A 71,384-nucleotide genomic window follows, 5' to 3' on the forward strand; every position below is an offset into this window, starting at 1 on the left:
CTATTTTCTCGGGGGTCCTGAGCCAGAGCTGCAGGGATGGGGGCAGGAGGGTGGCGAGGGTAGGCAAAAGTTACCAAGGGCCGTCAGGAAATTGTAGAGATGGGCAGCATCTCAGCCATAACACATGGACCCTTCCTCCCTCCAGAAGGGCAAACTGAGACCCAGGGAAAAAGCAAGAGTGGGTAAGATCCCACTGTGAGACCCCATCTTCAAGGGTCACCTCACACGTTGCTGGGGGCAGGAGGGGCAGTTGAGGGTGGCAGAGACGGGGGGAGGTGACGATCAAGCCGGACAGCCAGGCTCACAAGGAAATCCTACCCCACTACACAAAGAACATTACCCACAGGACCTTGCCTTATCTTGCCAACCTCTAAAGTTGGTATAGTGGCTTCCCTGGTGGCTCAGACAGTAACGCGTCTGCCTGCAGTGCGGGACACCCGGGTTCGATCCCTGGGTCGGGAAGATCCCCTGGAGAAGGAAATAGCAACTCACTCCCATGGATGGAGGAGCCTGGCAGGCTACAGTCCATGGGGTTGCAAAGAGTTGGACACGATTGAGCAAAGGTTGGCATGTGGATGAGGATCCCAGGACACAGAGAGGTCATGTAACTTGCCCAAGATCACACAGCTGTGAATGCCTTTACCCACCTGAAGCAGTGCAGAGCAGAAGGAGCCCTGAGTTCAGGGCCGGACTGCTGCCTGGGTTCAAACCCAGCTCTGTCACTTACAGGCTGTGTGAACTTGGGGAACTTGCTTTTCTGAGCCTCACTTAACCCCCTCTTTAAAATGGGGCTAACAGTACCCACCTCGTGCTGCTGTGACGATTACATGAGCCGAAATGGGTAAAAGACTCAGTTGTGCCCTGATAACAAAGCAAGTTCTTGATGCATGTTAACTGCTGTTACTACCACGGTCTGTTCTCAGCACGATGGGCAGGGGAATCCTTTGAAAAGGTAAGTCTGATCATCTCACTCCACTGACTTTCCCTCCACCCAGAACAAAAGTTCAAGTCTTAACCATGACCTCTGACTGGCCTGCATCACCACCCTGGCCCCCCTTCCACTACTCCCCCCACCCCTGACACGGCAGTCTCCTGCCTCAGGGCCTTTGCACTGGTTTTTCCTTCTACCTGGAACGCTCGGCCCCCAGGGATTAGCACAGCTCCTCCTTCAAGCATCTGTTCCAATGTCATCTTCTCTGTGAGGTCTGTCTTGATACCTGCTTCAAAACTGTCACCACCACCCACTTCCCTGCTTGATTTTCTCTGTGGCATCCGTTGCCAGCAGACACTCCAAAAGACGGCTTGCTTAGTTAGTTATTATTACGACTGTGTCATCTTTCTCCCCCACTGGAAAACAGTTCATGATGGCGGGATATCTGTGCTCTGTACTGTCTCCAGCCTAGAACATGCCTGGCACAAAAGCGGGGCCCTGGGAAATATTATTTGAATGAATGAATGAGTAACTGCATCCATCTGTCACTACACTTGAAAGTCAGGAGTTTAACACCAAAGAGATCAAGTTCCAAGGGTCAGAGGCAAGCCTGGAGGGGAGCAGAGCCAGGAGGTCGGGGCGAGGCAAGGACAGAGCTGAGGAAGGAAGAGTCTGAACCCCAGACTGAAATTCTTGTTGGGAGACTGGCAGGCAGGAGGGAGGAAGAGGTATTTACAAAACACCTACTAGGCACTAAAAAAAACCAACTAAGATATTCATTCATTCACAGACAAGTCATTAGACAGCCCTGTGCCAGACTGTTCTAGGGCCCCAGGAGCCTACATCCTGAAGAGAAACAGGGAGGTATGACGTTCATGATCCTTGCCCTCTCTGACATCACCGTCTTGTGAGAAGAAAGACACTAACCAGCTCTATACATTGCATATTAACATCAGACCCATTTCACAGATGAGGGAGCAGAGGCTTGGGGCATTTAGGCATCCTGACTGCTGGGTGGCAGAGCCAGGTCAAGAATCAGCTGGATCTGCCTGGTTCCCAACCCCCTTCTTCCTTCCAGTTGAGTGTGGCTGCTGGCTGGTACTCAGGGGTGGGTGGGTGTGGTCATGGGGACCGGGGTAGTGGGAAGGCAGGAAGAATGGCCTGGGCAAAGGGGCAGAGAGGGAACATGGGGAGCCAGGTGCCAGCCAGGGAGAAAGTCATTTGAAGGTGCAGCAGGAGAAAGTGAAATCAGAGACTGGGAGGAAACCAGCTACAGAGCCTGCAGACGGATGGCTTCGGTTTTCTGCTTCAGGAGCTAGGGAGGCAGGGAAGGTCTGTGAGCTCAGGGCTCTTGAAGAGCAGCCTGGCAGCTTGCATCAGACTAATGAGAATCCAGTGGCAAGAGGGAGGCCTGGTGGTCCAGTGGTGAGGAATCTGCCTGCCAGTTCAGGGGACACGGGTTCGATGCCTGGTCTGGGAACTAAGATCCCACGTGCCACTTGCGGTGGAGCAACTAAATCTGGGCTTCACAACGAGAAGCCTTTGCACCACAACTGGAGAAAGCCCTGTGCAGCAATGAAGACCCAGAGCAGCCACTAAATAAATAAAACTGTAATTTAAAATAAAGGGTGAGGGGGAAGGAGGCCTGGCCAGAAGCTGTCACCATGGGCAAGGAACGAGGTGATAAGTGTCATGGGTGGAGGAAGCCACTGGAAGGGGCAGGAGCAAGGCCATCTACGAGGAAGGACTGAAGGGTCTTGGAGGCCAACAGAGCCTGGGGGGTGAGGCCGAGCGTCCTTAAGGTAATGCCTTAGATGGAAACCAGAAATCACCAAGTGTTTTCCCCCGGTCACTGAAACTGTCCTGAGTCAAAGACAGCTTTAAAGAAGGAAAAATGCAGAACCGACCATCACAAAGCCCCTGGGATGGGCCGAGAACTGGGCTGGACATGCCACCTCATGTGAGTTTCACCCCCACTGGGTGTAGAAGGTGATTTGCACAACTTTATGGAGGGATGTTTTACACATCCTATAATCTACCTATGCCAAGTTTACAATGAAATGATTTTTAGTAACCTTAGCTAAGGTTTAGAGCGTTTTCATCACCCATCGTACCCATTTATGTTAACCCTCGTTCTTCCCTCTCCCTGCGCCAGGCCTCCTTTCTGCCTCTATAGGTTGGTTGCTTTCCAGACAGTCTTTATAAGTAGAATCACACAATAGGTCTCTCGTGTGGTTTCTCCCAAATAACGTCATGGTGTTGAGGTTCATCTCTCCTCTCATACATATCAGGAGACTGCTTCAAGGCTGACTAGTATTCTGTTGTATGCATAGGCCACGTTTTGCTTATCCATCCATGAGCTGATGGACATGCATGTTTTCAGTTTTGGCTGCGATGAATAATGAATAATGCTGCCATGAACATTCATGCACAAATCTTTGTGTGACCTATGTTTTCAGTTCTTTTGGATGGAATGGAATTGCTGGGTCATATGGAAACTTTCACTGTTTAAGAAATGTGTACCAAAAAAAATAAATGTGAACAGTCTTGGCCCACCATTAAGAGATGCTAGCAGCTAGAAATGCCTGGGGACCCTCACCTGGGCCCAGACTACTTGTGAGGAGCCCCAAAGGCATTTCCACAACTGGAACCAGTGTTGCAACTGGACGGGCCCTTGTGGTTCTTATTGTAATTGTGAGGTGCAGCTCAGAAACCACCATCAGGGAACTTTGGAAAAACCAAGGTTTACTACTTGCAACACGTTGAGGGCACATGTCACGCTCAGGGCCACAGGATAAGGTCACAGGAAGAGAGAGAGAGAGAGAGAGGACCTGGGGTTGAGGATGGATTTTGCAGGTTCGCTCTTTATTGGTGACCTGAAAACATAAGAATAGGAATTAACACATGGGAATGGAAAAGCAGGGTCACCCCCGCAATCAATCTTCTGGGTCACCCAGGGCTTTTCCAAAGGGGAGCTTCATGCGTGGCTCTGTATATCTAGCTGTTTAGCTGGCAATGTGTTTATCGAGATGGGTATCTTTGAAATGGATGCCTCTGCCATCGAAAGCTTAAGGTCAAGCACTTACAATGAAAAAAAAAAAAAAAAAAAAAACTCATTATCAGGCACTTATACTACAGTATTGTTATCATCATTTTTCCTAGGAGGATACTGAAGTCCAGAGAGGTCAAGTGAACTGCCCTGTGACACCCGGTCATAGCCCAGTAAGGGAAGTAGATTGATTAAAATCACGGACTGAAGATGTCACTTAGCACTACTCGCTTTTGAAAAGGATCTCGCCCACACCTGTCCACTGTCCAATGCCAGAAGTCCGCCATTAGCACATCTTCCATTGTGTTAAGCACAGCATCTCTTCATTCTCAATTGCAAGCTGAATTCCCTGGCCATAAGAATGTGTTAATTCCCAAAGATCTTTCTGTAAGTGATCTCCAGCCAGCAAGCTTGAAGCCTACAAAAGGAGGAGAAAAAGGAGACTAGTAAAGTATAAAGAGGGCCTGGGAAAGAGGCAAAGATGTTTGCCTGGACTGGTCCTGACCCAGGGAGCGTTCAGTTCCCTTCAGTCCGTGTCCACTGCGTGTCTACCCTGGGCTAGGCCCTGCGCTGGGCACTTCAAGTGAGACAGAGCAAATCAGACCTGACTCTGCGCTTAGGAAGCTCACAGCCCACTGGGGCAAGTGGATTCACCATCACACACCAAAGACGTGTGATCTTGGGGTGGACACCAGGACTCTGAGAGCCAGAGCAGAGAGACCAACTCCTGTTGGGGGAGACAGGAAATTTTTCCTGGATGACATAGCATTTGAATGGAGGCCGAGGAAGCGCTTTCCAGGCAGAGGACTCAGCACAAGCGGCAGGGAGATTCCAGGTGGACCCATGGGCATCTCCTATCACCTGGAGATTGAGGACTGAGGTTAGAAGACTGACCACTCAAATGCCTCAGGGGCTGAATAACCATCCGGACCAGTAAATCTGGCCTGACAAAGAGATGTCATGAGTTGGGGCAATAGCATCCTGTCTCCGAGCGTGGCTGCTCTTCAGTTTGAGTCAATTGTCTCCATGTGGGAATACCATCAGAACTGACATCTTCAATGTTTAAAAAAAAAAAAAATCCAAATATTTTTGTGAAATATCCAGATTTGGCAGTGCCAGAAATACATTTTAAATTCTTTAAACTCACCTGTGGGACAGACTTTGTCCAAGTGCCTCTGGTCTGCAACCGCTGACCAGTTTGCTGGGTCCAGGTACTTATCTCTGGACTCCCTACCCTCTCTTGGTCTTTGAGAGCTGGTCTTCAGGCCTGAGGGTTCCTCCAGCTCAAAAGGGATTGGCTGGGGAGGGAGGTAGGAGGCGGGATCAGGGTGCGGGACACTTGTACACTCATGGCTGATTCATGTCAATGTATAGCAAAAACCACTACAATATTGTAATTCAGTTCAGTTCAGTTCAGTTCAGTTGCTCAGTCGTCTCCGACTCTTTGCGACCCCACGAACTGCAGCAGCCCAGGCCTCCCTGTCCATCACCAACTCCCGGAGTTCACTCAAACTCACTTCCATCGAGTTAGTGATGCCATCCAGCCATCTTATCCTCTGTCGTCCCCTTCTCCTGCCCCCCACCCCTCCCAACATCAGAGTCTTCTCCAATGAGTCAACTCTTTGCATGAGGTGGCCAAAGTACTGGAGTTTCAATATTGTAATTAGCCTCCAATTAAAATAAATTAATTTGAAAAAGAAAAAAAAAAAAGGGATTGGCTGTCACAGGAGCCAATCAGAACTCAGAAGAGAGAAGAGGGGATGGGCACTCCAGACAAAAGAGAAAGGAGATGAGCAGTCGTCAAACCCCACCAGGAGCGAATGTACGGGATTGACGGATTCTAATTACATCTCATTCTAATCCTTAACATTTATCTAAAAAGTGACGAGAGGCGGGCATGAGGGCAGTCACAAGCCTGCTCAGCCCCAGGGTTGCCATGTGTCTAATTAGAAGTTTTCTCCCTCTTGATCACCTAAAGTCAAATTCATTTACTCTGCTCGAATTGAGGGTTTAATTGGTTCTTGTTTATCCTCCTCCTGTCTTCTCCCCCATCACCTTTGCCTTCTTCCAGAGGGCCTCTCTGCGTGCCGGAAGCAGGCCACAGCCTCTCATCATGCAAGGGAATCTCTGTAAGGAGATCCGTTTGCGACTGTTCGTGCCAGCCTGCGGCAGCAATGACATTAACCCAGGGGCACAAGTATTATTGAGGCCACGGTGGAGAAGGGCCTTGTGATGACGTCTGATGGGAACTCAGGGTGCCCAGGACAAAGGGGGCACTTCTTGGTCTAGGCCCCCATCCCTCCCTGCTGGGTCAAAAGACGCCCTGTCCTCTCAACCTGTTGCATAACTGAGTGGGCTTCATATCCCAGTTCTGGAAGAAAAGTGGTGGGAAACACCAGTTAGGGACCAAGCCCCCTACATCCGAGGATGCGGTGAAGGCACTAAAACCACTGAATTCTTTTGCCAGCTAATGAAGTTTCTTCCCCTTTTTTTGTAGCCTCTTTCCTCCCTTGTCAATTAATAAACATGGCAGCTTCTCTTTGTGGGTAGAGAAGGTGGGAGGCAGCTACTGACCCACAAGAAATCTCTCTTCCAAATCAGACCCTCTGGATGCCGGGGAGTGGAGGAAGAGGAGGTCCAAACACAGGCATGGAGTTCTGGGCTCAAGTCCTGGCTGTGCGGCGGCTGGAGGCAGCATGAGACAGCCTGGAGCCGGATTGGGACCCATCCCAGTCACGTACCAGCCCTGTGACCCCAGGAGTATCCCTCTTTGTGACAGAGCGTTCACATGAACTTGCTGTGAAGACTCAATGTACCTGCCACTTGGCAAGAACTCATCACACACCAGATGGCAGAGCAGTGTGTTATGTTGTTCTGAGCACTTAGCAAGGCATCTGGCACACAGTTAGTGCTCAATAAATAATTATCACTACTACTAACAGGTTAGTTAACCTGTCTGGGCCTCGGGCTTCCCCATCTGTGAACTGGGGGTAATCACTGCCCCCTCCCTGGCTCTTGGAGTTGTCATGAGAAGGAAATGTGTTCATTGATATTGAGGGAACAGCGTCTGGCACAGAGTTAGGGCTCTCTGTTATGCTAGCAATGATTATTCCAGTAGCTCTCTGAGGGTGGGCAGGTCACTTTACTCTGGACCTTAGTCTGCTCATGTGCAAAAAAAATAAATGAAAGATAAAAAATATAGCACCATCTGTCCCGGCTACCTCACAGGGTTGTTGTGATAATGAAATGAGATAGTGTTGATAAAAACATTCGGTGATCTGTAAGTGTTCTACAAGTGTTAGCTGTCAGCATCACTCCGTTAAAAGGTAATTAGTTGGTAAATAAAGGGAACGAATGAAGCATTTATCCTGCCTTTTCCATGCATACTGTGCCACTGGGTACCCAAATCGTAGATAAGGGACATTTCTCTTTTTAGAAGTATTCCTGCCTGCAGATGAAGAAAGGATGGTAGAAAGAGAATCTCACCATTCGCAACCCCTAATGGATAAATGGATCTAGATCTTGAACATCCACAGCTGCTAACATCCCCAGACTGGAGACGGCAGGCGCTGTGTGTCTCCCGATGGAAAAGCCGAATTTGTACCTGCTCAAGCCTCAAAAACGAATTGTCAATTTACCGGGACTACAGAAGACAGAGGGATGAGTTAGAGGACACCATGGGGATGAAACCGGTAAAGTCCACACAGGGAAAACACAGGACAAGCATCGTTTTCTTTAAAAAATAAATAAATAAATAAAAGGAGAGCGGTACAGTCACTTTGCCAGGAAGTTTGGCGGTTTCTTACACAACTAAACATACTCTTACCACTCAGTCCAGTAATTGTGCTCTTCGCATTTGCCCAAAGGGAGCTGAAAACCTATGTCCACGCCAAAACCTACACGCGGATACTTATAGCAGCTTTATTCGTAATTGCCAAAACTTGGAAGCAACCGAGATGTCCTCCAGGAGGTAGGTGGATAAACTCCATACCTTCAGACAGTGGCACATTCGGTACTAAAAACGAAACGAGTTATCAAGCCGTGCAAAGACCGGGGGCAAACTTAAATGCGTATCAGTAAGTGAGAGAAGCCGATCTGAAAAGGATCATATCGTTTGAATCCCACCATATCACATGTTGGAAAACGCAAAACTGTGGACACGGTAAAAAGATCAGTGGCTGCCAGGGCTTATGGGAGGCATGACTAGGCAGAAGACACAGACTTTCTAGGGCAGTAAAAATACTCTGTGTGATACTATAATGATGGATACATGTCATTTTACATTTGTCCAAGCCCACAGCATGTACAACACCAAGAATAAACCCTCGTGCACACTGTGGACTCGGGGTGATTACGAAGTGTCAGTGTAGGATCGCTGACTGTAACAAATGCACCTCCCTGGTGGGGACGTTGAAAACGGGCTGACTGTGCCAGGCTGGAAACACGGGATGTACAGGAACTCTCTGCACCTTCCTCTCAATTTTGAACCTAAAACGGTTCCAAAAGACAAACTCTATTTTTAAAAATGAAAGAGAGGAATTGAGAAGGATTATAGATTAAAAGAGACAGATATATCAACCAACCTCCTTAGGCTCCTGATTCAAACCAACTATAAAATAAGCTTAAGAGGTGTGTAAGGCAACTGGAAATTTAAACATCACTGGATATTTGATGATATTCAGAATTTATTCTTAATTCTTTAGTGGAATAACTGTATTGTGGTTATGTAAAAAATTGTAGAAAAATGTAGCAAGCTGGATATGGGTAGAATATACAGTGCCTGGGGTATATTCACTTCAGAATGACACAGGGAAGTGAGTAGATGTAGACGTGAAACATGACTGATCATTGTTGAAGCTTGATGACAGATGGAGGAGCTCTCAATGTAATAGTCTCTCTACATTTATATACATTTGAATTTTTTCGCAATAAAACATCAAAGGGAAAAGTTAAATTAGCCAAAGACCAGCCTGGATTGGGAATTCTGAGATTACATTCACTGCAAATGCTTTAGGGCTCCTTTTGAGAAAGTCAGAAGGCCCGTGGCCAATCTTCCTAAGGCCATTGGACCACCCTATGAGTCCCTGATAAACTTGTTCCTTTGAGTGCCCATAATTATTCTCTGAGGTTATATAGGGGGTGATTTTTATAGTCATTTTAAATGAACACTTAGGGGTTCTCACCTTCTGAGGCGAGTCTGGGAGAATCAGGGAAGGCTACCTGAAGGAGGTGACCTAAAAGAAGGAAAGTGGGATATTCTAGCAAAGCAAAGGCTCAAAGCAAAGGTCCACAGCTATCCTGGGACTGTAAGGGGAAAGGTTTGGTCAAAGCAAGGAAGGGGAACTGCAGGTGCTAAATTGAAAGCCAGACTGGAACTTTGAACGCCAGGTGAAGAAGTCTGATTTCCTTGTATTTGCATAACTCAGTAGCTCCATAACGCCCACAGCAGAGTCAAGTGTTTTTCTATGATTTAAGGGGGCAGTAGTCTTATGCAAGCTGGATTAGCAGAGGAAAAAAATAGAGGCAAAGATGAAGGAGGCAGGAAGGGAGGGAAGCAGGAAGCCTCATATCTCAGATGGCTGTTGACATAGACCAGCATTTCTCAAAGGAACCTTGAGGAACCTTGGTCCTTCAAGATCCTCCACAAAAGAGGGGTACCGTGGACAGGAGTTTGAGAAATACTGCATTGGCTCCTCTTAGCATCACACGTCTTATTAACATATAAAGGTCCTGAGAAGTCCAATAACAAGTAAGTCATTTTAAGTTTGTTTAAGCATTTTGTCACAAAATACACCCCCCCCTCCATTTTTAGGAAACTGTGGCCTAGACCACCAGGCAGTTGTGACAGAGTTTCCAGCCCACCTGCCAATCTCTTGTCCCAACCCCGACCCCCCTCCTTGTCTTTGGGCCCTGAAGCCGGGCTGACCCATTTTCCCAGCGTCTCTGCAGTGCGCTGAGGGGGCTTGGGGAAGCATTAGTGTCCCAGTGGGCCCGTCAGTCCAAGCCTCCCTGTCACAGGTTTTCAGTAAGGATAAAGCAATTACATCAGATGGGGAGAAATACAGGAGAGCAGCTGCCAAGCAGACCCTCCCCTCACTTCTGGAGCAGTGTGAGAGCTGTCGGCCTTGAAGACCCCAGACCTGTGACACTGGCTTGGACTTTGTGCAGAATTAAAAGCCTTTGCCCTTGATCCTGGGGGGCAGCAGGGAATGGGGTGGAGGGCAGAGACGAGACTTTTGTCCCTACTGCCCCAGCACTGCAGGAGGACTCCTGGTGGGCTCCAGGATGAGCTTGTGCCCAGTATAACCCAGGTTGCACCATCCCACCCACCTGCCAACACCCAGCCTGGGTGACCAGGTAGGGAGTGAAGAAGACCGCCCCCCTTGTCCCTTTGCTGGACTGGAGCTGCCGGTCTAAGGGTAGGAGGGTTCTGGGCCGGGTCGGGAGGGACTGCTCTCCTCCTCACCCCTCCCATCCCACTCATTCATGCTCTGAACTCATAAACCAGACTCACAAAGAGCCTGGCCCTTAAGGGGTGTCTTTTCCTGCAGGAGACTGGGGAGGGGGCATGCAGAAAGTTAACTTTAAACTTAATAAGGAAATAAATCATATAGAATATTAGAAGGACACAAGTGCTGTGGAAGACAAGGAAAGCTAGCAGGTAAAGAAGATGGAGTGTTGGGGTGGAGTACCTCCAATCCCACCTCCCTGCCTTACATTTCTTCATAGCACTTACCGAACTCTGATGAACTATATCACTCACTCACTTACCTGTTTGGTGTCTCTCTCCCTCCACAAAAGTGGATGCTCCATGGGGTCAGGAGCTTTGTCTGTGTGGTTCAGAGCTGTTCCCACATCGTAAATGCTCAGTAAATATTTGTCCAATGAATGAAGCAGTGTGTGTGCGCCTAGGCATCCATACCCGACATCCCCTGCCCTCCCTCTGGAGAGGGAGTTTCCTTTGGCAGCTGACGCAGCCTGGCCCTGGCCATGCCAGGCACCAGCCAGGAGCAAGACTGGCTCCCCATCAGCACCACCCCGCAGAAAGGCTGAGCGCAGGCCCATCCCTGTTAGGGATGGAGAACTAGGAGACGGCTCCAGGGGTGGGACCTAGAAGGCAGGCCAGTGTGGAGGGGGGTCCCGAGTGCTCAAATCTCATTCAGAATATATCCAGAATCTGACCTCTTCCTACCCCCACCCCCACCCGGGGGCCCAGCTGCCACCGTGTTTCCCCTGCATTCCTGAAGCAGCCATTACCGCATCACTCCCCTGCTCTGCCCAGCCAGGAGCATCCTGGTAAACATCAGTCAGGTCTTGTCATCCCTCCGCTTAAAGTCCTCTGAAGTCTCCCTTCTCACTCAGAACAAAAGCCAGTGCCTTAGCCCACAAAGCTGATGGCATCTTGCCCCTCACATCCCCTACCATCTCTTCCTAACCTAACTCCTCCTCCTTCCTCATCCTGAGGTACCATTGACATTCCTGCCCCAGGGCCTTTGCACGTTCTATTCCCTCTGCTGGCGCTCTCTGCTTCTGAGATCCTGGGCCTGGGGCCTGTACCTTCTCAGTATTCAGCTGGGTGCTCAATACTATCTCCTCCTCTTCCACCACCTTCTCTGAGCATCCCACTCCAAAGATCACCCCCCAATCTCTATTTTTTCTGTATTTACTGTTTCCTTATGGCTTTTTTCACCACTTGACATTACACTATACATCATTCAACTGCCTGTTGTTTATGCCAAGAAACATAAGCTCCATGAGGACGACAGGGCTGCTATTTTGCTAACCGCTGTGTTCCCAGCACCTAGAATGGTACCCGGCACATAGTAGGTGCTCAGTAAATTTTTGTTGAATGAATGAAAAAACCAGACTTACCAGTTTCGATGGGCACTGCAAGAAGACAAGTTCCTCAGGGAACACGGACAGTGGTTCTCTTCTTCCCAAGGAGGAAACATGTTCAGAGAGAGCATGGACATTGTGTCAGGTCACGGCCCCAGCTTGGGTCGTGGCCAAGCTTATCCCCGCCTCCTACCTCCCCCACGCCCCCCCACACCCCCATCCCCAACTCTGACTCAAAGATTCTCTGTGTCTGGAAGGCCGGCCCCTCTGGGTAGCCTAGCCCACAGTAGCTCTGGGAACAGTGGAAACCCTATAGCTGAGAGTTGAGCCAGTGGTTCCTCTACCCACTCCTCATACTTGACTCACCTTTCAGGGCATGGGCAGGGGCAGGTAAGAGGAGGGGGCAGCAGCCCAGGGCATGTCTGGCTGTCAGAAAAGCATGTCAGGTGCTGCGGGGCTCAAGGGGTGGGGCATCCCCTATGGCTCAGCGGTAAAAATTCTGCCTTCTATGCAGGAGCCTCGGGAGACTTGGGTTAGATCCCTGGGTTGGGAAGATCCCCTGGAGGAGGGCTTGGATCTCAGGAGCAGAGAGTGCCAGGCAGAGGGACTAGAAAGTGCAAAGGCCCTGGGGCAGGAGTGTCAGTGGTACCTCAGGATGAGGAAGGAGGAGGAGTTAGGTTAGGAAGAGATGGTAGAGGGTGTGAAGGGCCAGATCCCATCAGCTTTGTGGGTTAAGGCACCGGCTTTTGTTCTGAGTGAGAAGGCAGCCTTCAGAGGACTTTAAGCGGAGGGATGACAAGACCTGACTGATGTTTAACAGGATGCTCCTGGCTGGGCAGAGCAGGGAAGTGGCCACTGCAGTAACGCAGTATTCTCTTTGTGACTCAGCTGGTAAAAGAATCTGACTGTAATGCGAGAGACCCAAGTTCAATTCCTGGGTCTGGAAGATCTGCTGGAGAAGGGATAGGCTACCAACTCCAGTATTCTTGGGCTTCCCTTGTGGCTCAACTGGTAAAGAATCTGCCTGCAAAGCAGGAGACCTGGGTTGAATCCCTGGATAGGGAAGATCCCCTGGAGAAGGAAATGGCAGCCCACTTCAGTACTCTTGCCTGGAAAATCCCATGGATGGAGGAGCCTGGCAGACTACAGTCCATGGGGTCGCAAAGAGTCGGACCGAGCAGCAGCAGAAGCCAAGCCCAAAGAGCTTCAGTGACTAATATGCTTGTGTAAAAAAAACAAACTCAGATAAACATTTTCCTCCCCAAAACAAAAGGTGCATAGCCCACCTGGTAGTCCAGGAGGGGTCCAGCAGCAGGGGAATTGGGTGGATTGGTTACTCTTGCCTCCAGGGTGAGGCTTAGCTGGTGGGCGGAGGAGTTGGCCCAGCCCCAGAAGACTCAAGGCTGCCCTAGGACTGTGCTCTGAGTCTCCAGGCAGTCAATGCTACACTTGCTCTGGGAATAGACTGGAGTCTTTTCCAACTCCTCAGCCTCTAGCCTGGGGACGGGGAGGTCCTCTCTGTTCCCAGATCCTCCAAACCTATTTCAGTAGAAAACAGGGAGGGGTCAGGGCAAGCACATGGCCCATCTCCAACACGCACCCCCACGTTCCTCCCATCACTCCACCTTCCCTCAGCCGAGGAAGCATCGTCTTGTCTGGGGACTTGGAGCATCCTGCATCTTCCAAATATTTGGTTCTTTCACCACCACCCCTGCTCCCACACATACACAGGCATCAGTGTTTGACACTCAGAAGACAAGAACCAACTTCTAACTTCTGGTGGGTCGTCTGTCCCCTGAGGCAGTGAATGATCTGAGTCCAAATGCCCTATAAAAGAAGAGGAAATGCCAGGGAAGGAAGGAAGATTAATATTTCAAAAAGAAAACCATCTGGCCATATAATTTTACATTTATTCTTCTGATCAGTTAATCTCTGTCTCCCTTAGACCGTGAATTCTGTGAGGGCAGGACCCGCATCTGATGTGGCTCGCCATCCTAGCTCCAGTGTCTGGGAGGGGGCCTGATAATGAGGGAGAATGAAGATTCAGTGAATGGATGGATGACCAGCCACCTCCCTGGGACTGCCTGGGTGAGCTCAGAAAGGATCCCTGGAACCAAAGAAGTGAGGGGGCTGTACCAGACCTGTGGTTGCCAAGCTGAGGTCTATGGAGGCACTTGCGTGAATCTTGTTTTCAAAGGTCTGATCAAAGGTTAGTCCTCCTCCCCTCCTTGTGGATGGCTTGCACTAGCTCACCAAGGTGGCAACCTCTTGGATTTTTCCCAGAGCTGTAACAATCGCCCAGGAACACGGGCTGGCTCATAGTGACATCACAGAGGCCAACTCCAACTGCAGATCACATGCCCAGTACTGCCAGTTACCACGTTATACTCAGTGGACCTGTGAAGGTCATGCTGCTGCTGCTAAGTCGCTTCAGTCATGTCCAACTCTGTGCGACCCCATAGATGGCAGCCCACCAGGCTCCCCTGCCCCTGGGATTCTCCAGGCAAGAACACTGGAGTGGGTTGCCATTTCCTTCTCCAATGCATGAAAGCGAAAAGTGAAAGTCAAGTCGCTCAGTCGTGTCTGACTCTTTTCGACACCATGGACTGCAGCCTACCAGGCTCCTCTGTCCATGGGATTTTCCAGGCAAGAGTACTGGAGTGGGGTGCCATTGCCTTCTCTGGAAGGTCATGCAGCACCCTGCAAATGTGGGCTGTGGCAGACACAGTATTGCAGAGAGCATGACACATAGGGTTTTCTAACGATCCCCATGAGCTTCAACGGGGAGATTTAGGATTCCAGCTTAACAGCTGCTTAAAGTGAAAGTGTTAGTTACTCAGTCATGTCTGACTCTTTTGCAACCCCGTGGACTGTAGCCAGCCAGGCTCCTCTGTCCATGGAATTCTCCAGGCAAGAATACTGGAATGGGTTGCCATTTCCTTCTCCAGGGGATCTTCCTGACCCAGGGATCAAGCCCTGACAGGCCCTGACAAGCTGACAACTTTCTTCCTGATCCAGAAGTGCCTGAGCCCAGGAGGAGGGAGAGAAGTGGAGAAACAAAGCCATTCTTTGGATCCTAGGGCAGACCTCAGGGCTAAATCCCCAGCGGGAGCTGCAGTGGGCACCCTTTCCCCTGCAGCCAGAGTATTAAGTGAAGAGAACCCCCCTCGCCATAGTACTGACTTTCCCTGGCACTGCCCATTTCCTCTGAGAGGAAAAGCAGGCCCACAGCTGTCCTTCAGGAATCTGTGCCATGGTCACTATCCCAGAGCCCACTACAGGATTTTGGCTGTCTCTCTCAAGGCTCCTGCTGATAACAAGGCTAACAGTTCACCTTGTGGATTGCTCATTCTCTCTCGGTACTGAAAAGATGTGTACATTTTGCATACATTTGCTCATTTCATTTTAGGCCTCCCAACGATCTCTTGAGGAAGATACAAGATTATATTCATTTTACAGAGGAAACTGAGGCCCAAGGATGCAGTGATAGATTGCTTCAGTGATGGCCCCCGATCTGCTCGTGGGATGCAGTTCGGTGTGCCCTCCCATCCTGGCTCAGGGCTGTGCCACTTGACTTGCTTTGGCCAATGAAGCAGAAGTTAGCCTGTTGCCAGCAGAGACCTGAAGCATGCTTGCACATTGAGGCTTGCTCTCTGGACACTTTTGAAGCTTTTTAATTCAAGAATTTGGGCTATAAATAAGCCCAAACTAGCATGATGGCATCTGAGAAACCACATGCAGTGAGGCCCAGAAGTTCTGTTCATCCCAAATGAGGCAAATTGATCAGCCAGTCCCAGGGGACCCACCAACTGACAGCAGACACACGAGCGAGCCCAGCCAAGATCAGCCGAGCCCTCCCCAGACCTGGAGGACTGCTGAGCTGGCCCCAACCAAAACTGCTCACCCTCAAAACCATGAGCTAAATTAGTGGCTGTGGATTGAGCCACTGATTTGTGGGGTGTTCATTGCACAGTGAAAGCACCTGACACAGAGAAGTCATTTGGCTGAGTTCACATAGCAGAAAGTGAAAGTGAAAGTCGCTCAGTCATGTCCGACTCTTTGCGACCCCATGGACTGTACAGTCCATGGAACTCTCCAGGCCAGAATACTGCAGTGGGTAACTTTTCCCTTCTCCAGGGGATCTTCCCAACCCAGGGATCAAACCCAGGTCTCGCGCATTGCAGGTGGATTCTTTACCAGCTGAGCCACCAGGGAAACCCAAGAATACTGGAGTGGGTGGCCTATCCCTTCTCCAGTGCATCCAAGGTCTCCTGCATCGCAGGCGGATTCTTTACCAGCTGAGCGATCAGGGAAGCCCAGGATTCAAACCCAACCTTTCTGACCCCAGAGCACATGCTCTTTGGCACTGAAGTTTCAGTGCTTACAACATATATTAAGTTTCACTGAGGCCCCTAATGAGTCCAGGGGCTTCCCTGCTGGCTCAGTCGTAAAGAATCCACCTTCAATGCAGGAGACCTGGGTTCGATCCCGGGGTCGGGAAGATGCCCTGGAGAAAGAAATGACAACCCAGTCATTATGCTTATCTGGAAAAATCCCACGGACAGAAGAGCCTGATGGGCTACAGCCCATGGGGTTGCAAGAGTCAGACATGACTTAGTGACTAAAGCACTCCCAGTGAGTCCATGAACAGAGTCATAACAGAAGCTCGGAGATGTCAAGAAACCTACCTGAGTTCACACAGCTGGTCAGGCTGGAGGAAGGCATGCAACCCAGTTCTGATTCTACACTCATACAGTTCCCAACTCTCAATAAAGGCTGGCTCAGCCAGAGCTTGGGGCACTGGTGTTTAAAGAAGCTTCTTTTTCAGTGCCTTTAAAGCCCCCTGCCACCACCACCATACCTCCTTGAATTTCACGAACAGCCCAGTCTGCTCCCTCCCACCATGAGATCCTCAGACAGAGCAGGTGGCTGCCTCAGCCGGGAAGCTCTGACTGTTGAACTGACCCTGTCTGCCGCACCTTTCTCTTCTCACTGCCTCATAGGAGCTGTCGGTTGTCTTGGATACAGCAGGAGATAAGAAAGGATGGCAGCTGAGGTCGCAACAGGAACTGGACAGGCTATGGACAGGGAGAAATGGCTTCCCAGACAGACTCATGCCCTTTCACCCAGCCTGGAGTGAGAGAGGAGTCCGTGTGGGAGAACTGAGGTCTCCATAAGATCACCTGGAGGAAGAGGGATGGGCTTGGAGTAGGGGGGAGGCAAGTCAACTGCCCAAGGCCTCCGTGTCTAATTATAAGGCTGAGAGGAGGAGGGCGTGTCACAGAGTCACCTGGAGTGTCAGGGGGGTGGGAATGGCCAGTGGAGAGGCCCCCTGAGGCCTGACCATGAGCATCTACAGGGCAAGGATCTAGAGCTAGGCTGGCTTCCCAGAGCTGGGACAGATGTGGCCCCTCTCTACTCCACCATAAAATTAAATTAACCAGGGCCTCCTGGTGGCTCAGGGGTAAAGAATCCACCTGTCAACATGGGAGACACGGGTTCGATCCCTGATCCAAGACGATCCCATATGCCATAGAATAACTAAGCCACGACTGTTGAGCCTATGCTCCAGAGCCCGGAAGTCACAGCCACTGAGCACACACATCACAGCTGTTGAAGTCTTAGAGCCCTAGAGCCCTAGAGCCCTAGAGCCCGCGTTCCGGAACGAATCCACTGCAAGGGGAAGCCTACGCACTGCAACCAGAGAGTAGCCCCCGCTCCCCGCAACTAGAGAAAAGCCTGAGCGGCAATGAAGACCCAGCATGGCCAAAAATAAATGAATAGTAAAATTATTTTTAAAAAATCAGCAGGCAAGGAGGAGGCAGCTGTGGCATGAGAGAAGAAGACGCCTTGAGTCATTCGGACTAGATCTGAACCCTCCTAGGTGTGCGACTTTGGGAAGCATTCTTTATCTCTCTGAGCCTCAGTTTCTCATCTGGAAAATGGGGATAACCATCACTTATCTCGCGGGTTGCTGTAAGCCCTAAGTGAGAAGAGGTTGTGAGAGCGTCTCATAAACCACAAATGCCATGTAGGAGAGATGACACTACGGCCCACCTGTCCTTCTGGCTCCGCCAGCTCCACTACTCCTCCAAGTCCTGGATGAGACCCCCTAAGCACCACTCCCCAGAGTTCAAAGGGCCCATCGAAGCCATCTGGCCCAAATGGCCTGGCTTTGCAGTTGGGAAACTGAAGGCCCAGTGAGGAGGGCTTTGGCTGGAACTGGGTTTCCTAACTCGGGTTCTTTCTGCTCCATCATGTGTGTGGTCAAAGCCCACCCCTCCTGCACCCCATGCTCCCTGGCCTGAGCCCGGGGGGTAAGCCAGGTGAGCTGCTCCATGGCCCCTTATCTGCTAATCCAGTCCACCTTCTGAGCGAAGCAACGCTTCCACATCACATTAGGAGGTGGAGCTCCCAAGGAGACCCCTGCATGGTTTCTGTATGAAAAGGAATCTAAAATCCGAGGCTAGCCTCTGTGGAAGACACCTGAGATTTGGGCGTCTGACCCTGTCTGTGCCTGCTTAGCTTAGTTTTTTAATTGTTATTTGATTTGTTCTTTTAAATAGGATGCACATATACTTGGTACAAAATTCAAAAGGCATAACAGGGTTAATATACAGGAAAGCAAGTTCCCTCCTTTCCTGTCTCCCAGTCACTTGGTTTTCCTCCCCAGGGGGCAGTATTGCTCCCAGATTCAAGTGACTGACTTTACACCTTTATAAGCAAAAGCACACACACATTTATATAGTCTTTTCTATATTGCATAAATAGTAGCATTCGATACACGTAGCAGACCTTGCTTTTTTTCTCACCCAACCACCTGTCTTGGTGATCTTCTCTCATCAGGACATAGAGAGCTGCTCCTTTCTTTTTCATGCCTGCATAGTATTTCACTACCTGGATCATTTATTCGCCAGTCTCCTCTTCATGATCCCTTCTGCTCTTTCTCATCAAGCTATCATAGTGCTGCAATAAATTATCATGTTATATGTAGGATAAGTTCCAAGAAGCTGAATCCCTGGGTCAAGGAATATGTATGCTTACCATTTGATAGATAACAAGTTGTCCTCCATAGAGGTAGGACCAACATTACTGGAGAGTACCTATTGTTCCATACCAGTTCCGACTCAGTAGATTATATTTTTTAACCTTGCTCAAGCTGATAGATAAAAATGGTATATCGGCTTATTTTTAATTTTCTCTTTTCCTATTATAGGAGAAAATGAGCAACCTTGCATATGCTTAAGATCCGTTTGTAATTCTTTTCCCAGAAACTGTCCATACCTAATCACTTTCCACATTTCTCACAGTTTTTTCTTATTGATCTGTGGAAGCTCTTTATATATTGAAGATCTCAGCCTCTGTCTGCGATAACAGCTTCGAGTATTTTCCCATGTTTTCATTTGTCTTTTGATGCTTACAGTGCTTGTTTCCATGAAGGTCCTTTTGATATCATCAAATCTACTCATCTGGATGTTGTGGAATTTCTAAGGTTTGTATCACACTTAGAAATCCTCTAAATTGTAAACCTGGACCCACACTGACTTTCCGTGTTGCTGTCTGGCCTGACCTTTCCTTCCTGGTTTGACCCACTGTCAATGCTGGCACCTAATATCTATATCCAGCCTCTGCTGGGCAGCCCCACCCCTTCCCTCCTCCCTACTTACCTCTGTAGTTTGGCCCTTGACTTCCTGCCACTTTCCCAGCCACCAGCTTCTGTGCCCATCCAGCTGCTTCCCAGCCTGCTGCAATCCCTCTGGCCCCTACTCATCCTCCCACCCGCTCCAATTAAAGCAGTGCCTTAACAGCACTCTTCCTCATTCCCTTCTTCTCCCCCATGGACCACGTTTATCCAGCCAGCCCAGCCTCCCTGCTCCTTTTGGAACACAACTACACACAGAAACTTGACTTTGAACCTCGGACTCCTTGGTGAAACTGGAGTGGTAGGGGGTCCATGGATGATATGTGGGTAAGTTGGGGTTGGGGGAGCAGAAAGGAGGAAGAGAGGAGTCTTCCCAAACCTTTGCTAGCAAATCCCAATGTGGCATCCTCCTTCCCAGCAACTTAGCTGAATTTCTATCTTTATTAATCAAATAACAAATTTAATTAATTACCTTAAATTGCTCTAATTGAATCTAGAACAAGAGCACGGACAAAATCCTGGTAAGTAATGAACTCAGACATTTCCAGCATCCAGAATTGAAATGATCTTTAATTTCAATTTGGGAGCAAAACTAACGTGACTGCGTTCAAACCCTCCCCCTCCAGCCTGCTCCCTGACAGCCTCGCTACCGCCCACTATGCCAAAAAGACCTCTGAATTCTGTTCTCCCTTTTTGGCAGTGATGATCTTTCTGCCTCAACTTATCCCAAGCAAGAAATGGGTCCAATCCCCACCTGCAAGTGCTCTCTGAGTGCTGGAGTCCACCGGGTGCCTGGAGAGTGTACAATAACAGCCCTGGTAGAAGCACAGATAACGAGGCAGCAGCCAAGTCAGGCGCTCGACCCATCCTTGCCTCCATGTCGCTCCTCCTGCTGTGCCTTCTGGCAGGAGTGCCTCTTCCCTGCTAGTTTCCCGCTCTCACATCCCCGCTTTCAAGGCCAGTTCACATGTGTCCTTCAAAGGAAGCCACCCACCCTCTACAGAAAGGACTCAGCTAGACCAAGATGTTGTCTGTGCAATTGGCCTCCCAGGGGTAGCCCCGGGCCAGGGGCAGGAGGAATGGAACAGAGCTTGCTTGGTGTGGGAGGATGGCAACGCATTCTCTGGATATTAGAGGTGAGGAAACAGGCTCAGAGGAGTCAAGTACTTTTTTTCCATGATCACACAGCTGGATAGTAGCTAAAGCCACACACGTAACCCTAGCTGACATGGCTGCCTTTCTGGCTTTGCCTGCATATTAGTAGAGAAAGCCACACCTCAAAAATCTCCCTTAAACCCACCTTTCCGTCATATCTTTTCCCTAAGCCACCAGATCCCATCAGTGCCTTGTCTCCCTGCTCCCCTTACATGCTTTCCCTTCCCTGACTCTCTCTATCCTGCGCATGGCTTTGTTCCAGAATGACTTCCAGGTGATCTGTCTGATTAAGAAAAAAGGATGCAAGGACAGCCAAAACACTCTTTAATTTTTTGTTCTTATTGTTATGGAGTTTTTTGTATCATTATTTTCTCATTATTCTTCCCTTCAGCTGCCAAGTCTCTGCAACATGCCTTACATCGTGCCATGCTCCTGCCCTAACACCTACAGTGGCTCCCTATTACCTCTTCCTCAAGTCAGAGCTCAGTCATTCACTGAACAGTGAAAAATACCATAACAGGTAGTATGCACTATTATTACAACAGTGAGAGGCAGCCATTCCTTTCATTTCTACTTGATCAATTAGGGTGCAGAGAGGATCACAGAGCTGGGGTTCAGATCCTGGTCTCTCCCGCTCCAAAAGGCTCCAGAGCCAGCTCCAGCCCCACAGCGTGGTACAGCCCCATCAGGTGCTGGATGCAAGCGCCTGCTCCAGTAGGACCCTAAGGGCCATGCTTCTGGGACAGAACTAAAGAACCATCCGTGGTCCCTGCCCTCAAGATGCTTCCAGTCTCAGAGAGGACATAAGCCCAGGTGACCAGCTCTGGAAGAGGCAAACAGATGCCACTCCATGTTCAGGGAGGGAGACCAACTTCAGCCCTCCAAGGGAAACTGCCCTCTCCCCTCCAGAAGCTGGATGTGGAAGGGAGAGGGACAAGGGAGCCGCCACCGTGAGCAGAGCATCACCCCTCACCTGCAGTCACATCCCTGAGCTGGTCCATGTGGGACACAGGCAGGCAGAGAGGTGGGGCTGGTGGGGCTCATTGGGGAGTTGATGGGGCTTTTAATGCTCCTCCAGCCAGAGTGATGAGACTTGGAGGGGGGGTGAGTGTGGTTGAGTGCTGGCCACCCTGGCAGAGGGAGCAGATGTCTCAGCCTCTCCCTGTTCCCCCGCAGGCCTCATCTTTTATAAATAGTTGTACTCGTTGGAGCCAGAGTGAGTTAAGGCTTCGGCGTTTCTGAATGACAGCCGGGCAGAGCCAGGCCCATCTGCCTGGGGCTAGGCACGCTCACAAAAAACACCCCCTCCCCACCAGCAGCCCGTCTGCCACAAGGGTGTCATTGCACCCAGGACATGCGGCATCCTGGCATGTGCTGGCTCCACGTGGCTGCTGGCATGTGGGCTGTGTGGGCTCCTGAGCAAAGTAGCCAAGTAAAATCAAAAGGACTTCGGAACAGACTGATTCCTGGGGGAGCTCTGCGACTGCATGATGAGCATGCAACAGCCAAGCTTTAAGCTCTGAAGCATGATCGGGGAGCGGGGAAGAAGGCTGGGCCAGGTGACTGCAAAGTTCTTTGGTACAATATACATCTGGGGTGACAGGGGCTGGGAGCTCTCAGGGCCCTCGTGGCTTCGTAAGACCATGGCCTCCCTCCCCAGCTCTCACTTGCCGAGAAGCTCATCCGTGTGGGTTCCCAGAACCTTCCCACTCCTGTGTGAGCCCAACACCTTCTCTGGATGCAGGAGACAGCCAGGAGAGGCTCTGCCCACAGCCTGGAACGCATGACTGCAGAGCTGTGTGCTCCCACAGGATGCTGCGCTGAGGTTGCCAGCTCCCCAGGCTTTCCATGAAGCCCAGGTATTGAGACAGCTCTGCTGATCAGGGGAAGCCCTGTTAGAGTGGGAACCCCGTGAGCCTCCCCAACCTTAGAAACTCTCCACTTCCTAAAGCAAGGACATCATGAAATCCTTGACCTTTGGGATCAAAAGTAGGTATTTCAAGCAATAAGCTCCATGGAGGCAGGGACCAGGTCTGTCTTATTCCCTCCTCCTCTTGTCCATGGTGGCATTTAAATGATTATGGATCAAGAGAATAGCTGACTGAGTGAATAAATGATGTCAAGGCCACCTTACCCACCTCCTTGCACGAAATCGAGGTCAGCTGTGAATTCTCTCTGTCCTCTCTCTGTGGAGGTAGGGGACAAGCATGACCAGCCTGGAGCATGTCATCTCTGGGGTCCTGCCTCTACTTGAATCCTGGCTCTACCTCTTATCAGATGTGTGATCTCAAGTGGGTTTCTCAACCACTCCGCTTCACTAGCTGGAAAACAGAAAGGTGCCAGAATACTCTGAGATGATATTCTTAGCTTGCATATAGTAGGATTCCATAAATGATGCTGCAGTAGTCAACAGTGCTGCTCTTTGAATGTCTGTGGTTCTCTTTCCAAGCCTGTGGTAGGCTCCTACTCCTCCCTCCTTTAAATTGGATGTGGTCATATGAGTTGTTTTGGCCAATGAATTGAGACCAGAAGCAGCGCATCACTCCTTGATGGAGACTTTAAGAGCCCTCGTGCAATTTACCACACTCTGTTTTTCCTACTTAGTAATCATGGCAGCAATAAGATAGAGCCGCAACCAGCCTGGGCCCTGGAATGAGGAAGACATGAGCCAGATCCTCCACCTCCCATCCCCCAAACCATCGCCTCTGCTGACACTCGATGGAGCAGAATGTAGTAAATTGTAAATATGGCTGCAGTACTCCTCCCACTCCTATATGGACTCCCCCTTGGCAACGTTACTTTGCAACTTCCCATACCCCTTGAGCCTGCTCAGCCATGTGACTTGCTTTGGCCAATGGGATGTTAGAAAATGCTATGCAAACAAAGACTTGTAAAGCCATGGCACATTGGAGTTTGCCCTCTTTCGTGGCTGGAAACTCTTCTGCCACCATGTGAATGGACAAAGAGGGGCCACATAATGAAAGGTCCAGTTTGTCCCAGCTGAAACCCCAAACATGTAAGTGAGGCTACCATAAACCATCTAGCCCCATCTGAACTGGCACAGACCAGAACCACCCAGCCAACCCACCGAACTGGGAGAAATATTAAATGCAGGTTTGCTACTTTAGCCAAGGCTAACTAATACAATGAGAAATAAATGAATGAAATATAAGCCTCAGAGGATTAAGCCACTGGTCTTTGGGGATGTTTGTTACCGCAGTGTCACCTAGCCCATTCTGACTGATACATTTCCTTCCCCTTTCCCTCAGGGAAAGGAAGTACATCCCAGTTAAGCTGTGAGGGGCTTTATCCATTACAGGTTCCCTTTTGTTCAACCATTCCCTTCCACTCACCCCACTCTCCTGTCTCTTGGTTCAGATAGGATCTTCTGCTGTTATCCAAGCCCCTGTCCCTTGGGCTCATCATGGAGCCTTCTCCTCACCCAGGGCGAGGAGACTGGATCAGACTTTCCAGGGTCAACAGTGCCTTAGAGACAAGTTGTGAGAGGTGCCGGTGTGACCCTGGTCTGCCCAATGGACCAGTGGAGGCAGCCTGGTCTCTGCTCATGCTTGGTATTCCCTCACCCCCTTCACGCTCCTGTATATTATCTGGCTGCAACATGTGGTTTAAAAAGGCACTGGATTCAGCATCAGACCTACCTGGATTCAAATCCCAGACCTGCCTCTTGCCTTTTCATCCTGGTTCTGCCACTCCTTAGCATGTGACTTCGGGAGAATTCTTCAACCTCATTGAGCTCCAGTTTCCTCCTCTGTAAGCTAGTGGTTAAAAAAAAAAAAAAAAAATCCTTGTTCACATGGCTATATGAGTTATAAATCCATTAAGTGTCTAGAGAAGTACCTGATATGAGTAAACACTGAATAAATAGCAACATGAGGAGCATCTGGAGCCAGATTGGCATTGACTGGCGATGTGTCTTTGGAGAAGTCAGACATCCCAGAAATTTAGCTTCCTCCTCTGTAAAATGGGAGTTAAATGGGCTTTGTGTCAGGATTTTTTTAAAAAGAGTATATAATAAAGTGCCTGGCATGTTTCAAGTTCTGGAAAGTGTCAGTTCTTTCTCCTTGTCTAGTTTACAAATTTATTTGAGTACAGAAGTCTTGTTTTATGTCCCTACCCCTCCCCTACTCTCACACATACACTCTCCAGTCCAGGGACGTCTCTGTGCCTGCTCACCTCCAAGGAATACTTCTCAGGCCAGAGAGCCTGGTTCTATCATATGTCAACTAAACAGAAAGAATTCACTGAGCTGAAGTGGTGGGGAGACCTGTGAGCATCTCACACCGACGTCCTCCTCACCCTCCCCGCCCCTCCCCTCCCTCGCCTTACCCTCTCCCACAGGCATGCTCCACGACTGTTCAAGAGCAGTTTCCATGGTGATAGCATTTTAAAGTTTTCTAGGAGCAGAACAAGAATAATTTTCTACCTTCTCCTCCTCCTCCGTGGCAATCTGGGAAAAGGGAGCTTATTACAGATAAAGCGTGGGGTGAGGGGTGAGGAGGGGAGATGCAGCTTTCTTTCATCGCTTGATTGGATAAGATGGTCATGCTGAAACTCCTCATTCCCAGCTTCCCCCACCCCCAGCCCTCACCATCATTCCTTGGGGTCCTTGGTCACCTGTTCCTCACCTGCCTCTGCTTCGGTGAAGAGATGGGTGAAGGTAAGGTAAGAAAGGAAGAGATAAAGGAAAAAGAAAGGGAGAAAGGCTGGGCTGACATATGCCCAACTGTAAGCATGCACACACTCAGAGTGGTTACAGAAAATTTCCACTAATCCCACTTTGGGAAGTGACATACATGGAGATGAGCTGATTTAGAAGCAAAGATATTTGTGTAACCTCGTTGGGACCCATGATTGAGGGTCAATCTATATGTTACAATCACCTTGCACATATCTTCAGAATCTACCAGCCCCAAAGAGGGTCCACACACTACTGAGAAAGAGCGTTGTGGTTATGACAACCTCTGATGACAGAAAACACCATTCTGATTTCTATTTGCTTCCTCGGCATTCTGTCTCTCAACCCTCAGCTGTTTCTCATGCTCATTCTCCAGTCTTTGAAGGGAGCTTTGGTCTGGATTGTGGGTCCCCATACAGTTTGCATCCTTGGAGGAGGAAATGGCAACTCACTCCAATATTCTTGCCTGGAAAAATTCCATGGACAGAGAAGTCTGGTGGGCTACAGTCCATGGGGTCACAAAGGGTCGGACACGACCAAGCACACATTAGCATGTACAAGGTACATCAGGGTAAGAAGACCAAAAAGCCAGATACAATCCTGATTCTACCACCCCGTAGCTGGATGACCCTAAGAAAATCACTCAATCTTTCTGAATCTCTTCTGCTTCATCTCTAATTTCTATTCTTTCTGTCTTGCTCAAAAGGTTACTTTAAAAGTAAAAGTAAAATCACCTTGAAAATGAGCAAATATCATGTTTGTAAGATATTTCATTCTATTACTTTAACAGGGTCAATATTCAAGACAAACTTAAAGCCTGGTCTCAAACAACATTTGTGGTGAACCAAAGAGACAAGAAAAGTTGAAATGTCAATCTAGAAATGCACAGTCCCCAGGCAACAGTGTGTGATAACTCCAATGGCACAGAGATCTGCCGTGTGGCCTTGCCCTCTCAGAGCCTTGTCTCTCTCCATCACTGACTCAGTGGACATGAGTGTGAGCAAACTCTGGGAGATAGTGAAGGACAGGGAAGCCTGGCGTGCTGCAGGTCCTGGGGTCACAGAGTAAGACACGATTTAGTGGCTGAACAACAGCAACAACAATAGTCAGACTGTCTCCTGATTCTGAGGCAGGAATCCAAACTAGATAAGAAGTCAAGGTAGAGACTGTGGATATGGGGTTGGTACCACGGACAGCTCCCTGGAGCCTGGGATGCCACCAGAACTCTTGAGCTACTGGAGACCCGGGTTCAAGTTCTAACTCTGCCCCAAACATAATGCTACCTTAAGCTGGGCCACTCTGATCTCAGTGTCCCCTTCTGGACATTCAGTCCCATGGGCTTACTGGGATGAGCACTTGCCCACATCACAAGAGAAATCCAGAGCACCAGCAAGAAGCAGGTGGCTGATTCCCTAAGGTCCTCATGTTCCTCCTCCTCTAAGGCTCAGGACTTGGGGTTTGTCATCCAAGTTCTTGCCTCACTAGGGGGGAAATCTCCTACATTCATGATTTTCCTAAAAGAACAATTTGGTGCAATATATGTTGGAATCTGGGAATCAAACAGCATTGAATGTGAATCCAAGCTCTGGTGCCTACTAGCTCCATGTTTTAGAGCAAAGGAATTCCTCTCTCTGAGCCTAAGTTTTTCTCCTCTGTAATATGAGAATTAAATAATACCCACCTCACACTACTCACATGAAATTTAAGTGACATTTAAATTTAAATGCATGTAAAGCCTTTAATGCACGCCTGTCCATAAGAAGTACCCAACTAAAGCTAATTCCTCAGTCATCCCTTCCTTCCTAAATTATGGTCTTTCTTGCTTTAGGAAACACCTCCAGCTGAAATATCCCTGGCTTGGTCACTTAGCAAAAGAAATACAGTGGGCAGGAGTCCAGGCATCATTTAGCCATATGTTGTTTTTAAAGGGAAATGGCTTGTTCAAGCCCATAAATTTGGTGGCTGATGAAGACTTCTCTGAAAGGGTCTTAGGTTGAACTCTCAAGCCTGGAACCCTGGGCTGGTCAGGCAGTGCAATGCTAAATAATAGAGGTCACAGGAGGGAGACTAGAATCCAGAGATAGGGTCTCTATCCTACACACCTCTCAGCATTGACTCAAGAGGTGGGGGAGGTGCCCACAGGGTTTATAAAGATCCACTTTAGTTCCAACTTTGCAACCAATGTGTTGTGGAACTTTAGCCAGCTCCCTCCCCTCTCTGGACTGCAGTCTCCACTCTGGAAAATGAGGATCTTTTGCCCTCTGGGATTGCTAATAATCTACGTGCCTCCCCCTTAGGCTTGTGCTGTGACTACCATGGAGACTCAGGATACCACTCACTCCTCTCTGCTCTCAGCCCAGGCTGCAGCCCGTTAGGCCCTTACCTGGACTCATCCTGAATTCCATCTGGGCTGTCACCACCACCCCCACTCCAGATACCCAGGCTTCCCCCAGAGCCCTCTGCCAGGGCATTGGGAAGGTGATCCAGGAGCCTCTGGGGCTCTGTAGCCCAAATACCAGGGTCTTAGAGACTTCTCCAAAGGGGTGCAGCATTTCTCCATGGGCTCCACCTGGACCACAGGAGGGCCAGCATTTTGATTTCCAGCCTGATTTCCCCAGGGCTCAGGAGAGCAAAGCTGCTTCATGGGCAGTTAGACAAAAGGAAGTCAGTACATGAGGTGGGAGAAATCCACCAGCCTGGCGCCCAGAGGTTCCTCCACCCAGACATCTCCCCAGGACTGGGGAGGGATGGGGAACAATACAGTCAGTGACTCATGGGTCTGATGCCTTCTTTGTGAATAAGACATCCTTATAGACCTGAGTCTTTATTATAATAATCACTCATATCTTTCTAGAGAGACAGAACGGCTGGATGGTCATGAACACAGAGACTGGAAATCAGCCTGCCTTGTCAACTCCATCTCAGACAAACTACTTAACCTTTTTGTGCCTCTGTTTTCTCCTCTATAAAATGAAAATAATATTTCTGGCCTCATAACAACACTGTGCAAACCTACAGTATCACATTCGTGGCAGGAAGCAACTCGGATATCACTGTATCCAACCACTTTTAGGTGGGATTTACAGGTGGGAAAGCCCAAGAACTCTCAACTTACACTGCATTATCAGGCTCTTTTGCCCTATGGAGAAGGGACAAGAAGAGGTGTGATGGTCACCCTGTCTGGACAAGGTGAGTGTGGAGAGACCCAGAGACACAGATTAAGGGAAGGGAGAGCAGGAAGAAAGGAGCTGGTATGTACTAAACACCCGTGATGTGCCGGGCACCAGGCTCATCACTGTTCCAGACGATGTCTTTTGGGTATCTCCATTTTCTTATTGTTGTTTAGTCGCCAAGTCGTGTCTGACTCTTCACAACCCCCTGGACTGCAGCATGAGGCTTCCCTGTCCCTCACCATCCCCATTTTACAGATGCAAAAACAGGATCCAGAGGGATTAAGTGACTTACCCAGGGTCACACAACCGGGATATGGACCCAGGTCTTCTTAGAACCCAAACCTTGGACCCTTTCCATTGAAGGGGGGCCATAGTGGGTTCCTCTGTCAAACAATGAAAGTCTGAAGTCAGATTCACTCTTTCCCTACTTTTCCTGACTTGTTCCCTGGGATCCAGTTCTCAGTTGCCCTGCACTGTCTAATTGAAGAAAAGAGTCTTCCTGGGACCAATCTGCTCTATGTTGGCTTCGAGGTTTCACTTTCCCGTAGGTGACAGGCTTGCTTTCTGCCTTTTGGGGTTTCTGATAATCTGCTGGTTGGACTTCCCTGGTGGCCCTAGTGCTAAAGAACGCTCCTACCAATGCAAAAGACGTAAGAGATTCAGGTGCAATCCCCGGGTCAGGAAGATCCCCTGTAGAAGGGAATGGCAATCCCCTCCAGGATTCTTGCCTGGAGAATCCCATGGACAGAAGGAGCCTGGAGGGTTACAGTGTATGGGGTTGCAAAGAGTCAGACACGACTGGAGTGACTTAGCACACACACACAAAATGACCCAATCAATATCCTTACTTGAAGATGCCATGTAAACCCCAGATACATCCAAAAAGGTTCCAGGACACATGGGCCAGTCACCAGAGGGAGATGAAATTCTTAGTGAGAATTTCAAAGACAAACATTTTCACACTGCAGATATAAGGGGCACTGGAGGGCTTGCTCCTCCTATAAAGCACTCGCCACTTGTCCTGGCCATTGTGGGGATGGAGGGTGAGAAACACCCACCCAGTGTGAGAAGGAATTTTTGACTCACAAAAGCTTAAATCTAAACTTTAGATTCTGAAGAAATTCCTCTGCCTTTAGATGTGCAACACTCTTGGCCTGATCCCAAGATGCCGACAGCATCCTGGTGTCAATCAAGTTTCTACAGATGCCATGAGCTGAATCAGTCTCTATCTATACTTCATTGCCTCAGGATCCCAAATAATCAGTTACCAAAGGTGGGGGAAACAGCAGGTGTTCGTTGCACCTTCCATTATGCTTCATGTTGTGTGGGGACCACCTCCTGTCAAGCTTAAACGTCCCCCATCAGGCCCTAGGTGGCTCTAGTGGTACAGAACCAGCCTGCCAGTGCAGGAGACACAGGAGACATGAGTTCAGTCCCTGGGCTTGGATCCTCTGGATCCTCTGGAGAAGGGCATGGCAGCCCACTCCAGTATTCTTGCCTGGAGAATCCCACTGACCAAGGAGCCTGGCGAGCTACAGTCCACAGGATCGCAAAGAGTTGAATACAACAGAAGTGACCTAGCATGCACGCACACACCAGGCCATACAGGGTGCTTGAAATTCCATATGGGTAAGTGGCTACTGTTGGGGCAGAATTACGCCCCCTAAACTCATATGTTGAAGTCCTAATCCCGGTGCTTCAAAATGTGACTGTGTTTGGAGGTACAGTCTTTAAAGACTTAATTGAATTAAAATAAGATCATTAGGGTGGACCCTAATCCTACATGACTGGTGTCCTTATAAGAGGAAGTTTGGACACAGACCCGTCCAGAGGGAAGGCCATGTGAAGACACAGCAAGAAGGCGTCCATCTGCAAGCCAAGGAGAGAGGCCTCAGGAGAAACCCCCCTCGACCTTAGGGTTCTAGCCTCCGGAAAATAAATTTCTGTTGTTTAAGCCACCCTGTCTGTGGTCTTTGTTAAGACAGCCCCAGCAAATGAACACAGAGGCCATCTCCTTTTCTTCTGTCCAACACACCCAGCTGTCTCCTTCCTCCTTTCCCACCCCTCCTTCCCTTGGGCTATTTACTAGCATTCCAAAGTGAGTTATGGGGTGAAGAGGTTGGGGGTGTCTTAATATTTCTAGAGCTGAGGTCGGGAAGACTGAGGGCAGAAAGGGCCTTTTTATCTTCCTCTAAGCTGAGCTGATGCTAAAGGCATTTTGAGGTTACAAGAAGCCAAATTGATAAGCCATGTCCACCTCGGTCAGTGAATAAGCCAGGTTGCTGGGACCCAGCATGCATTTTCCAGAGAAACAAAATTTGTAAAGTCAGGCTGGCTCCCAGGCTAGTCCACAAAAGCCTGTTCAGTCCGTCACAGAACTCCGATTCTCTCTCTCTCTACCCTGGAGAAAGCAGGGTGCAATACTGCCTCCGGACTAATCTTTCAACCCTATAGGAAAACAGGGCCACCCAGCAGGAAGTGAGCGGGCCAGGACACGCAACTGAAAGGCAGGCTTAGAGGGAAGCAGACGGTGTTCGTGGTGGCCAAGGAGGTAAACGGGCCCTTGCTGGCGATTCTGAAGGGGGCTTCTGGGACTTCTCAAGGGCTTTTGAGGCTGAACACTCTTGTTCTTTATTATGTCCAATTTCACTTGAGAACGCAGGTCCCCATTGTATCCTTGCCAGACGGCTGAGCTGATCAGCCATGATTAGGGCCATTTGTGGGGAAAGAGAGAGCAGGAGTTGGGGAGGGGGGTGATTGCGAACGAGATAGCGGCAGGAAAAGGGCTCCCAGAGGGTAAGTATTGAGAGAGAGGGATTGGTTGATGAATCAGAACTTGGCCTGTGAGCTCAGATTTCCTGCTCCATCCTAGCCAGGGCTCAGGGCCCAGGGCAGGGCTCCAGAGTCACGTGTTCTGGCATGGATCTTGGTTCTGGCTCTCACTAGCTGTGTGACTTTGAATGAGTGACATTACCTGAGCTTCGGTCACCTCCTCCATGAAAGGGAATTGTGATAGTGGCCAGTTTACTGGATTGTTGTGAAGATTCAATATTCACGCAAAGTTCTTGGAAAACGTCTGGTCTCAAGCGCCCTGTAAGGGTTAGTTGTGATGGTGGTTGGTAGGTGGTTGTCCCAACTTTACCATCAGCTTTGGAAGAAGAAGGGGTGTTGAGAAGGAGAGGCAGAGGGGAGGAGAGTGGAAAAGATAGGCTGGGCCAGGAGAGATGCCTCCGTCTCTGTCAGAAAAGGCCACTAGGACTTCCCTGGTGGTGCAGTGGTTAAGAGTCCGCCTTCCAATGCAGAGAACGGGGGTCGAGCCCTGGTTGGGAGCTAAGATTCCACATGCCAAGGGGCAACACATGCAGAGAGGAACCTAAGCCTGTACTAGGCAATTACTGAGTCCACGCACTGCAACTAAGACCCAACACAGTCAAATAAATAAATTAAATTAACATGGAAAAATGAAGGAAAAGAAAAGGCCACCAAATGCCTGTGCCTCTTGTCTCTGCAGAGTGGTTCAGGCCGACTGTGCCCGCACCACCACCCCTGGCTCCCTCTCCTGACCTTGACCCGCCAGTGGCCACCCTACAAGAAGGCCTCCATGCCATGGCCTCTCCAAAGTGGGGACAAGGTCAGGGATGTCCCTCTGAAGCTGAAATGCTGAAATCATTCTTGGGGAGCTTGAAGGGGCAGGAGACACGGGACCTGGAAGAAGAGAATTGTGAATTCTCCAAGAGAAGCAGTTCAGAGCCGGAGCCGGCGTTTTCATTCCCGTTAATTATTCTTTTTAGAGCAGTTTGGGGCTGCTGGAGAGCAAGAAAGAAGGATTCATTTACATTAAAATCAGCCCAGTCCTCCCCCCAAGATTCTTAGCCCGCCTGTAGATGCAGTGGGTGTGAACTGGGGAAGAGGTAGGGGGACAGGGAGCGGGGAGCTGATGCCCAAGCCCCCCACAAAGGTAGAGCCCTCTCCCCGGGACTGCTCAGAGCCTGCTTCTCACTGAGAGACCTCTACCCAGCAGATGCTGATACATTAAAGGCTGCTGATGGAGACCTGGACTCCAGCTTAATGAGCTTGGCAAAAATGGTTTCTTCCTGGAGAAGCTACTCAGAGAGCCTGGTGGCTTGTCTTCACGCACTGCCTCACTGAGCCCAGGTCCAGCCTGAGCCTGCCTCCTGTCCCCTGCCCCCAAACCCCCGATCTCCCCTTCAAAGTCACACTTGTATTTTCTGAGGATCACTCTGGTCCAGCCCAGTGCTTCATGGTCAAGGAAGACTTGGGAGGACGTGAGAAGCCAAATCCTAGGGTTGGAGAGGTCCTGTGAGAAGATCCCTGCAATACTCTAGGTGATGCCCTCGCAGGGGTGGGGAGAAGTCACCAGACGTGGGATCTGGGTACAGCCACCAAGATTTCCTGAGGGACTGGATGCGGAGTGTGGAAGGAAGGGCAGAGCCAAGGGGAGGTGCATGTTTCTGACTTGAACAACCGGAAGGGTAGACTTGCAGTCATGTGGGATGCGGACCACTACAGGAAAAACAGGTTTGGAGTGCGGGAATAATGAGGGGTTTGTTTTTGGACACGTTGGGTTTCAGATGCCTGAAAGGAGGTCCCTGGAACCCTTGCCTCCAAGCTTGGGAGCCAGGTCAGCCACTTCTATCTCTGCTCACTTCCCAAGGCCTTCAGGGTGTTGGGTGTCAAGGCAGCCAGGGATTACACAGCAGAATCAGGTTTTCTGACTCCTTGTTGAATGCTCCCCCCTCTTCTTCCCTGCCTGACTTCTCCAAAGAGCCAGGTGTGAGGTGTGGGGCCAATGGTTTTCAGTGCCCTTTTCCTTCAGGCTCTCATTCTCCCTCTCCATCATCCCTTCCCAAACCTCCGCTCACGACTACCCTATGGGAAAATGTTCTGTTCCATAATTCACATTAAAGTGAAGATGGCTGCTAAGAAGGGAACAGCGTTAAGAGGCCACTAAAAGGGGACAATCAATAATAACGATACTAGTAATACTGAGAAAACCATGCTAACAGTCCTAATCCTCACATATCACCTACTGTGTGCCAGGAACTATGATAAGCACTTATCTATGTATTTTATGGCTTAATCTTGCTCATAACTCTTTGAGAAAATCATCCTTTTTTTTTTTTTTTTTTTTGCAGATGAGGAAACTGAGGCACATATCCAGGGTTACACAGAAATAGCAGAGTCAGGATAGCAATGCAAGCAGTTTGGCTCTAGAGCCCTCACTCTGAGCCACCACTGTCTAGCACCTGTCTGCACTATCTTGTCAGTCCTGACGACAGCTCCGCAAGGGTGGCGCTTCATCTCCACTCTACTGGACAGAACACAGATCAGGAGAAAGGCATTCTGCCCAGGGTCACACATCTGGTGCTAGCGGGGCTTCCATAAGGCTGCCAGATAAAATACAGGATGCCAGTTGAATTTTAATATCAGATAAACAAAGAATTTTTTTTAGTGCATCGAGCTCAATATTGGCAATCTATTTATATTTTTAAAGTGTTTGTTCTTTATCCCAAATGCAAATTGAACTGGGCATTCTATGCTTTTATTTGCTAAACCTGGCTGCCAGAGCGCCCCAGGAGAATCTGCCTCAGCCAGGATCCACTTTTCCAGTCCCCAGAATGAGCCCCACTCCCCAGACCTCCGAGTCCCGGAAGGATGAAGGAGCTGAGGTGTCCCCCTGGCTGCTCTCAACCGTGACATCCCATCTCCCAGCAGCCCGTAGGCCTCCCGGTGCTCAGCCATCACCAGAAAATCCCTGGGATTACGTTTCAACTGTCTCTCCCAGAGCCCATGGATGAGGTGCAGGGCCTCTCTGGGCCCACAGCATCGAAGCCCTAAGCATCAGGCTTAGGAGCTTGCAGCCTGCAGCCCCCAAATGAGAGTGCCTGTTTATCACAGGCAGACGGAAATCGAAACTCGTTTCTCAAGCCGATGCACTGGTGCGGGATCAGGCGCCTGATCTGGGCTGAGTTGCTTTGTGCATTGGACATTTGTCAGCCGTGCTCCCACGCTCAGATAGACACTGTGCATGTGCTGAGGCTGAGAGGAAGGCTTCCCAAATTCCCACTTCAGGGTGAAATAGCACCAAGTTCTCAGCCATTGTTAGCCGCCCACCCCAGCCCCTTGGGCAATAACCAGCTGTGATTTAGAGCACCTACTATATGCAAGAGTTGTGCCAGGCTGTAGGCCATACAAACAAATCCAATAATCACTCTTTTAACCAAAAGAATCATTGCTCCCGTCTCTAGAGTGGGCATGTACTACCTCCCTTGCAAAGAGAAGAACTTTCCATGCATTAAGCTCATTTAATTTACAAACTAAGCTGCAAAATAAAGTGTTATCCCCATTGTGCAGATGAGAAAACCGAGGCACAGGAAAGTTAAAGGACATACTTAAGGTCACACGGTTAGAAGACCAGGGACTGAAACCAAGGGCTTTGACTCCAGGTTCAGGATCTCTCCCTACCGTCCTTGACCTCAATCACAAAACTCTGGGTCTGAGCTACAGGCTCTGCACCCCCAGCGCTCCTGTCCAATGAGCTGGTGGGGCATCGGGAGGTCACTGCGTCCAGACCCCTGCTTCTGCATGAAATGCTACCGCTTAAGGTACTGGGGCAGACAGTGGGGTTAGAAACCATCACCTCGTGGGAAGGTCTGGTGGGGGTTTGGGGAGAAACTTGATTTCTGTTTGGGGAGGGAAGGAGGGTCTGCTGAGAGACCCTACTGCATCCCAGCGCTACATATAGTAAGTGCCCTGGAGACCTGTGTTCTCATCTCAGATTCGCTGGTGCCTTTCGGTGTAACCCTGGGAAAGACCTTTCCCTTCTCTGAGCTTCAGCGTCCCCTGTGTAACAGATCTTGGAACTGGCTTGGTCGTTCATGGGTGGCCCCTTCACAACTGGAGCCAGCCCTCCGTCCTGACCTCAGGGTTCCACCACTCTGGGCTTCCCCAGACCAGAGAGAGAGCCTGGTGTGGTTAAAGGGACAGGAGAAAGGCTGGCTGAAGCAAGCTCTCTCCTCCAGGGTCATCTCTAAGACTCAATGACATCTCAGACCTCTTCCTACCCTGAGGATGCAAGCCCCCATCAATAATCCGCATCCGGAATGGATTAGCTAGGCCATGCATAGAGTCCTCGGAGGAGCTCCTATTGCCTTCAGGGAGTCTCCCGGTGTACCCGCCTTGACTCAAGAGGAGTTGAGGTGTCTGCAGGCCTTGTCAGAGGTCCTGCAGACCTGCAGGGTCCGGGTGCATGACCTGCGGAGGTGAGCACCTGTGAGCAGCTGTGGGGGTGTCCTATGTACCCAAGGGCGTGTGCATCTGTGCACACCCGGACCTACGTGTCCACGGTGTGCACACTGGCAGAGGAGCATATGCCACGGATGAGTTTTAAAAGAGCACATTCCCTGCTCCTCGGCCTCCGCTCAGGTCAGCCCGCGCCCCTGGACTCCTCCGGAGATACACCTGGGAACCCGCTTCCCCATTCTGATGGCTCGAGGGTTTCTTGAACCCATGCGCGCACACACAGACGCATCTATCCACACGCAGACACAGTTTCCTCCACTCCCTGGCACTGTTTATTTGAATACCGCCTCACATCCTCCATCCTGAGGGCAGAGCTCAAGCAAGGCCACCTCCAGACTCCGCATCCCAAGTCCGCCCGGCACTTAGCACAGCACCTGAACCAGGGCACGCTCAGGTTTGTCCAGTGCTCTTGAATTTGACAAACGTGTGTGGGAACGTCCACACGCATGTGCACTAGGGGCGTGGCTGTGCATATGTGAGTCTCCGTGTGCACTCTGGCCCGGGCCCATGGACTCATGGGTTCACACCTGTGTGCTCCTGTCTTTGTGTACCTGTTTGTGGGCTAGTGTCTGCGGCAGGTGTGTGTAGGATGGACGTTGGTGCACGCCCACAGAGGCGCATGCGTGTGTATCCACTGGTGTAAATCTATCCATCACCCACTTAGCCGTCATCAGGCGGATGTTTAGCTAGCACTGTCTATGCACCAGTCACTGTTGCAGCAATGGGAACACAGCAGTGAACAAAGCACAGCCCTCGCCTCTGTCCACGCAGACTGCGGTCTGGTGGTCGCAGGTACACACGGGTGAGTGGGCACGTGCGTTGTCCTATTTGTCCTAACACACACGCACATGGTAGTGTGTGTATATGCCTTACCCAGAGGAGGTGGGCATCTTCCCCTGACCTGGTGAGAAAGAAAGAGAACCTTCTCTCCTAGCCCCACTCCATGCCTGGACCAGCTCACCTGTAGGGGGAGGAGACACCAGGTACCAGATGACCTCATAGTCCCCCCTCCCAGCCTGGACCTTGTCCCATCTTGGAGCCACCAGCCCAGGTCAGCCAAGGTGACTCTTCCTTGCTTCTTGGGCTGAGGGGAAGGCCGAGAGATAAACAGGCCCCATGGTGGCCTCCTGAGCTCTTGAAGAAAATGAGGGCAAGGGCAGAGTCACTGCCCTCTCCTGTGTACTCTGATGTCACCATGAGGAGGAGGCGTTAGGAGGAGCTGTTGGCAAAGATGCCGTTTCTCTAGCAAGCTTGATCATGCAGGGGAAGGGAAGAAGGGGCAGGGGGCTGGCCAGCTGAACTTAGCCTGTCTCCAGACCCCGGCTTAGGGCAGATCTGGCTGGCAGCAGAAAGAGAATACAGAATACAAGGAGCCTGGCCTCTAACCTTGGCCATGGCTGTGGCCTTGCTTGCTGTGAGCCTCAGCAGGGCCCCAGCCCACTCTGAGCTGAGCAAGACAGGAGGGCTGGGTGACTTGGAAGGCTGACTTTCAGGGCATCCCCCCTGGATGACTCACACGACCCCAGGATTTGGGCCACAAGGGGTGGGGTGAGGCTGAGTCCAGGCCCTGATGGACACAAACACCCAGAAGGAACAAGAAACTAGGTCAGAAGTTTCAGAAATCCGGCATCTGTCCCAGGGCCTGGCCCAAAGACAAAGTGTCGCCGAGCCTCCGCTCCTGCCAGGCCCCGCCTGCGTCTCCTCTCCACCCCCAGCTGCATTCAATAATTGATGAAAAGCATTCACACTTACTAGTGGAGAACGCGGAATAGCAAATCTCATAATTGGTAAGGTCCTGATTCTGTGTGCCTCCAGCCAGCCCCACCTCTCCCCTCGCACACCACACCCATCAAGGCCGTCCCAAGTCTTAGCCACTCTAAGCGTCAGATCAAAGAGGGCAGGGACTGGCTTGTTCTCACACACGGTTCCCGGAGCCCTGAACAGAGCCTGGCTGACGGGAGGCTCAAGAAACACTGTTGAACAAATAGATGCACGGAACAGCCAACCCTGGATATTCAGGGTAGGGAAATTTCAGATCACTTTAATTTACTTCTTTATACTTTTAAGTCATTTTCATGTTTTCTAAAATGGGCAAGCATGGATTTCATAACCAGAAGCTTCCTCCTTCACCCTACCCCCACCCCCAAGAAAAGCTCCTAGAAACAGAACACAGAATGTCATCATCTCAAGGGCCTGCTCCCCAGACCCCCTCAGTGAGACGCTGTCCTCCCTTGGGCTTCCTCAGCACCTGGCCAGGTAAGCAGTCCAGGTCACCTGACAAGTTAGGGGCCCAGAGCGTGTTCTCCTGACCCCAGCCCAGGAGGCCTTTCACAGCTCCATCATCACATCTGTCTCAGCTGTTTGCATTTTGTTTCAGTCCCCACTCACTGGATCTGAGCTCTTGGGTGAATAACTCAAAAATCTCAGTGCCTCAGTTTTCTCATCTTTAAAATGGGAATAATGCCAGTACCTAACCCAGGGAGTGGGTGTGAGAAATAAGCACACAGGGTTAGCACTTAGCAAATTGTTTGTTTGTTTGTTTTAAATTTTTTTTATTAAGCCCTTCTCACATTCCAGGCTAAGCACTCTACATGTAAGCACTTGGTCCTCACAGCAACACTCTCCGTGCAGACTTAAGATTGTACCCATTTTACAGATGAGGAACTGGAGGCTTAGACAGCCAAGTCACTTTACCCAAAGTCCTACAGCAAGGAAGCCACAGAAGTGAGATTTGACCCTCAGTCTGGCTCCTGACCTATTGCTCCTGAAGTTTGAAATTCTGATGGATTTTCTAGGACAAGAGGTTTGAGCATGTTTGGGACAAGATGCTATGCCCAGAAGGGAACTGGCAAGAGCAAAAGTCAAGCCTGAGTTCCTTCCCCATCCAGAGATTTACCAGTAACAGCAGCTGTGGGATTCCCTGGACTTGAGTTTCTCTTTTCCTCATCAAGACCAGAGTTCAGATCCCCGCATGGATCCTTCCATCCTTCTCTCCATTCATCCCTTCATTCACTTTGATCCCACCGTTATATGCTGAGCAACTACCGCATACCAGAAAACATTCCAGACACTAGAGATACCGCAACAAACAAGACAGACAAGAAGCCCAGCTCTCTTAGCGTTTGCGTTCCAGTCAGGGGACATAGACAATAACCATGTTAATGAGTCACTAGACAGGTCAGATGGTGAAGAGATGCTATATTCATGGGCTAAGTAAGGGGTCAGGAAACCCCAGGGTGAGTGTTCTGTTTCCTATCTGCAGTCAGGAAAGACCTCCTGGGTAGGCGACTTCTAGGCAGAGATCTGTAGGAAGTGGGGAGCGAGTCATGTGCCTGTCTGGGGAAGAGGGTTCCAGGCACGGGGGAAGCCCCCAGTGACCCCTGTTTGCCCATCCTCCACCCCTTTTCCACCCTCCCATTCCCTTGAGAACTCCCCTGAGCCCCAGCTCTGGGAGAGGTCCAAAATGGGGACCTGAGCTCTGGGGCCAGACAGCCCCCAGCTTCCCCACCAGCCACAGGACCCAGGGCTTAACCCCCTGCACCCGCATTCTCGGTTCTATACAACAAAGAAGTTTGAGAAGTGAAGAAAAGATTAGTAACATACAAAAAAGGGAGGCAAAGAAGTTTCTGATGTAAGCAGGCACCTCTTAGGCTTTGCAGAGCACCTCCAGCCCCAGGTTCCCTGTGCTCACATGGGAGGTATGTGGAGCAGGAATCCTTACCCCTTCAAATGGGGAAACTGAGGCTCAGCCCAAGCATACATTCATGTGAAGTTGGAGACTTCCTCTTAGAGCGAGAGGAAATTTTGCTTCCATGTCATGGACTGAGATTCTGGCTTTCCCGGGCAAGGCCCAGGAGAGCTCAAGGACCCATCCCAGACTTGGGGTTACAAGGAGAAGAGGTTTGGAGCCAGCCTGGCCCTTGTGGGAAGGTCTATGGTACCCAGGGATGGGCTGGATCACAGTCCTTGGTCCACAGGGCCACGAAGGAGCCTTGGATCCTTCCTGTATCCCTCTCTACTCATCACAGCAAGACCACCACATGAACGATGTCTCAGCCTGAGTGTCACCTCTGCGGGGAGGCCTCCTGTGATCTTCCTCTCTGCTGTGAGTTCCTCTAGCTCACCGTGCAACTTCATGCACTTTTCACAGTTTGTAATAATATATTTATTTGGATGGCAACTGGGTTAACAACTGTCTCTCCCACTAGACAGCAAATTCCAAGACCAGACACTGAAGGTTTTAATCTACCAGACCTCCAGCGCCAGGTACATAGGTTTGTTGAATGAGTTGTGGACGGATGCATGAACTGATGGCATCACTGGGATCCTTGGCAAACACATGCAGGGAACAGCAAGGAAAGAGAAGCAAGTGGCTGCCTGCTGTGATGGGAAGTGACCCTGAAGGGCTCCAAGCACAAAAGAGGGGACCAGTCAACAGGAGATACTGATAACACTGTGCATGTGGGGAGAGCCTTAACAGCTTACAAAGTGCTTTCATTGGCATTGTCTCATTTCCTCCTCAACACAGCCTTATAATGTCAATGTTATTATCGCCAGTTTACAGATGAAGACACTAAAGGATGAGAGAGGTAAAGTGACTTGTCTAAGGTCACACAGCCCGTCAACCTTGTAACTTAATCCCAGTTCTAGCTGGCTTTATAAACAATAGCTGTTATCTTGCCAACATAGACTAGCTGAATGTCTACTGCTACCTACATATATTATCTCTAATTCTCGTAATATTCCTTTGCTGCAAGAATAATTTCCCTTTCAAACCTGAGAAACAGAGGTCCAGAAAGGCCATGTGGCTTTTCTGAGGCCACCAGATGAGCAGCCCAGCCCTGCACCAGAGCTCCTTGCCTGCCCCACTGCTTCATCAGCCTCTAAGGAAGGCCCCATCTGGCCCAGGAGGTCTGTGATCCCGGGACCTGCGCTGAGAGGACAGAGTCAGGACTCGGAGGCAGTAGGGCAGCTGATACAAGGGGAGATTCTGGAGTCAGATTGCCTGGATTTACATCCCAGCTCTACCGAGTTCTAGCTGTGCCGTCCACCTTTCTGTCTCCATTCCCTTCTCTGATAAATGAGGGTGACGATGGCACTCCATCTACAGTGGCTGTACGAATAGCTAGCCCACGTAAAGACTTGAGAGGAGAGCTGATAAATGATGTAAGTGTTAGCAGCAGTGAGTTCAGGTTGGGGCTGGCAGAGTGCTGAGATCAGCACCCCCGGGACTTGGGGGCTGGACAGAGACAAGTTTTCTGCGTCAGCCCAGGACTCTGGCCCACACTGAACCCTCTGTCTCAGGAGAACTCTGATACTCTCCTGTCCTTGGCTGACCAGAGGGGAGGGGCCTGGCCATGGAGTTAGGACAGAATCCCTGACGGCTAAAGCCCAGCGTGGGAAGGCGAAGGGCAGCGTGGACCTTTGTAGCTAACCAAGCTCAGTGTTGTTTAGAGGCCAGGAAAGACTGGGCCCCTCCCAGCTCTGGGGAGTGAATCACAATTGATCTAAGCCAGTCCTGGTAACCCCAGTCACCCTGCTTTGTGACATGTGGTGTAATTCTAGCCAGCAAGACAATTTGCCAGGGAATTTGAGGAAAAGTCTCCTTGCTCTTAAGAAAAAATGAACAACAGGTCTTCTGCCTCTGGTTGCAGCTATGTGAAGCTGTGATGCTTGGAGCATTTGCAGCTACCGTATGACCATGAGGGAATGGCCCACTCTGAGGATGGCAGAACCAGGAAAGCAAAAAAAGAATCGTGCCCGCAGGTGGGTGATATTGTTGAGTCACAGAATTAAGCAACCTGCCTCTGGACATGATAGCACATCTTTTATCTGTTTATGCTTGCATTTGTTGGACACAGCCTATCTCACGAGATAACACATTTTTTATTTGCTTATACCTGCAGTAGTTGGTTCTTCCTCTGCCAGCTAAGTAAAGCATCTTAACTGACAGCATCTTGGCCTGACCTTCTCTCCTGCCCAGGTCAGTGTGGGTCAGGAATGGAGCCGGATCAGACCAGTGGCCCCTCCTCCATGTCTGAGGGCTTCAGGCAGATGGGAAACGACCCCTCCCCCACTCTCCAAGGTCCTGGACCCAGGAATGAGAGTCCAGGAAAGACACTCCCATGTTGGAGAGGGACTATAGATGTGTTGTTTGTCCAGTTGCCTAGAAGATTCTGATTCTCACCCTTGACTCTCTGGGGACTTGAGGCTCAGAAACCAACCTACTCCAGCCTCCCTGGTCAAGATAAGCTTGAACTGACTGTATCCGGTGCATGCGGACCAAACAGATGGGAGGGGAGTAGGGGTCACAGTCTGAGCTCAGCATCGTCTGCTGTGGAGAAAGACAAAGCAGGGAGCTGGCCTTGGCCTTGGTCAGAGGGGTGGGCCTGAGGGCCTCAGACTGCTTCTACTACACTATAAGAGTAGATGGCACTCAACAGGGTCCTTTGTAAACTGTAAAGTGCTCACATGTCAAGAGTTCATGGTGACATGACCCTGGTTCCTGACATATGGTGAGTAACAGAGGGTTGTTGGTTCAGTGAGTGAATGAATGAGTGGATGGATGGATAGATGGATGGATAGATGAGGACTAAGGTCATGAATGGATGAATCAATCAGCGAGTCCAGTTGTTATTACCGTTATGGGATGTATTAGTAATTATCCTAAAACTTAGCAGCTTAACCCTCATTTGACAGTTCACAGGTTTTACAGTCCTGGAGCCCAGGCACCGCTTACTTGGGTCTCCAGCTCAGGGTCTCTTCTCTCGCCAGCTACAATGGAGGCACATCCGCTGGGCTGCAGTCTTCTCAAGGGAGACCCTGGCCCTGCCTGCTCAGAGGCAGGCCTGGGGAGAACAAAAGGAGAGGGTCTCTACAGGGAAGGGTCGGCACGATGGGCTTGTGCTCACCCCTGCACCATCGCTTCCTTCCCCAGCCTTCTCAGCTCTGCACCCCCAAACTACCCACTGTTCCTGCATCCACCAGCCCCGCACAGAATCCACCGCTGCAGGTCTGGCCTCCACATGAAGCCAGCCCAGTCCCCAGGCATCAGGTGGTGGCAGGGACCTCTCACCGCTCTTCACCTCTTCTAACTAGAGCCAGCTTCATACGCAGATGACCCATGCAATCATCGGGGCCAGGCTTGGTTTCATGCTCTGCTGCCAGTGTCTTGAAGTTCTTTGATAATTTTTGTTTGGCGCACCATGCGGCCTGTGGGACCTCAGTTCCCTGACCAGGAACCGAACCCTGGCCACGCAGTGAGAGCACTGAGTAATTAGCACCAGCCCTGGGAGGCCCCAGTCATCTCTTACTGAGAGGCTTGTGCTTTCCTTCTGCACCAGGTCCTGAGAAATGCGTCACCATCACTCCCGGGGTGCTCATAGCCATCCTTTGAGATCGTAAGAGTAGAGCCTATAAGGCCCGTTTGCAAGTGAGGAAACTGAGGCCCAAGATGTGATGGCAGAAGAAAGCCAGGATCACATCCCAGTCTCCCCTTCAACCCTTGACTGTACTGCAGGCCACGACCTCAGACCCCAGCTCTGAGCCGTGGACATGCTTATCTCGGGAGTCCCTCCGAACTTCCACAGGAGTGAAGGAGAGACACCCCTGGGTGCCTTGACCCCCAGAGCTCCTCTCAGGGCTGGCTCTTTCATCTCTTCTGTTCTGAGGCTAACGAGACTGATGGGGGGAGACCCCAATTCTGAGGGCCCCCGGGGGTGGCCCTGGGGGATAATGGCTCTCAGAGGCTGCCCCCCTTACCACCCACCATCCCCACTACACACCCTCACCCTGCCCCACTGAGTCTCTGCTCTGGTGTCTTTTCCCAGCAGAAAATGTCCCAAACCTGCTCCCTTCTAACCTCTGGGTCCAGGGATGGACCAGAGTCTGCGAGCAACGAGCGAGGGCTGGGAAGGGCCCCTTGGCAGGTGTTGGTGTCTTCCCTGGGACTACATGTAAGAAAAAAATTAGGATTGAGAGTCAGGCAATACTGGATGGAGTTGAATGCTGGCTCTGCCACTAGTCAACTGTGTGACCTTATGCATGTTTTATAACCCCTAGGGGCCTCAATCTCCACATCTATAAAATGGGGGCAATTAAACCTGGTTCTCAGGGTTGTGAAGACAAGCGCAGGGAACACTGGAGAAGAGAATTCTTTGTAAGTTGCCTTACAAGTTGGAAGAATGATTCAGAACTTCTCCTGCCCACATCAGCTGGGCTGCACCCTCCTCAATGTGCCCAGGGCAGCCAGGGCACCCAGGACACGGCTCTATCCCTGTCCTGAGCAGGTTGGCTGGTTCTGAGTCCACTTCTCCCGTCAGCCTGAGAACATCTGAAGGGCGGGGAGGGTGGCCCCTCGTGCCTGGAGCCCCAGTGCCTGGCCCGAGATTCAGCTCTGAGTTGGCAGTGTGGCACAAGGCTAAGAGGCCACCTTCGAAGCGGATGACCCAAGTGAGCCTCCAGCTGGGCTTCTGGCTACCTGCAAGTTGATCTTCACGGGGCGTTAACCTCTCTGAGTGTGCTTCCTTGGTGAATCAGGATGCGCACCCGATTTGCTCCACTGGAGAGTCAAGGAGATGAGATGAGGTGGATGAGGCATGGAAGGGCCTGAGACACTTTCAGGCTCCAGCATGCAGTGCTCATCAGGGTGCCAGATGGGAGCTGGTTAGACAGTTAAGGAACAAGCTTAGGGAGGATGCCTGGAGAAGCACCGGCTGCCAGGTTTACAAAAGCACACGTGTGTGTGCACATGCACACACACACTGGTCCTTACAAAGAGTAGCCCCTTCTTGGGCCTGCACCCCGCCAACAATGTTCCCCACTCCTACCCAGATCAAACCCAACTCTCACCAACAGCTGCTTCCACACTCCAAGGCCTCTACTCAGCCTCAGGAGAACATGTGAAATATTCTGCCCGTGTGTGCCGCCGGTGGTGAGGCCGTTACTGAGCACCCTCCCCCGATTCCTGGCTGGCAGGGCGGGGGGGAGGGGGTGGGGGGAGAGTGCTCAGAACTCCCTGGCTTCCTCAGAAGTCTGTCTGTGTCGGCTGAAGCCCTCGTTCCCTCATGGATGGTGCTCCAAGAGCTGCACTCCCCCCTCCGTGCTCCGGCTGAAGCCCTCGTTCCCTCATGGATGGTGCTCCAAGAGCTGCACTCCCCCCTCCGTGCTCCGCCCCTCCTCCTCCCTTTGCCCCTCTGTCCACCCTCATTCCCGAGCCCTTTCCCTCCTCTCTCATTCCATTTGAGCCCACAGAATCCACTCAGCCTGCTCTCACTTTGAAGGCAGGGAAACTGAGGCACGGGGAAAGGATTCATCATAGCACCTGCCTCAACAGATGGATGTGAGGGTCCGTGGGATGATGGGCAGAAAGAGCACTGGTCTGGCACCTGGCATGGGGCAGGTGGGACAGCTCCTATCCTCCTTCCTGCCACCTCTCCTTCCTTTTTTTCTCCCTCATTCTTCCCCGGGTCTGTCTGTACTCTGTCCCCACCCCCTTCCACCTCCCCGTCTCGCCACCTTGAGGAGCTCCTGGAAGCCCTTCTCAGGATCTCTCACCCCCTTTCTGCCTCATGGTAGCAGAGACCCCCCAGTGCCCACCCAGGGCACCTGACGCTCCCCAGCGCCGTGACTCAGGCCTGGCGGTGGGCAAGGATGAGGTCGGTGACGGGTGGGAGCGTGGACAGTGAGAGAGAAGCCACCCCGGGGAGGGGGAGCCGGCAGCCAGCCCCTCCCGGCCTCCAACCTCTGCGCTCCGAGGCCCGGGACACAGTCAGCCACAGCGCCTCCCATATGAGTAACAGCGCTTTAATTAGGATATTATAGGAAGTGGGGCCCACGGCGATTTCTGGCGAGAAGTGCCAGCAGCAATTCCGGAGCCGCACGAAGATGGATGGATCGTGTATTACACCCTGCACCGCTGTCTCCCCGCACAGAGCGCACCTCCAAATGAGATTTCGTTCTCCCTGAAGAAAATAATTTGATCTCACTCTCTTTTCTTTTCTTTTCTGTCTCCTGATTGTCAGGGACTGAAAACACTTAACTGGGGTTGGTTCATTGTTTTCAGATTCAATTGGGCCCAAGGAAAAGCGGGGTGGAGGGGGGCAGGGGGCAGGCCTCCAGCAGCCAAGCTGGCCCTTGCTGGCAGGACTCTGCATGCAGATCCGCCTCTGTCATGACCACAGTATTGACACTAGCCAACATTTCTCAAACACTTATATGTATTCATTCACCCATTTGATTCTCACACAACTCTAGGAGTAGTTGTATTAATACCCCATTGTGACAATTGCTCCTTGGCTGGAACGCTATGACAAACTTAGTGTGTTAAAAAGCAAAGACATCCGTTTGCCAACAAAGGTCCATATAGTCAAGGCTATGGTCTTTCCAGTGGTCGTGTACGGATGTGAGAGGGGGACAGTAAAGAAGGCACAGCACCAAAGAACTGATGCTTTCAAACTGTGGTGTTGGAGAAGACTCCTGACAGTCCCTTGGAAAGTAAGGAGATCAAATCAGTCAATCTGAAAGGAAATCATTCCTGAATATTCATTGGAAGGACTGATGCTGAAGCTGAAGCTCCAATACTTTGGCCACCTGATGGGAACAGTTGACTCATTGGAAAAGACCCTGATGCTGGGAAAGATTGAAGGCAGAAGAAGAAGAGGGCAACAGAGGATGAGATGGTTGGATGGCATTACCGATTCAATGGACATGAACTTGTACGAACTCCAGGAGATGGTGAGGGACAGGGAAGCCTGGCGAGCTGCAGTCCAAGGGGTCACGAAGAGTCAGACAGGACTTGGCACCTGAACACCAACAGCATCATGCAGATAAGGAAATTGAGACCCAGAGAGGTTGGTAACGTCCCACAGGTCACACAGCTGCTGGGGGAAGCCAGGATGAAACCCAGGGAGTCTGGGCTTATTCGTCTATACTCACACTGTTTGAGTTCTCAGAAAATGGTCGGTGCATTCTGAGCAGAGATGAGGCCTGGGACCTCGGTTTCCTCATCTTTAAAATGAAAATAATAACATCTGGCTATCGCAAGAGTTCCCAGGAGAGAAAAGAAGTGGAAAATAATCCCACAGGGAATGTGAACTGGATGTCAGGAAAGTGTCAGCCGCAAAGGAAAGAGAAATACAGCCTGGCTGTAGAAGGAAGAAGCCAGAGGTGGCCCCATGCCTCATGCCCCCCAAACACTAGGCATATACCTTGTGTGAGCCACATACCCCTCAGGCAAGAGAGGGACAGAGAGCTGGGCAGAGCTGGGGCTGTGGTCCCACCCACCCACCCCTCAATCCCACAGGGACTTTTTCCTGCCAGCCAGCAGCAGATCTCCTCTTCCTCAGGCCCCTCTAACCCACACTGACTGTGCCCACCAGGCCCCCACCCTGCGGTCTCTCTCACTCCCACTTCCTGTGCCCTGCGCTCCACCTGGCTAAGTCTCTGCCTGCTCTTGGCCCACACGTGCCTTTCACACCTCTGCTGCTAATTCAAGCTGTCCCTCGCCTGGTGTTCCCTCCCCACCAGCTTCTTCAAAGTCCCCAGATTCAAGGCCACCTTTTTCCTAACACAAGAGGGAGAGACGATTTGGAGGGAGTTAAGGGGAGGTGGCCCCAACCAGGAGCTGGAAATCCTGGCTTCTCACCACTGACTTGCCAGGAGGCCTGGGGCCAGCCCTGCTTCTCTCTGAGCCTCAGTTTCCTCATCTGTATATTGGAGTCTGAGTCTTGTGCCATCTAAGCCCCCTCCTTGGATTCGGAGTCTCACTGCAGCCTCCATCGCTGGCCTGGGCTCAGGTCCTGTAAACAGACCCTCTGAGGGCTGGAAATGAAGATCTTGTTGCCCTCTGTGGAGTAAGGGTATTGAGGAGGCAGACAGGCCAGTGGTCATGTGGGAGGAGCCTGGGTTCCAGTCTTGGTTCTGCCTTTGACTTGCTGTGTGACCTTATGCAAACCCCTCACCCTCTCTGGAGCCTCAGGGCTCCAGTGGCATCATGAGGCATCTCTGTGGTCTTTTCCTGCTCTAGAATTCTAAGATCCTGGACTTTTAGCTCTAACCTCTGCCTAGTTACGAGTGGGAAGCTGGGAGTGGGGAGAGATCCAGAAATCTGAGAGGAGGGGGTCCAGAATCCCCTCCCCAAACCCCTCCAGAGCCTGACCCATCTAATCCAGAGGGCAGCATTGGCTAGTCTCAAACCAGGACTGCTAGTTTTGGGGAGGAGCAGCCTCATCACAGGCTCAACACAGTGGCCGATCTCTGGGAGCCAAGCAGCTTCCGGACTCACCATCCTTGTGTCGATGCAGATGCGGTGACACACTCTTTGAAATAGAAAGAAACCCAGCAGGGACCCCCCCCCCTCCCCCGCCCAAGCCTCACCTTGGCTCCAGGATTTATCGCTTTCATTTTAATAGGTTAATTACTTAGGCAGGTGTTTGAGGCTTCCTTCTCAGCACAGGGTGACCACGGGGTGACCAGACTCCCCCAGGCAACCTTCTGGTGAGCACAGGAGGTTTGGGGTGGGGGGGTGGGGGGTGGTGCAGAGCCAAGCCAGCTTTAATTATATGGCAGCATGTGCATTAATATCTCAACAATGCTTCTCTCAGAGCAGAGAGCTTTGTTGGGGCTGTGAAAATACAGATCATCTCTGGGCAGCCAGGCAGGATTTATAGCGGACAAGCTACACTCACCTCTCCTGCTCTGTTTGCATTCTCTGCCTTATTATTTACCAGTGGGGCATATCTCCTCCTGGAAGGCAAAGCTGTGCTGATGCCGGAGGCTCCTCCCATTCGTTCGTTCAACCGGTGTTCACTGAGCACCTACTAGATGGCAGGCACGGTGCTCAGCACTGAGGTTAAGCAGCAACCAAAGCAGATCCAATCCCTGCCCGTCCGGAGCTTCCTTTCCAGCCAGGGAGACAGAGGATAAAAGAAATATGTAGCTTGTCTTCATTTTCTGCTGCTGCTGCTTAGTCACTTCAGTCGTGTCCGATGCTGTGCAACCCAATAGACTGTAGCCCACCAGACTCCTCTGTCCACGGGATTCTCCAGGCAAGCATACTGGAGTGGGTTGCCATGCCCTCCTCCAGGGGACCTTCCCAACCCAGGGATCGAACCCGGGTCTCCTGCATTGCAGGCAGATTCTTTACCACTGAGCTACTAGGGAAACCCATATTAGTTTGGCTACTGATGTGAAGCAAATGACCACACACTTGGTGGCTTCAAACGGTATGCATGAATGACCACAATTTCCATGATCAGCGAGTCCAAGCAGGGAATCTCATGTGGCGGAAATCAAGATGGTAGCCAGGCTGCCTTCTGTGCTAGAGCTTGGGGTCCTCTTTCAAGTCCATGTGGCTATTGAAGGAATTGTGCTCCTCGCTGGCAGCTGGTGGGGGTTACTCTTAGCTCTTAGAGATGGCTCTCAGGTTCTAACCATGTGGCCCCTCCATCTGCAAAGCCAGCAATGGAGAACTTCTCACACGTGTAAGATGAACCCCCTCAAGCTTTGAATCTCTATCGCCAGGGGAGCCCGGTCCCTTTGAAGGGTTCACCTAATCAGGTTAGACCCCTGGAGGATAATTTCCCTTTGTTAAAGTCAGCTAATGATTTGAGACCTTAATTCCACCTGCAAAATCCCTTCACAGCAGCATCTAGGTCCACATTTGATTGAATGGGAGAAAGTGTGTGTACACCAGGGGCTAGAGTCTGTGGGCATCTGGAACTCTGCCCGCCATAGTGTGTTAGAAGGTGTGAGGTGGTACAAAGAGAAATTGAGCAGGAAAGGGGGCACAGAGTGATGGGGTGTGATTCTCAGTAGGTGTTAGAGAAAGTACCACTGAGAAGAGGCATTGGGGCAAAGACTGAAAAGTGCAGGAGTTAGCCATATGGCCCTCTGGGGAGTGGGCACCAGGCTGAGGAACAGTAAGTGCAAAGGCCCTGAGGCAGCTTGCTGGAGTAATGGGGGTCACAGGGTATGGCCGGTCAGGCAGTGCCCTGGTGAGGACCTAAGCTTTTCACGGAGTGAAATGGAGGGTCATCCCAGGATTTTGAGCAGAGGAATGATGTAATCTGACTTACACGTTTTTAAAAAATCAGGCTATGGAGTTGATAATAGATTGCAGGAGTCAAGGGCAGAGCAAGGAGATCAATTTGGAGGCCTTTGCAATTACCCAAGAGGAGAGCAGCCGTGGTGCCTAAGCCCTGGGTCTGCTCTGAAGGTGGAGAAGAGTCATGGTCCCACCCCAAGGCTCCAAGCCCAATGTCAGTCCCCAGACACCCTCAAGAGGCTTCTCTGAACAGGACTATATGAAAAACAATAGGTACCTTCTAAACTGTCTTTTCATATGAGAAGACGGAAGGCCTCCATGGGAAGGAATTGATCCAACCTTTCAACAATACCCCAGTGTCCTAATTAAATTCTCCCAGTTGCGCACATCAGAATCAGTGCCTCACTCACGTCCCTGTCGGGGGCAGCCTTAGTGGGGCAGGAGGTCTAGATTTCAGGCTTCTAAGTCCTGCTTGGCATCCCCAACGCATTCACACTGCTGCAGGAAGGCCTGCCCCAAAACACAAGTTACAATTTGTCCCTCACTTCTTCAAAAGAGGCTCCTGCAAGTCACAGCTGTGTAGCTTCCAGTCTAAGACATTGTGGATTGTAAGAAGCCCTATTAAAAAACCCTATCAAATAACCCACTTTCTGGGACATTAAAGAAACCTGAAACCCTGTGTTACATGTACATGTAAATTGTAATACAATTCCCTATCTCAGAAATATGGAAATATTCATCTTTACAACTGTCACTGTTGTGAGAAAAAACGGATTTTGTCGACACTTAGTTAACCCAACTGCCACTGCAGGACTTGTCAGAGCCTTGAAATGATCACACGTACTGTGCCTCTCCCAGAGGGTCTTAGAGAATCCATCTTTTCCCAAGCTTCTTTAGCCTCTGATCTACTTGGTCTTTTCCTTTGCAGAGTATCTTGCAGGACTTTGGAAATAACTGGCTCACAGACTGAAGAGCAAACGTCTCATGGTCTGGCCTTAGCCCACTTTTCCTAATCTGGCTGCTGCTCTAGACTTATGAACCCTTCATCCACTACACACTGCCTGCTCAGGCCCTGAACTTCTGCTTCTGTTATAATTTCAGGCAGAATCGCCCAACCTCAACCCACTCCTCACCTATTCTTCACTCCATCAGTCAAATAATATTTGTTGAACTTCTAGAATGTACCAGGAACTCTTCTAGGCGTAAGAGATAGCAGGATGAGCAAGACAGGTGTGGCTTAGGCTAATGGAGTGTGCATTCATCTACACACACACACACATTCACGTACATGCAGATGCACACACCTAACTACAAATCGGGCTAGCGCATGAAGAGTAAAAGCAAATGCTATGGCAAAGTGTAATAGAGACTAATCTCATTTAAAGCAGGCTTCTTTGAGCTGAGATCTGAAAGGTGAGTCAAAGCCCATAGTGGAGAGCTGAGACAGGTTTCCAGGCAGAGGTTACAGTATATGAAAGGCTCTGAACTGGAAAAAATTATAAAAAGAGAGAGCTGGCATATTTGAACAACTGAAGACTTTAGCATGGCTGGATTGTAATGAATGAGACTGAGAAAGACTCTGGGCTTCAAGGGCCATGTTAAGGATTTGGGGGTTTTATCCTTAGGGCAATGGACAGTGACTTTACAGTCTACAGTGTGAAAAACATTGGGGAGATGAGAAAGCAGGAGAGAGTGTGGGGAGATTCTGAAATACTACATCATTCTTTTGATTGCACATGTCAGAAAACCCAACCCAAAGTGGTTCATGTAAAAACGGAATTTATTAATAAGTGTAGCTGAAAGTCCGGATATAAGGAAGGGATTCAGGTAAGGCTTGATCAAGTTTGAACAATGTTGCCATGACCCCGTTTCTTTCTCTCCAACTCTTGTCTCATCTTCCCCTAGGTGGCTCTATTTCCCCCCAGGACCATGCTAGGGGGTGGGGGTGGGGGAACAATATGGCTGGCATAGCTTCAGCCCAACTTCTCCTCTCATCTAGGCACAGCCAGGAAAGCGTTGAGTCCACTTCACTAATAAGACAATCAAGTTCGGGAGTTGAGTCTCATTGGCTCTGCTTGGTGTGACCTCAGTCTTGTGCCCATCCCTGAACCAATCGCTGGCCAGAGGAATGGAAGGAGCCATTGGCCTGGCCTTGGTCATGTGCTCTAACCCTAGCTTCCTCGAAATTACATTCCTAGAAGGTGGAGAGGCACATCTCCCAGATGAAAACCAGGATCTGCTACAGAAAATACAGTGAGAGGAGGCTGGGTGGCCCTCCACAGCCACTATCTACTAGAGAAGATACTGCAGCGTCCAGGCAAGAGGGCAGTGCCAGTGGAGAGCAGGTGACAGATTTGACATACATTTTGATGGTAGGATCAACAGGACTTGGGGATGAGTCTCTCGGGTTTCTGGCCTGTACAACCCAGGTGGCAGAGTCACTGAGTTAAGATGAGGAAGATGGAAGGTGACGCAGGTTTGCAGCCCCAGGGGAGACATCAGTTAAAGCCTTTTCATCCTTTAAGGCCTTGCTCATACGTCATGTCTTCTGCAGTACCTCCCAGACACTCCCCGGCAGAATCCATTTCTCTTTTGTCTACACCACCAGCACCCCTGTGACTTTCTTTGCCCTCTGCCTTGTCCAACATTATCATTCATTGTTCCACAGCTCACCTCCCCCTCCAGACAGTGGGCCAAGCAAAACAGGGATGGTTTTCCTCTTCATCTCAATGCCTCGTGGAGGCCTGGCACACAGGAAATGTCCCCTGTGTCTGGCTTAACAGATTTGCATTAGCCAACAGACAGCTGCTGAACTAAATCAAAATAGACCCTCAAGAGGAAGGGGACCCCCTCAGACACCCCTGAGGTCTCAGATCCAGAAGAATTTCTTAGAAAAACCCTCCTAATTACCTGTGTGGTCCAACAGGTTATCTAGCCGTCTGCTTTCTCCCCCATCAGAAAGGGGAGAGCCTTCCCCGAGAGCCCATGTCAATATATAAAGACCTGGCTGGTGCCTCCGCAATTCTGCCTTTACTAGCTTCTCTGCTTTAATGGGCTGTGCAGTTGTTTAAAGGAAGACACCAAGGCCCACAATAAAATCTATATTGTATTTCCAAACTATAAACAGGGATAGAATTTGTTGAGCCTCCTAATGTCTCCAGCAGTGGAAATCACTCTCACCTTCCAATAAAATGCCAACACCCTAATTAAACTCTCCGAGGCTGAGGTCTCCCGGCCTAGCCTCCCTCCTCAGAGCAGCCTCTTTCCCCAGTCGGGGCTGGGAGACACGAGGTGCCTCCACCTTAAGTCATGCACACTGAGGACCCTGGAGAGAAGCCGTGCACCCTCGTCCAGTTTGGTCCCCGTGTGGTCCTGCAGGATCGCCTACCCGTGTTCAGGTGCCATTCTTCCAAAGTGGGGGTCCAACCTAAGCCTAATTCTGGTTTTTCATGGATTTATTTTTCACAGTTGCTGCTGTCCTAGAGTTTATAAAGCAGAGGCTGGCATGGGGGAGAATGGGAAATTTCATAACATATCTGGCCCAGGGTGGGAGGGACTTGGCCCTTTCCCTCCAAAGGACAGCAAACAGCAGAGTGAGCGTCAAGCGAGAGTTTTCATAAACGGAAAATGTCAGAGTGAAAATAGCAGGGCTGCCAGTCTCACCTCCTGCCTACTTTATGGTGACTTGCTCGGGCCCAGATGGATGGCGGTGGTGGGAAGAAGAGGAGGTTGGGTCCTTGAAGCTGTGGGACACCCGTCAGGGTGGCCCGGTGAGGAAGAATGCATGGGCGAGAGGGGGAGGGATGCTCTATTGAGAGCTCTTGGCCGGAAGACTGTCGTCTCGACTCAAGAGCAGTCGAAGCGTTGAACCCCAGGCCTATGCTGTCCATCCCGTCTCGGGTAGCAGATCTGACAACAGCAATAATGAGGTATGATTGAGGGAGGGAGAGCTGGAGTGAGCAAAAGTGTGGCTCAGGAATGAGGGACACCCTAGGGTTTTTAATCTACGCCAAGTATGAATAGAATCAATGGGATTGGGCAGCTACCAAAAAGCCTATGTGTCCTCAGGTGGCATCAATAGAAGTATGAGGTTTGAAGGAGGCAAGGGGATTGTCTCCTCCTGTTCCCATCAGAATAAACCTAGCAGAGAGTGTCCAGGTCTGACCCCTCCTGCTTTCCCTATCACAAAAGGTATCAGTCACCTGTCAGCCAAATACAGACACAGGAAGACGTGCACACACACTGGTGTCGATCCTGATGAAGGTGCAGATTGTCTGTTCTCTAACTTAACTCCTGATCACCACCACCCCTTCCCAGCCTCTTCTTGGTGGCTCTCCTGTAGTTTGTGAGTTACTCAACCACATGCTAGGGGCAGGAAGATGGGGATTGGTGGAGAAACTCTGAAGTCCTGGGTGACAGCTGGAGAGAAGAAAGGGAGGGATGGAAGATTTCATCCATGTGACCTGGCGCCATCGAAAGTCTGGGGAATCTTTCCTGCTGTCATCTTGCTGAAAGAGCATTTCCATCCTCTTCTGCCGTGAGCGCAGCGCTGTTCTAGCTCCAGGATGTGCCAGCCCGGGGAGCAGAGAGAGAGGTCAGGAGGAAGACCTGATCCAGCCCAGCCCGGAGCTCTTGGTGGACAAGGGATGCAAACCCTGTCAGGTGGAGACAGCAGGACCTAAGGCTGCTCTGGCTAGAGGCTGACAGAGGACAGGGGAGTGAGGGGCGTGATCACTATCTGCAGGCAGCCGTCAGTCTATTGGGATAACCTGTGTGGACTCGGGAGATGGTCCCGACTCCATGGTGGGAGAGACAAAAGGATGATTGTGGGTCAGCAGAAGGAAGAGTTTTGTAAGAGGCCAAGCTATCCCAAAAAGAGGCAGCCCAGGAAGTCATCCCTTTCATGGGAGGCATACAAGACACAGAATAGATGACCATAGCGGGTTCAAAAGTGGGGAGTGAGGGCTAGACTTGGCTTTGTCTCCTTGCAAACAGATTCTGGGACCTGTTCATTAAGCCATTAGCTCACAGTGACCTTAGGCAAGTGCCCTGCCCATCTAGGCCTGTTTCCCAAGAAGCACAACAGAGGGGTCACTTCCACCTCAGAGAGTGTGTCATCCTGACCCAGAGGCTGCCCAGAGGGGCTCTCTGGAGGATTCTGCAGGCATCTGCTCTGCAGGCTCAGCACCTAGCCCGGGAACAGAGCAGGCAGTGTGTGTACTCGGGGATGAGAGTGCAGACACAGGCTGCCTGCGCCTGGCCCAGCTGTGTGACCTGCGGCAGGCCACTTCACCTCTCTGGCCCTCAGCAAAACAGAGCTACCCATGACAGTGACCTCACAGCCTAAATGAGGTGTTGTGGAAAGTGCTGAGGGAAGTCCAAGCACTCAGCACGCGCTCCATAAGTGTGAGATATTATGATTACACGAGCATCCAGTCTGCCCCCTCACAGTAGAACCCTGTATCTGATGCCCCCTGGAGCCCAAGAGAAGCCTGGGAGGCAGGCTGGGGGTCCTACTTCACCAGGAGGAAACTGAGGCTCAGGAAGGTGGAGAGACTCAGCTGCAAGGGGGTCCCCTCAGATAGTCACCCTGCCACCTCTAGAGTCACAAACCACCACAGGGAGCCCCCAGGGACCTGAGCAAGTTAGGTACCCTCCATCCTGAGCTGGGCATCGCAGGTGGGTGGGCCACCTCCAGGGAGTCTGCATAGGTCTGTGGGGTTACTGAGAGGAAGGTGGAGCATGGCCAGGGTTCACCGTAAATCTCTGGGACTTTCACTGCTGACCCACCCAGAGGCTCTGGTGACTTGGCCAAGGCCTTGGGGACAAGTGCCTCGATGCCCACCACCTCCGCCTCCAGGTGGCCCACCCACCTGCGATGCCCAGCTGAGGATGGAGGGCACCTAACTTGCTCAGGTCCCTGGGGGCTCCCTGTGCTGGTTTGTGATGCTAGAGGTGGCAGGGTGCCTATCTGAGGGGACTGCCTTGCAGCCAAGTCCCTCCGTCTTCCCAAGCACACTCCTGGCCTCTGTGAAGTGCCCGCTGCCTTTTCTACATGCTCCAGCGTCCTTTCCCAGGACTTCGCTAAAACTGTTCCCTCGCTGGAATGACCTCCCAATCCCTACACCTCCAGATCTTACACCTCCCGCTGGCGGGGCCTCACTGAGCCCAGGGTCCTCTCTGGGTCTCTACCTCCTCATCTGGGTAAAGGGAGTCTTTGACTTGCTGATCTGTATCATCTCTTGGCATGGACCTAACAGAAGCAGAAGATATTAAGAAGAGGTGGCAGAAATACACAGAAGAGCTGTACAAAAAAGATCTTCACGACCAAGATAATCACTATGGTGTGATCACTGACCTAGAGCCAGACATCCTGGAATGTAAAGTCAAGTGGGCCTTAGAAAGCATCACTACGAACAAAGCTAGTGGAGGTGATGGAATTCCAGTTGAGCTATTCCAAATCCTGAAAGATGATGCTGTGAAAGTGCTTCACTCAATATGCCAGCAGATTTGGAAAACTCAGCAGTGGCCACAGGACTGGAAAAGGTCAGTTTTCATTCCAATCCCAAAGAAAGGCAATGCCAAAGAATGCTCAAACTACCGCACAATTGCACTCATCTCACACGCTAGTAAAGTCATGCTCAAAATTCTCCAAGCCAGGCTTCAGCAATACGTGAACCGTGAACTTCCTGATGTTCAAGCTGGTTTTAGCAAAGGCAGAGGAACCAGAGATCAAATTGCCAACATCCGCTGGATCATGGAAAAAGCAAGAGAGTTCCAGAAAAACATCTATCTGCTTTATTGACTATGCCAAAGCCTTTGACTGTGTGGATCACAGTAAACTGTGGAAAATTCTGAAAGAGATGGGAATACCAGACCACCTGATCTGCCTCTTGAGGAATATGTATGCAGGTCAGGAAGCAACAGTTAGAACTGGACATGGAACAACAGACTGGTTCCAAATAGGAAAAGGAGTACATCAAGGCTGTATATTGTCACCCTGCTTATTTAACTTCTATGCAGAGTACATCATGAGAAATGCTGGACTGGAAGAAACACAAGCTGGAATCAAGATTGCTGGGAGGAATATCAATAACCTGAGATACGCAGATGACACCACCTTTATGACAGAAAGTGAAGAGGAACTAAAAAGCCTCTTGATGAAAGTGAAAGTGGAGAGTGAAAAAGTTGGCTTAAAGCTCAACATTCAGAAAACGAAGATCATGGCATCTGGTCCCATCACTTCATGGCAAATAGATGGGGAAACAGTGGAAACAGTGTCAGACTCTATTTTTCTGGGCTCCAAAATCACTGCAGATGGTGACTGCAGCCATGAAATTAAAAGACGCTTACTCCTTGGAAGAAAAGTTATGACCAGAAAAAAAAGAAAAAAAAAGTTATGACCAACCTAGATAGCATATTCAAAAGCAGAGACATTACTTTGCCAACAAAGGTTCGTCTAGTCAAGGCTATGGTTTTTCCTGTAGTCATGTATGGATGTGAGAGTTGGACTGTGAAGAAGGCTGAGCGCCAAAGAATTGATGCTTTTGAACTGTGGTGTTGGAGAAGACTCTTGAGAGTCCCTTGGACTGCAAGGAGATCCAACCAGTCCATTCTGAAGGAGATCAGCCCTGGGATTTCTTTGGAAGGAATGATGCTAAAGCTGAAACTCCAGTACTTTGGCCACCTCATGCGAAGAGTTGAGTCATTGGAAAAGACTCTGATGCTGGGAGGGGTTGGGGGCAAGAGGAGAAGGGGACGACAGAGGATGAGATGGCTGTATGGCATCACTGACTCGATGGACGTGAGTCTGAGTGAACTCCGGGAGTTGGTGATGGACAGGGAGGCCTGGCGTGCTGCAATTCATGGGGTCGCAAAGAGTCGGACACGACTGAGTGACTGATCTGATCTGATCTGATCATCTCTTCTGGGGCCTAATCTCACCCAACGAATGGAGGCAGTCACCCTGTCCTCTGAAACCCCACAGTGCTCCCCGTGAACCTTCTTACAGCCCAGACCGCTGACCACCACGACGCAGGGTCACCCGGATTGACACCTGTTCTTCCCTCCTACCTGCTGGGTTTCTGGAGGACAGGTGGGTTCCACTTCGTATTCATTTCTGCTTCCCTTCAGCGGGTGATGGATGGACAGGTCGATGGACTGATGGACAAGTGGAAATCAGCAGCCTCCCAGGGGCATTTGTGTCTTCAAACAGATTCCCAGAGGCCAGAAGAAGACTCATCCGCAAGGAACGAAATGCTGATGGTTGGGCTACAACATCCTTGGGCTGAGGGTGAGATGCTGGGGCAGAAGAGAAAGAGAGGGTCCAAAGTCAAACCACCCAGGTAGGGTCCTCCTCACCCTCTGCGCATTTTCCAGGGACCTTGGACCCTCCTCCCCCAGGCTCTTCCTCCCACGTCCCACCCCACCCCCAGCTCAGCATCTTCTCAGGCCCCACCGCCTCTTCACCTCCCAGCAAGGCCCCTCTGCTTTGACTCCACCTACAAGATCCCTGAGGGCGCACAGTTTGACACCACTGGTGAGCCCAGCAGACTCGGGCCTGCGCATGCTCCTCTCACTCTTTCCGCATCCCATCAGCGTCCCTCCGGGTCCCCCAGGCCACCCCAATTCTTGCATCACCAACAATTTTTTGATTCAGAGGCGAGAATGTCCAGCCAGACGTGGTGAGCTAAACCTTCCCCTCACCCCTGACCTCCACCAAAACCCCGTCCCCCACCCCTCCCCAGAGTCAGCTGGCTCTGAGTCTTCGATCTGGAGCCCCAAGGGAGAGATCTGCTGTGACTTGGCTGTTTCAATTCTCCTTCCCTGCATCTGGCCCCTGGCTCGCCTTTTCCCGAGCAAAGCCACTAAATCACTTTCAAAAGATTTGAGGTTGTTTCTACCCAGCGAGTTTCCTGCCAGTACAAAATGTCTTCCAGGAGCTGGGGAAGACAGGTTGGCTTGAATGGCTGTTCATTAGAGGAAGATTAATGGGGCCACTGATCCCATTAATGTGTTATTGACCCTTCCCTTTATATAACTGGCCGAACAGCTCAACCTCCAGCTCAAGGCGGAGTTTACTCAGGACTCAGGTCCGTTCGTGGGGCAATCCATTGGCTCAGTCCCTCCTGCACTGCTTGGACAGTACCAGATGAGCCGGTGTCCCGTCTAGGAGGGTGGGAACCCTCACCTTTGACCTCACTGGCCAACAGTATAACAACTAACAGTGAGTCAGCGCTACCTATACGCTAGGTGCTCAATCAAGCACTTTACAGGCATAATTTTGTTTAATCCCATTAGTTCCATTTTACAGACAGGAAATAGTTCCATTTTACAGACAGGAAATAGTTCCATTTTACAGACAGGAAAACTAAGGTTTGGAGAGTTACATAACCTTCACACGATCCTACAGGAAGTTGTAAACTCAGTACTTGAACCCAGCAACTGATGATGACTGCAGAGATGGACCTCATACTTACTAAATCCCTAGCACTGCTCTATGTCAGCACTGGCCAAGAGACATGTAATGGAAGCCACCGATATAACCTTCAGTTTGCTAGTAACCACTCTCACTTTAAAGAAAGTGAAAAGAAGCAGTGCAATTAATTTTAATAATGTTTTATATTACCCAATATATCCAAAATACTATCACTTCAACATGTAATCAATGTAAAAAAAATTATTAGAAAGATATTTTAGTATTTCTTTGTGCTAAGCTTTCTAAATCTGGTGGTAATTGTCCTTCCCAGCACATCTGAGTTTGGATTAGCCACATTTCAAGTGCTCAGTACCCACGGGTACCAAGCAGTTGCCGTCTCAGTGCAGCTCAGATACTCCATGTTTATCCAATCATCTGTGCTCACATCCTATGGGGTGGCTTGAATTATTATCATCATCTCCATTTTAAGCATAAATTATCTGAGATCGGAAAGGTGAGGCGATATTGACCTAAGGTCACACCGCAGGTCAGTGGCAAGACGGGATTCAAACCCAGCAGGCTGGCTGCAAAGCCTGTTACTTGCCCACTATGGAGCACTGTCACGGCCTGTCAGGCAGGCACTGGAACGTGTAAAGTCTCCCTGCTCGGGGGTACCAGGCCCTGGGGGGCCTTGAAGACACGGGGCTTTGGCTGCAGTCCCAGCAGAGCCCCAGAAACAGCCTCCATGAAAGAGCTGTGCCTCCCTCAGTAGAATGACGTGGACAGTACCCACCACTGCTTACTAGAGGTTCACTATCGTTAGGGCCAGTGCCAGACATTTCACACTGGCTGTTTCACTGATGCCCTGTGCGGATGTGTGTGAGGGGGGTGTTACCCCATTACAGCCCACAAAGACACTGAGGTTCAGAGAGGTTAGGTAACTTATCAAAGTCACACAGTCAATGGCAGAGCTGGGAGTGGAACCCATGGCTGCGAAACTCTAAACCCCAGGCTTGGCCCTTTCAACGGCTAAGGTGAAAGTGATAGTCTCTCAGTCATGGGACTCTTGCTGACCTGTGGACTGCAGCCCTCCAGGCTCCTCCGTCCAGGAAATTCTCCAGGCAAGAATACAGGAGTGGGTAGCTATTCCCTTCTCCAGGGGATCTTCTGGACCCAGAGAGGGAACCCAGGTCTCCCGCATTGCAGGCAGATTCTTCACTGCCAGAGCCACCCGGGGAGCAACCCCCAACTTATGGGAGAGCTCCCGGAACCCAGCCCCGCTCTCCTGGGCTTTGATCCCAGTTTCTAGCCCAGACGGTGGCACTTGGTGCACCTTCCAGCACCTTCTGCAGAGATCACGTTCATCCCCCTTATCTACCGTCAGCATCCCGCCTGCATGGCCTCGCCTCCCCTCTCTCCTCGGCCTCTGCTCCCCTACGCCCGAAATTCTTCACTTCGTCCATGCCTGAAGTCCCGCTATTAGCCCTTTCTTAAACAAAACAAAACAAACGCCCCTGAAAGAAGCGATCAGTCAAACACTTGATGAGAATTCGGCTGTCCAATCTCTGTCCCTCCCAGAGGCCTACTTGCAGGAACGAGAGGTTTAATAGGGAAGAGAATAAAGAATTCTCTTCAGTCGGAGTCAGATGAGCCCACAGAGATCAGCCCGTCCAGCCCCCCTCATTTCACGCTCAGGGAAGTTGAGACCCGGAGCATCTGGCGACCTGCGATCAGATGTGGGTTGGAGGACGCGCACTCGGGTCTGTGACTCCGACTGCAGCCGCACTCCCCACCCTGCTCCTCACTCCTTCCTAGAACCTGGGAAGAGGGATCTACACTACCCTACACTCAGACCCGCCCTCTCGAGAGGCCCTGGGGCTCAAAGGTCTCAGCAAAGAATGTGCTCCTTCAGCTTGGACCCCCTCAAGGGCAGAAGAGATAAACTCAGGAAGGTGCTGACTCTACCTACCTTCCCCTCCAGGTCTGAAGGGCTCTCCTAACCAGCCTTATCCCCTCTCCTGAGTTGTGGCAGAGGATCTAGGTATGATGCCCACAGAAAAGCAGAAGTCTTCACTTGCCAACAATGCCACGAGGTAGGGGTGATGACCATCCCCATTTTACAGATGAGGCAACTGAGGTGCAGAAAGATAACCAACCAACCAGCTGGGCTGTCCCTAACCCCAAAACCTGGACTCCTCCCACTGCCCCAGAAGAAGGACTAAGGACTCCCAGCACAGTGCTCCCAGTGCGGGCTTCTGTAAGACTAAGAACCCCACGCAGCTCTGATAAGGCTGACTTCCTACCACCCTGACGCCAGCTGCCGCCTCGGCCCCTGCTGAGCCCACTGTGTGTAATTTGGTGCCAATTAGGAATGAGTGGGAACCATTAGTGCATTTAATTCCCAACCTAGAAACAGGCTCTGGGAAGCTAAGCTGCAATTAGCTGAGTTGCCTCCCCCCAGGCTGCCCCAGCCACCCTTTTCTCACCGCTGAGCCCCTGCCTTTGATGGGAACCATCCACCAACCACTTCGAGAACCCCTCCTAGGGATCCAGGAGATCCGGATGGGAATTTGACGTGGACCCTGCCCTTGAGCAGGAAATGAAAATGGAGCATTGAGGTAGCTGCCAAAACCCTTGTTGCCAAAGACTCAGTTTCCCCATCTGTAGAATGGGAATAAAACCACTCAGCACCTCATTGGGTTGTTATAAAGAGTCATTTCTTAATTTATCACACAAACTCTTTTGATCTCCTCAGCACCAGCTGTGGCTCCAGCTACAGAGGACACAGGAAAATCAAGCCCTGGCTCATGGAGCCTTCACTCTGATGGGAAAGACAGACAACAGACAGTAAAGCCATAATAAAAAATATCCATGAAAGTGAAGCAGTGTGATGAGACATGGAGGGACTGGAGGGGGTGACCAAAAAATGGTGGTCCCTATTGTTTTCATGACTACTATTTTATGTGTTCAGTTGGGTCTTGAAAGCCCAATGGGACAGATCAGCGCAGGGAGAATTCCAGGTGGAGGAAAGAGCGTGCAAAGGCAGGAAGGGGCTTAACGAGTTCCTGCCACTGGCGGCTCTAGGATCTGGAATGGGCATGTGATCCACAGGGGACCCAGCAAGGCTGGAGAGGTGGGGATTCTGGCCGCAAAGGGCTGTGAATGCAATGCTCAGAGACAGAACCTTATCCCATGGGCAGCAGAGGGCCATCAAAAAGACCTCAGAAGAGAGTCGAACGGCAAGACTGATGCTTCCAAAGGCCAGATGTGGCTGCAGCCTGGTTGGAGGGGCGTGGGGAGGGAGGCTGCCCACGGAGGCTGTCAGCACTCAGAGACCGAGCGCAATCCCAAGGAGAGGCTGGGGCCAGGCCTGAGGGTGGCTGTGGGCAGGGAGAGAGGAGAGGTGTTCGAGAGGCAGATGAGAAAAGGGCTCGCTGACTGATGGGATGTGGGAGGCGAGCGATGACTTGAGCACTATGAATAACGGCGTCTTCTCGCTACCGCGGGGGAGCAGCCCACCATGCCGGCAGCCCCAGCCCTGATGCAAAGTGGCTGCAGGAGCACTGGGCAGACACTGCTCCTCCATGGCACACGCGTGTGCCTCGGCTCCTTGGATGCCAGGCCTTCGCGTGCACTCCCTCTGCCTTTGGGACACGTCCCTTTTGGACGGGGCCCCACTCAGCAACGACTCCTCTGGGAAGCCTTCCCTGACAGCCCCTCAGTTATTCACTCCCCTCTCCAGGTTTCATCAGGACCCCACTCACAGAGATGTTAGCCCTTCCCCCAGGGGAGGTCTTTGTCCCTTTCTTGGTTCGTCTCCTCGAGTAGCCTACGAACTGCTCCAGGACAGGAGTGTCTGTCCCTTATTGTTGTCTGGTGACCAGTACGCTCTGGACATGTTTGCTGAATGAATGGGTGAAACAGAGTGGGACCACCCACTAAGATGTGGAATCCAGGCGAAGGTGGTGAGTCGATCTAGGCTCCGCTGGGTACGAAGGCGATGTGTCCACATGGATGCATGAGGCAGCTGGATATAAGGATCCAAAGCTCAGGGAGGTGAGCTGCCAGGTCATCTGACCCCCACCCCCAGCCCTGCCTGGCCTCCCTGCCTCTCCCACCCCGAGAGCCACTTCTGCTGCAGTGATCCATGAGCCGCCAGAACAGAGGGATCAAGAGAGTGCGGGAATGTGGCACTGTCCACCGAGCTCCTCAGGGAGCCTTTAGGGATTTGCTTTCCATAAATAAATGAGGTTTGGGGTTAATTGCTCCTCCCTTCGTATATGGAGGGATGTGGGGTGAATCTGCTCTTCCTCCCTGCTCATCCTCACTAGGAAAATGAGAGCAGACCCAGGACCACTACTCTTGGGGGAAGAAGGAATGACATTTTCCCTTTACATTGGAAATACTTAAAAGTCCCGAGAATAGATTTATAGGAATATTTTAACCTTTTCTTTGATCCTTGAAATGTCATTGTTCTGTGGGCTGAATCGCCAAATGTGACCTTTTCCTGTAGCCATAGGGCGGGGGAACCCCACTGGGTCTTTGAAAGGAGCTTCAGATGTTCTCCTGGCAGCTTCCTCAGCAGCCCACCCACCCTGGAGCTCTGAGCTAGCAGGATGGGTGAGTGGGAGAGGCAAGCAGGGGCCAGCCAGGGAGCGCCGGGCAGCACTCTGCTTGCCTCATCACGTGAAGATGAGCTAAGTGTGGGTCCATCGCTAGTTAATTCACTCTGTGGCCTTGGGTTAAGCTTCTTTTTTTTCTCTCTCTCTTTAGGCCTCTGTTTCCTATAAAATGGGGAAAATTGTGGTACCTACTTTAAAGAGTTGTTGCAAAGACTAAATAAGACTATTCGTGTTGTATTAGTTCTTGCAGAACAAAAGCTGAAAATAAACAACCCCCCAAATTCAGTGGCTGACAACCGTGAACACTTATTCGACTCACAGGTCTGCAGGGTAACCCAGGTTGGGTGGACTGGGCTGGGTTTGGCTGGGTTGAGTCTTCTCTGTGTGTGCTCTGCTCATGCTGGGGCCCAATCTTAAGTGGACTGCTCTTCTCCAGGTGGCTCCACTGCACTGCGAGAGGACCAGTGGAAATATACAATGCCTTTTAAGACTTGGCTTGGAACTAGATCACTGTCACTTCCAGCCATCATCCAATGGCCAAACCAAATCACATGACCAAACCCTCCATCATGGGATAAGGGAGAGGCACTGCCTCAAGGGAGAGGGGAGGGAATATTTGCTGAGCGATAATCCAATCTATTAAAGCATGTAAAGCCCCTGGCACTGTGCCTGGCATAGAAACTCAGACTATTAATTCCCTTTCATCCCATGTTGCGTCATTACTATATTTTACAGCTCAGATTAATTCATTATAATTCACTGTAATAACATGAGTCTTTTGGGCTAAAAGTACATATTTTATTGTTCAACATAAGTGGGCAGTGACGTATTACTTACGTGTGAATTCTCCAAACAACAAAAGCCCACAAGCATCTTCATCTTAATTGCTTTGATGGACATGTTTCTAGAGGAAGTTTCAGACCTTCCCACCTTCTTAAATGGAGACTATTAAACACCACTTAATCCATAAGGTTGGTGCACTGAGGCCATTGTGATGAGCACCAGCAGTTTTGGTGCCGATCTCCAGGGTCATTGAGACATTTAGTCTGTTTGCACCACGGGGAACACTCTCCCCATCCTGCCACCTTCAACAGTGGACCCCAGACATCCGTCCCCCATGGCCAGCTTCTTATCATCAGAAATGAAGGCTCACAGATTCAGGCTAAATCTCCCAAGCGTCCTGAGGCTTTCAGGGCCCCCAAGAAATCTCTGCTACTGGCAGCACCAGGGAAAACATCATTGCAATAGACTGTTGTGCTAGTTGCTCAGTCTCGCCCGACTCTTTGTGGCCCATGGACTGTATCCCACCAGGCTCCTCTGTTCATGGAATTCTCCAGGCATGAATACTGGAGTGAGTTGCCATTTCCTTCTCCAGGGGATCTTCCCAGGGGTTCTAATCAGAGTAGAGTTTCTGAAGCTTTAAACATAATGAAAAGTTGAAGAACTTTTAAAAGTGGTTATCTACTCATTTCATTTAAGGGGAAATCCTAGCAAGCAGCCCAGGGTCAATGTGAAAGTCAGGAAATGACATGGATGAGAAATGTAATGATCCTCTAGAACCTATGAAACCTCCCTCCATCCCTTTGTTCCAAACTCTCATCTTACTTTCTCTGTACCTCTCACCTTCCTCTCCCTCATCTCTCTTCTTTTCTGTAGATCTGTTATTTCCCCCTTTGATTCTCATCCTGCCTCCTTCCATCTTCCCCTTCTCATTTCCCTACTGGCTATAATGTGGAGGAGGGTGGAGGGTGAATGATCGCTGCTCAAGCATATTCCCAAAAGTCATTCCACCTCTTCAGGTGTTACGCTTCTCCTTCTTAACCTTAAAACTTTACAGTTTCTGAAATCCAAAACAGCCACAAAATTCTGCAAAATCAAGTCACATAATGCTTCTGTGAACACTTGGATTCTTTTTTCAGAAAATCAGTGACTCTGCATTTAAAAACCACCACCCACCCCCTGGAGAGCAGGCTTCTGAAGTTCTAGAGATTCCAAGCTTGCCTGGATGAGCAGCTGCCTCCATGGAACTGTCCCTAGTGCTGAAATGGTGTCTGGTTCAGCCTGTTTCAGGTTCCCTGCTCCTTCATTTGAGAGCTCTGCCTTAGTACCACATTTTTTTTTCCCCCTGCCAGGGTGTTCTGAGCTGTTTCTAAGTGGGATGCATGACTGATGAGCGAGTCCCATGGCTTCCTTGTTATAGCCAATGACAGATGCCTGTCTGCTCAGCTGGCTGGGATTTTTTGGGAAAGGGTTTAGGCCAAGAACATAACATAACAGTTGTCTGTGAAAATAACCTCCAGGCTATGGCAATGAACCTTTTTGTGCCGAGTCCCAGATCGGCCATACCAGCAGGCTAATTGTTAGCTGTGAACCCACTCCCTCCAAGGCCTGGCTTCAAGCCAAGATACCTGGGTTCTAGCCCATGCTCCCCACTTGACAGCTGTGGGGAACTGGGCGGCTACCTCCCTGTTTCTGGGCCTCAGTCTCCCTAACTGTGTAATACAATCTCTAAGTTTCCAACTAACACTGACATTCTAGGACTTCATGATTGTGTAGCTCAGAGTTTGTAAAGTGGAATGGAGGAGAAAGAGCCCTCAGCCAGTAGCGAAGAGCCCTTGTTCCCAGCTCTGCCACCATAAGCAGTGGCTCCAAAGGCCATACCCTTGACTTCTCTGAGCCTTAGCCATAAAACTAGAATACCGCTGTCCATCCATTTCCTGGCATCCTGAGGAGGCTCAGGTGAGGGAGAACAATGTGGTGCTGGGGATAGTTAAATCAAACAGGCATATTCTTCAGAGGGAGCTTGGGTTTCAGCATTCCTGAGGGCAATGGATGTATGTGCTGTGCTCAGTCGTGCCTGACTCTCTGCGATCCCCTGGACTGCAGCCCACCAGGCTCCTCAGTCCATGGGGATTCTCCAGGCAAGAATACTGAAGTGGGTTGCCATTTCCTTCTCCAGGGGGCTCTTCCCAACCCAGGGATCCAACCAGGTCTCCTGCTTTGCAGGCAGATTCTTTACTGACTGAACCACCAGGGAAGCCCGGGGGCAAAGGAACCCAGTCTCTTTTCTTTTCCCATCCACAGTTTCCCAGCCTGAAAGAGTCAGTGAGCCAGGGTGATATCAGTCTCCACTGTTGACCAAACACTCCAAATGCCAGATATATTCATTCCTTCATTCAGTAGATAATTCCTGAGACCCTTCTACAGGCTGAGCAGGGAATAAGAGGCAGACATGGTCCTGCCCTCATGGGCTGCAGGGGATGGTTAGCATGTGAAGCACTTAGCCCCGTGCTGGGTACCTGGTAATCATTCGTAAATACAGTGTTACAGGTGATGCTGGAGAATGCCCTGAGTACTGAGGGGGCAAACAGGAGGAGGACATGGGCAGCAGAGGGTAATATCAGCGATGGTTAGGAGTGAGCCAGAAGAAGACTGGAGGAGGAGTGTTCCAGGCAATGAAAGCATCATAAGCCACTGGCCGAGGCAGGTGACAAGGATGACGGAGGATACCTCACCCCACGTAATTCTACCATCACAACACCTGCAAACCAGAATCTGGGGCCCAGGCTTGTGTCTCAGTCGGTATCTTAGCTGAGGGGCAGAGGTGGGTAGGATAGATTCCTGATACACCACTCTCCTGTTGTCCAGGGTTTCTGGGCATCAAGGCAGTCCAGGTGGCCGAGGAGAGGCTAAACCACACCTCACAAGAGGAGGGGCTTAGCCCCATATTGCTAAAATCTATCTTTGGCTTCACCATCGTCACTAGCACCTCCATTATTATTTATCGACCCCTTACATAGGGCTTCCCTAGTAGCTCAGCTGGTAAGGGATTTGCGTGCAATGCAGGAGACCCCTCCTGTTCAATTCCTGGAGAAGGGATAGGCTACCCACTCTAGTATTCTTGGGTTTCCCTGATGACTCAGCTGTAAAGAATCTGCCTGCAATGCGGGAGACCTGGGTTCAATCCCTGAGTTGGGAAGATCCCCTGGAGAAGGGAATAGCTACCCACTCCAGTATTCTTGTCTGGAGAATTCCATGGACTATATAGTCCATGGGGTCACAAATAGTTGGACATGACTGAGCAACTTTCACTTGACATAGGCCAAAGGCTGTGTATTCTATCCCTACAATCTTTAAATCTATGAGGTAGGTATGCTTGGACCCATTTTACAGATGAGTAAACTGAGGCTCAGAGGGCTTAAATTTGCTGAAGGACACACGGCCAGGGGGAGGCCTACAGTCAGATTATTATTATACTGTCATGATAGCTGACCTTCACTAAGCACCGACCATGTGCTGGGCACCCAGGAAAGCACTTCAGATACGTTTGCCCATTAAACCATCCCCCAGCCCTATGAGGTAGGCACTATTATTAACCCCACTTTGGGGGTGAAGAAGCTAAGTCCAAAGAAGGTAAGCAACCTGGCTGAGGTCACACAGCTAGGTAGTGCCCGTGTCAGTGTTCTCAGCCGGGTCTCAACCAGTGCCTCCCCGTTCCGGTAACGGTTACGCTATCAGCCCCGGTTCCTTTAACAAAGCCCAGAAGGCGAAGGCGGGTGCTTCCCCAACCCCCCACAGGGATGGCCTCTGCTCATTCCTGCTCCGCAGTGGCAGGCAGCCCCCGGGCACCAAGATGGCACAGAGGCACCCCTGAGGCAAGGTGAGGAGCCACAGCCAAGATGACCTTGCAATCCCAGTGCTCCACCAGATGGTAAACATCCCAAGCTAAGTGTTTAAGCTCTTCCTGGAAAAGCTGCATGGAGGGGCTTCCATGTCTCAGGCTGGAAAGTGCCACTGGGCAGATTTATTCCTCTGGGAGGTCAAACAGCCACTGTATTTCACCGTCAGGCCAACAGGGGCCCTCGTTCTCTGGAATTATGTTTCTATCAAATATTCATTTGTCTGGTTTATGGGCTAATCAAGACCCGGGCCCACCCGATCCTGCCAGCCACATGCTTGCCTGGGCTGTGCCAATGCCAGACTTCCACTCTCTGCCCACAGCCCACAGTGTGGCTAGATGCCACCCCAATTAGGGGAAAATGCCTTCCTTGGGTCTATTTGGTCACCAGGTCAAACTGACTTGACCAGTTAGATTCTGGGAAGACTCTGCCCCTCCAATCTGCCAGAGGCAGAGAGGTAGATGGTCTCCTGCCTCCCTGCCTGTTTTACAGACAAGGAGTCAGAGGTGGAGGGACTTGTGCAAGGTTGTGGAGCTAGACTAAGGCAAAGCCAGGAATCAAGTCCAGGTCTGACTCCAAATCCCAGGCCTTTCCCTGGAAGGGGGCTCTGAGCATTCTGAAGGAATGCCCTGCACACGTTTGTCCATCTCATCTTTCAAGGTGCTATTAAAATGCCTCCTCGTCCAAGCAGGCTTCCCTGCTTTCCTGCCAGAATTGACCAGGCTTCCTTCTGGGCATGTCATATGTGCTTTGGTCTAGCCTTTATTTCATTCCACTCTCAGTGAAATTTAGGCGTTTCTCTACTTTCTCCCCAACTCTTGAGCCCAAAGCCACAAACATTTTCCTAATAAGGACAAACCCAGGGCTTCCAGGGAGAGGCTAGAGGAAATTTCCCCTGGGGAGGTGAGCCCCGCCTCAGCTTTTGCTCTGCTCGTGGTGCACCATCTCTCTGAGGCCTCTGTCAGGCCGCTGTTGCCGTCGGCATCCTGACCTCGAGGGACACGCAGGTATCTTAACGTTTTGGCCCAGTCATGGCCAAATGCCCCTCCCGATGCCCCTGGCCATCTAAGAGCTGAGACTTTCAGACCTGAGGTCAGGAAGGGCACCTGGGAACTAAACACAAAGAGAAGGTTAAACCTAATCATCTTTCCTGCCTTCGGTCACTGGGCACCCACACCCTCAGAACTGTGCTGTGTCCACACACACCACATAATGATCTACTTCATATATTTATTTATATTGACTTTCTATCTTTAATGCTGACCTAAGAGGAAGCTTTTCCTTCTCCTCCATGGGAAAACCAGTATCACCGTCCACAAATGCAACATAACTGTAAAAATAGCTACAGTATCTGCAAGGCGATGGCATGGAAACCACTGTGCCTGGGAGGTCTGTGAGCTTGAGCCCTGCTCTCTTTGTTAAAATGGGAGAGACCTCCCTGGTGGTCCAGTGGCTAAGGCCCCAAGCTCCCAATGCAGGGAGCTCAAGTTTGATCCCTGGTCAGGGAACTAGACCCCACACGCCACATCTGAGGATCCTGCACGCCGCAACTAAAAATCTCACATGTCGCGATGAAGATCCTGAGTGCCACACCTAAGACCTGATGCAACCAAATAAATAAAGTATTTTTTTTTAAACGGGGAAAGTGACAAGGGCTAGAGTGGTATTAATGATTCACCATTAATTAACCCCATCAGAGACTTTCTCCAGCCAAGATCAGCACTGAAAATGATTGCAAGAGAGTAACCTTCTCACTCACAGCCCAGTGAGACTTGATGCCAGGCTTGTGGCTTCCCTGGCGGCTCAGCTGGTGAAGAATCTGCCTGCAATGCAGGAGACCTGGGTTCAGTCCCTGGGTTGGGAAGATCCCCTGGAGAAGGGAATGGCAACCCACTCCAGTATTCTGGCCTGGAGAATCCCATGGACAGAGGAGCCTGGCAGGCGATAGTCCGTGGGGTCACAAAGAGTGGGACATGATTGAGTGACTAACACCATCATGAGTGCCTGAAATCATTTGGGGAACACACACTCTGAGAAACGTGGCCCCAGGGATCCGGGTTGCATCTTCAGCCTGCAGCCCACTGAGGAGGTCAACTCTCCCTCCCGCGGACGGCCATGTGCCCCACCCATCCCTGATCTCATGCCTGGCATACAGTAGGTGCTCAGGAATGGGTGTATACAGTAGGTGCTCAGGAATGCTTGTAGTGAGGCTGAGAGGGATGTGGAGGAAGGGAAGGGAGGCAGTTATTGAACAGTCTGGCAACTGACTCGAATCTGTGAATTTCTAGTACGACAAAGACTGATTTTTCTTTCTTTCTTTCTTTACACAGTGAAGTGAGCTTTCTTTGTGTTTGAATAGAAAGTACATACGCTCAGCACCCTATTGTGGAAAAAATCAGGCTTTATTGTAAAAACAATTGCGCCATATTTAAAGCAGGGATTAAAATTGAAGCATGTTAAGTGTGGTCGTTAATAAAACAGGCTTTTTCTTCCCATTGGGAAGGTTGCTATTCTGGTGTGCCTTCTGCTTGCCTTTCCTGGGCTGGCGGAGGCAAAGGGGGAGGGGGAGGGGTGCTCAGCGAGGCAGAAGGGGGGGGTCTCTGACTCCAGAGCACCTTAGGTAAGACACGAAAAACACGTGAACCCAACTTGCAAACAAAAACAGAAGACACATGAGCCGATGGAGGATCTTTTTTATTCTTATCTGTAAATATGTCTACAGCCAAAAGTTCACACATTTATATGTTTTAAATCACTTAGAGTTATGGATTAAACAAACCCCCTCTGCTTAAAATGAACACATAAAATTGGGCTTT

At 50.6% G+C, this 71,384-nt stretch overlaps 1 long non-coding RNA gene across 5 annotated transcripts; it reads right to left on the minus strand.

The window, feature by feature from the left end:
* Positions 1–3,077: 3,077 nt before the first annotated feature.
* On the minus strand, positions 3,078–37,638 carry LOC139187369 (uncharacterized). 5 transcript variants are annotated; one of them, XR_011570934.1, is made up of 6 exons: positions 37,558–37,638; positions 24,273–24,389; positions 13,103–13,643; positions 11,853–11,913; positions 4,236–4,398; positions 3,081–3,807 (listed from the first exon to the last, which is right to left on the minus strand). It is a non-coding gene; the product is annotated as an uncharacterized lncRNA (long non-coding RNA). The 5 variants fall into 5 exon arrangements; XR_011570933.1 differs by lacking the exons at positions 24,273–24,389; positions 37,558–37,638 and adding an exon at positions 13,958–14,089 and having other exon boundaries at positions 3,078–3,807; positions 5,128–11,913; XR_011570936.1 differs by lacking the exons at positions 24,273–24,389; positions 37,558–37,638 and adding an exon at positions 16,505–17,195.
* Between the last annotated feature and the right edge of the window lie 33,746 nt (positions 37,639–71,384).

The sequence above is a fragment of the Bos indicus genome, chromosome 15 (assembly GCF_029378745.1).
Source record: "Bos indicus isolate NIAB-ARS_2022 breed Sahiwal x Tharparkar chromosome 15, NIAB-ARS_B.indTharparkar_mat_pri_1.0, whole genome shotgun sequence".
NCBI lineage: Eukaryota > Metazoa > Chordata > Mammalia > Artiodactyla > Bovidae > Bos > Bos indicus.